The sequence below is a fragment of the Sarcophilus harrisii genome, chromosome 1, assembly GCF_902635505.1.
Source record: "Sarcophilus harrisii chromosome 1, mSarHar1.11, whole genome shotgun sequence".
NCBI lineage: Eukaryota > Metazoa > Chordata > Mammalia > Dasyuromorphia > Dasyuridae > Sarcophilus > Sarcophilus harrisii.
Genome location: NC_045426.1, coordinates 581,940,870 through 582,012,958, shown reverse-complemented (window position 1 = coordinate 582,012,958; position 72,089 = coordinate 581,940,870). Strand labels below are relative to the sequence as shown.

The 72,089-nt window shown below is 35.9% G+C and overlaps 1 protein-coding gene and 1 pseudogene across 1 annotated transcript; both read left to right on the top strand.

The window, feature by feature from the left end:
* The first annotated feature begins 12,054 nt into the window (after positions 1 to 12,054).
* Positions 12,055 to 40,877, top strand: ANKRD46 (ankyrin repeat domain 46). The gene is made up of 6 exons (XM_031947059.1): positions 12,055 to 12,191; positions 26,434 to 26,522; positions 29,093 to 29,190; positions 32,661 to 33,001; positions 36,541 to 36,699; positions 38,442 to 40,877. Exons 4-6 carry the CDS (start codon positions 32,691 to 32,693, stop codon positions 38,656 to 38,658), a joined length of 687 nt encoding a protein of 228 aa, XP_031802919.1. The 5' UTR covers positions 12,055 to 12,191; positions 26,434 to 26,522; positions 29,093 to 29,190; positions 32,661 to 32,690; the 3' UTR covers positions 38,659 to 40,877.
* Positions 40,878 to 57,981: 17,104 nt separating this feature from the next.
* LOC100917139 lies at positions 57,982 to 62,898 on the top strand (annotated as a pseudogene).
* The last annotated feature ends 9,191 nt before the right edge of the window (positions 62,899 to 72,089 follow it).

The following is a 72,089-nucleotide window of genomic DNA, read 5'->3' as shown; positions in this document are numbered from 1 at the left end:
TTCTTAATTTAAGCATAAAAGTTCATAGTTATACCTCTCTTATTGGGTGAAGCTCTTCAGTAGCCATAGAAATAAAGAAAAATACTGTCCTATGAAATGCATTCTCTCAAAGATATTGGGAATTCAGATTTTCAGTTTTACATTGTTTTTAACAGTATTGATTGATGACAGTCTGTTGAGAACACCATGGAAGTGTTCAGTCTATCTCTCCAGGATTATGTCCTACTCACTAATTAAGATGGTTCCATCAACACTGAAAAGTGAAGATGCATTGTACATCTTTGGCCCATCAATAGCCTTCAGGACATCTTAAATGTTCTTTGGAGTATTACTATCAGGGTAAAACTGAATTTCATCTGCCTTCTTACTGAGCCAAGAATCCTGCATCTCTCTATGCTTGCACATTACTTTTGATGGAGTTAAATGCTGCTGCCTTCTTAGAGACAGATGAGCTATCTTGCTGTTAAACCCTCTGGAGTTCTCATTTTTCATTTTGCAGCTTCTAAATTTCCCCATCATTTTTGTCAGTCTTGGTATTTGCAAGTGTTCTGACCCAGATGAGTAAACACAGTGCTGCACATTAAGTTTTTGAAAGCTGCCTACTCCTTTTCTGCTTCATTGTTGCCAATTGTGTGTTGGTTCAACTTTTCTCCAAATTAGCAACAAACTGTTCTCATTCGGAGAACCACTTTAATCTGCTGACATTAAATTTTCTAGTAATCACCTTGCTGTGGAGTAGCTGCTTTTGGTGAATGTGAATATTTAGCTTGGAGAAGATAAATAAATCTACGATCAGTCCAGTACTTTGTATCACACAATGCCTTTGCCCTTCTCACATTCTGTCTGCCTCTTCTCCTTACAATGACAGTCTATTAAATGTCAATGTTTGCTACAAGGATGCATCCATGAAGTTTTGTTGCATTTAAGTAAACAGAAGATACCATTGGTGACAAGAAGGTAATGAGATGCACAAATCTTTCGTAGTAAGTAACCACTGCTATTGCTGTTTCCAACTCCATTCCTCCTAAGGACTCCCTGTTAATGTCTGGCTATCTGAGCCTATTCTAGGATTAGTCATCCAGAATTATAAGTTTGTCCTCTTTTGGCATATTGATGATGTGGTCTCCAGGTCTTCATAAAGTTTTTACCTCATCAGGATGTGTTATGGTGGGAGTATTACTGATGGTAATGCTATAGAGCTTTCCACAAGTGAAATCACATTATCATGAGCCTGTCATTCACACCTTTTGGAAGGCATACAAGCTCGTTGACTAGATTATATTGATTGTAAAACCTATGCCAGCTTTATGGCACTCCCCTTCACTGTGGCCATTCCAAAACCACCTGTAGCAAGCTCCAACTTCAGTAAGCTGGCCTTCATTTGCTAGCCTTGTTTTACTCAGAACTGCTATTTGGATGTGCCATCTGCTGAGTTCTCTCCTAACAAGAATTGTTTGTCTTTCAGGTCTACTGGATTTTGTATCATCCATAAGCATGTACATTTCAATGTACCAATAAAGAGTGGAATCATTTTTGCAGAACATATATTTGTGATATATGTATGTGTATATGTACACATATACACATAAACACATATACAGATATCACATACATATGCATACATATACATAATAAAATCTAAATATGTTGTTCATATGTATATATATTCAGTTATTTTTCAGTCACGTCTGGCTCTTCATGATCCCATTTGGAGTTTTCTTGGCAAAGAAACTGGACTGGTTTGCCATTTTAGTCTGCAGCTCATTTTACAAGTAAGGAAACTGGGGTAAACAGTTTTAAGTAGCTTGCCTAGGGTCACACAGCTAGCAAATGCCTAAGTCCAGATTTGAATTTCTAAAGATGAGTTTTCCTGACTCCAGGCTGAGTACTATATTGACTGCACCACTTTGCTGTCTCATTTGTATATAAGTATATATCTTTATAAATATGTGTATTTTATAAGTGTATTAAATGGATATGTGCTGCATTGGATAAAATGTTGACTCAGAAGATTTATAATCTGCCATCTAGTGCTATGATTCTCAGAGTAGGTAGAGTCACCAGTACTACTATAATTTTTGACATGTTGGCACTTTTTCAGACTAGTCAGGAAAGGGTCTGAGAAACAGGATTGCCTCTTTGACACATCCACATTGTTCTGGGTCAGCAGCCAAAGAAAAGCCAATGAAATCAGTCATCGTGACTGATAGGAAGAAATCAGAGGATATCTCCACTTTTCTCTGAAGTAGAAAGAAAGCCCCTTCATTGTGTTACTCTACTGATACTATTCTGACACTACTCTACTGCCTCATCTAGATGTGAAGGTAACTCTAGTTCTCAAAAGCCTTTACAAGATCTTTTTCTCTTAATACTAATCACGGTCCCTCAGTAATTTAAAGGATGGTCTTCATCCCTCCTCTGTGGTCATCTCTTACATATTCTTTTCCCTTACTCTTTAGCATTCCACACCAAAGACCATGTCTTAGAATTGTCTGAGATAGTACCATTAAAGTACCATTACCACTTTACCATTAAAGAAATTGAAACTCACAAAGACATAGAAATGGAAGACATTCTCAGTGTGGAAAGTCCCAACTGCAGCAATTCAATAATTTGTAGCTTATAGTTTTAGAGAGTTGTATGGGGATACAAGGGAGTAAGGAATTTACCCATGTTCACATAGCTAGTATGTGTGAAAGGCAGGGCTTTTACCTAGGTTTTCTTGACTCCAAGGTCCACCATATTGTTTATCCAGAAATAATGACAGAAAATTGACTTGAAGTTGAGTCTTCTTTTTACTATGCTATCTTAAGATCTGAGAAACTGACTCTGTGATTTCCTTGGTGTTCATATTCCCTTCAGTACTTGAGATATCAACTAATCATAATACCTTATACCTTTGAAGGCAGCATTTATGATGGATAAATTGTGAGACTTTGAGTCCTTTGTTTGAATCCTTCCCTCTGACAGGTCCTAGTTATGTGACTTTAGGCATATTATACTTTTCTCAGCTGTAAAATGTCCATGATCACAATGCTTGCAGTATTACCTCATAGAGTTGTAAATCTCTAATGAAAAGTAGCAGAAACTTTTGAGCATATCCATATCACCTAACATTGAAGCCTTTGCTTTTAGAAAAAGATATTTTGCATTCCCTTGCCAAGTAAGTTCAGAGAGGACTAGCACCTATGATATGAGGGCTTGCTAAGCCCTGAAAAGCTGCTCACCCACTTCTGTTGTTTACCTTCCACCTAACTCTCACATGTGGTTCTAAAAAGCTGTTGCATGTGCAGCAGCCCCACCTCAGTAAAGCTATCTCAGCAGAGAAGTTGAGAGTAACCAAGAGACCTCAAACCTATCAGTGAGTTAGGGGGATGTCTACCTGAAACACATGAAGACTTTTCCCAATAGAATAAGTAGATACGAACAGTTTGTACCAACAGCCATGAAAAGCAGCTGAAGCAATCACTGGGAGTGGTTGAAGTTTTTGGTCAGGAATTGAAGATGCAGGGTCATCCACTGCATCCTAGGCTATCTCCAATCATCTTCACTTTTGTCTTGCCACTGAATTTTGATATTTCTGAAAGAAAGAAAGCTGATGACTTTGGACAACTTTGCCTCCCATATTTCCAATTCATATGAGAGTCAAGATATTACTTCATGATGTCATCGGTTCTCTTCAAAAAATAAAGGATGAACAACAAAAAACCTGATAAGATGCATCTTTAAAAACATCAGACTAGGACAGTTTCACTTTCTTTCCTTTTTGGTATCCAGAAAGGTTAAAAATCACCCATGATCTGAACCAGTGAGGGTAAACAAACTGACTCTTTTCTCTCTCCCCTTTTAAACCCTGTAGTCCTGAGAAACAGACATGAGGGATCTGTTTGTTCTGATTCATTTGTTCCCAGTTTCAGGTGCAGGAGGCAGAATCTTGGTCCTGGAATCATCAAGCTGGTCTTGGAATCATCAAGCCATGGTGACTGGGAGTCAGATTTCAGGCTGATGTTATAGTCCACCAATTTAGCAAGGGAACCCTGGAAGGTCAAGTTGCCTGAGATTCCAAAGAGGTTTTGGACTTGGAATTTGGGACTATGCTATAATAGGAACTGAGCTAAGCAATTAAAAGAATTCTCTTCCCTTCCTAGAATATGAAGCAGTTTGGGGATGGGAAGGGAGGTCTATGCTCCAAATGTTGGGGGATATGTTTGTATATTTATTATTATACCCTGGTAGTAAATATTCTTTTTTTTTTTCCCTGAGGCAATTGGGATTAAGTGACTTGCCCAGGGTCACACAGCTGGCAAGTGTTAAGTGTCTGAGGACAGATTTGAACTCAGGTCCTCCTGACTTCAGGGCTGCCACCTAGCTGCCCCCATAAATATTCTTTTGTAAAAGCTAACCCTTCTTTTAGTGGTTAAATGGAACTAAAATTGAGGGAACACCATCAGTGGGGGCTGGACCAATAGCAGAGAGCCTAGACACCTCCAAACCTCCATATGAGTATTGTAGAACCCCATGTGAGAAATGAAATGTAACATACTTGACCTTCAGGCAATGATGGAGTGGGTGGGGAGTTAGTCACTCTTACAGAGATAATGTTTATAAAGTGCTTTGCAAGCCTTGAATGCTATGATAATGCCCACTATTATTCTCATCTCTTTGTGATTCTTATCCAGAGTTTTCTGTAGTATCTTGATAGAAGGTTTACCAATGTTCTGGATAGTTTCCTTTGGTTCTTTAAAACCCTACAGATGCCATTGTGGCATCTAGACTCCATTCTTGTCTTGGCTATATAACTTCATTATTCCTTTTTCCATTCACAGATTTTTTAAGACTTCCTCTTGCATGTGAGGCTTCATTGCTAATTTGTTACAGCCTATTTACACATACTGCTTTTTATATCACCTGAAGTTTTTATTTTTCCTAGATCCCAGTATTCCATAATTCAGAGTCCAGTAGCATTATTAGGAGAATACTAAAAAGATGAGCTTATGTAGCCTATGGGAGACTGTTAAGAAACCGAACCGATACTTACCTATAAAGTACATTTTCAGGTGCAGGGCCTGTGCACTTCTGATCCCCAGTCTAACTGATTAATCGGGGATGGTTGTGATGTGAGAGGGAGCAGCTGTCTACTGAAAACATCTGCCCAGCACCAGCCTGAAATGAGAGAGGATGGGCATGTGAAACCCTTGCCAGGAATATATCCCCCTCTAGTGGCCATGCATTCAATATTAGAAATTAGAATGTGATCATACTTCTAATGCAACAGATTCCTTTTAAGTTCAAGACATGGAGTGTTTGGAAAGGCGCTGAATTCTTACTCTCCTACCTTATCTGATTTCTGCTGAGAGAGAGAGAGCCATTTCCTTTGAATAGGTACTGTAAAGCTAGTGCTGCTGATGCTTTTTGGAATCTTGACTCTCCCCCATGGTACCTGGGCAGGTAAAAAAAAAAAGCCTTTGCTCAGTTTTTTTCAGGGACAGAGTAGAAATAGTGCCAGACTAATTCCAATAGACTTGGGATGGAGAGAGCCATTTGCATCCATCAAGAGGACTATGGGGACTGAATGTGCATCACAACATAGTATTTTCACCTTTTTTGTTGTTGTTTGCTTATATTTTGTTTTCTTTCTCATTTTTCCCTTGTTGATCTGATTATTCTTGTGCAGCATAATAATTATGGAAATATGTATAGAAGAATTGACATTTAACATATATTGGATTATTTGCTATCTAGGGAAGGGGATGAGAGGAAATGAGGGAGAAAATTTTTGGAACATAAGGTTTTACAAAGGTGATTATTAAAAACCATCTTTGCATGTATTTTGAAAATAAAAAGCTAATTTTTTTTAAAGGGAGAGTTCCAGAACCCAATAAATGGTGATTCAGACTATAGCAAATTTATCCAAAAGAAAAAGGCTGCTTTGGGCAATGTTTTCTTTTCCTAATAGACTATTGTATATGTCAACACTTTATTTTATGTCCATGCAGAGCTTTGCTTTTTTTTTTTTTTAAGACTATATTCACCCAAAGCTTCCTTATACTCCTTCATCTTCTTAGAATTATAAATTACATATTTATCATTTCCCAGTTTGGTCTGAATTTGTATTTAAAGATTGGAATTAGGGCTTAACAGGATTAAAATTTTTTTTTTTAAGCATCATTTAAATTTTTTTTTTAAATTAGGCCTGCGCTTTCATTGAAATAGCAATGCCTGATGAAGAAATTTCTACCGATATAAATCAGCAGCTAACTAATTTAGTCTTAGAGAGACAGCCAGATCACTGAGTAATTAAGTGAATTGGCCACAGTCAAAGAGTCGGTTCATGTCAGGTACGTGTACCCAGATTTTCTTTAACTTCATTCAAGGCCAACTCTATTGAAAAGCTCCTTAAACTGTAGAACCCCATATGGGGTTGCACAACTGAATGTGGGGTTGTAAAATTATGAATTTATTAGCAGTAAATATTTGATTTGTTTATCTTTTTTATGTACTTCGGGTCACTTAAAAATTTCTTGGACAAAAAGGTATCACAAAAGTTTAAGAAGCCGTGGTCTCCTGCATCATGGGGCCTTTTGGTTTAGTGTGGTTTTTTTTTTGGGGGGGTGCATTTTCTTTTCATTAACTATAGCACTAAAACAGTTGTGCAACTGTGGGCAAGTCATATGATTTCTGTGAGTCTCACTCTCTCATTTGTAATATGGGGGAAATGATATTTATGCTAACTACCTTATAGAGTTGTTGTGAAGGAAGTGTTTTTAAACCCTGAACATACTATATAAATATGAATTATTATTACTTTTTAAATTGCCATTTAAAATTTTTAAAATGGTATTTTTGAATAGTGAATTAGTCTTCACTGCTGTCTTAAAAGATTCTTATGTAAAAGGACATCTCAGGTGTGTAAAAGAATAAACCACAAACATTTATAAAGTGTCTACTCTGTCTCAAGCACTGTGCTAGATTCTTTCCTTCTCAATTCTTATAGCATTTATCTTTCCTATAGTTGTAAAATTGCAAATGAATTGCCAGTTTTTATCAGTGGAGTAAATTTATGCACTGGGAATTCCCTAAACCAAAGAAATCACAAGTCTGGATTCTCCCTACGCCATCTCACCACTACTACTACATAAAACACCCTAAAAATTGGCACTCAGTTGTACATTATTTTTTAAAATATTGTTTTACACGTATTTGTCCTTTTTTTTCACGTAGACTATCATTTCCTTCATGACAATTCTTTATTTTTGCTTATCCCCAAAACTCAGCACAGTGCTTGTCACTGACAGTACTCAAGTGATATTTCTTGGTTGATTAAAACTTTTTTTTGGTATTTTGTCTTTTTGGTTTGGGGTAGCCCATCTGTCTATATGTCCTGCCAGAACACTAGTTAGCTCATGTTCAGAATTAAACTAGACACAGAATTGTTATCAGTACAAAAAGCAATCAGCCATCTGTAACAAACAACTGATTACACTGACAAAATTTATTGAGCAACTGTTATGTTAAACTCTGTGTGTAAGCACAATACAAGCTACAGTCCCAGTTTTTAAGCTTCTTACAAACCAGTAAAACAAAATGAGTAGGGAGCATATAACTTTTTCTTAAAAAAAACAAAACCCTCCAAAATTTATTGAAAGTTGCTAATTCTCAGGCTTGTTTTGTTATTGTCATTTTTTCCAGTCATATATGACTCTGTTTTTGGTGTTTTCTTGGCAGAGATATTAGTTTGCTGTTTTCCTTTTCAACTCATTTTAATAAGGAAATAAGGAAATAAATAAGGAAACTGAGGCAAACAGACTTGTGATTAATCTAGAGTCACATAGCTAGTGTTAGACTCATGAAGATGAATCTTCCTGATTTCAAGCCCAGTATTCTATTCTATTCTATTCTATTCAAGCCCAGTGCTTTGTACCACCAAGCTGCCTTTCCTCTAATGTAAATTGAACTCTTGGTATCTGAATTACACAGCAGGAGGCATCATTATGGTCATATTCTACATTTTCAACAATCCAATTCAACATTTATTAAGTGCTTATTAAGTTCAAGGATGCTAGAGGCTGGGAATGATAATTGCTAGCATTTATACACACACACACACACACACATTTATTTATTTATTTTGCAAGACATTTTTTAAGGAATTGAAGATACAAAGACACAGTCCCTGTCCTCAAGGAGTTTATAAGCAGGTTAGGGAGAGAAAACATATATATGAAGACTTTTATAGACATTATCTTATTTAATCCTGACAACAATTTTGGGAAGCTGGTGCTAATATCACCCCCATTTTACAGATGAGAAAATGGAGGCAAGCAGAGGTTAAGTGACTTACCCAACATTACCTAGATAGCAAGTGTCCGACTTGGAATTTGATCTTCCTGACTCCAGATCTAGCACTCTATAAACTTTACCATCTAGCTACAAGAGAAAAGGGAGAGGGAGAAAAAGGGAGACAATGAGAAAAAAGTTCCTACCCACAAGGAATTTACATTCTAAAGGAGAGAAAGCAATATGATCCCTATTAAATAAATACAAAGTAGATGAAAAATAACTTTAAGGGCTAATAACTGGCCTCAGCGGGAGGCGAGATCTAAGCTATAACTTTATAGGATGTAGTAGTTCATAAATGTTAATTTAATTGAATTATATCTGAGGGTCTTAAATGTTTAAAATATGTCATAACCTCTTAGAACAAGTTAAGAACTCTGGAAATGAACATGATGGATGACAAGATCCTTGTATTTGTAAACTGAAAGGAGTATGGAGCTCATCTTGTTCAACCCTTCTCATTTTATAGACAAGTACTAGAAAATATATTCTATAGATATGACCAAGAAGTATTATAGGTATAATTGCTATATTCAGAAAGAAACATGAAAATTGTTTGTAACAACTTTTAATCATAATCATAAAAGACATAATATAAATATGCAAATACAGGGCATTTACAAGGTTTTAATGTAGTTCTAAATTTTGATAACTTATAATTTAATAATAGCTTATAGTTTAATAATAATAGTTTTAAGTTTTAGTAGCTAAAAACAGCACTAAAACTTGGGGGGCATCATGCATTATATATATGTATGGATGTTTTATATATAGGCATAAATTTTTATTTAAAACATATACATATATCTACAAATATATTCACATGTCATTTTATAGGAGTTCTTAATCTGGGCTCTTTGAAATTTGGTTTTTAATATTGTTGATAACTTTATTTCAATATAATTGGTTTCTCTTATCATCCTTTTATTCATTTTCTTTTCTGCATTTAAAAAGCACTATTCTGAGAAGTCCGTAAGTTACCAGAAGAGTCCATGACACAAAAAAGATTACAAAGCTTTTTCTGTACATTCTCATTTGAGTTTACTATTCCATTGTGAGGCAGGTAGCATGTGATTGTCACAAATAGTCCATATGAAGATTATGGTTATGGATTTTATTTTTTGCCTAATATAGCTAAACTCTGTACCAGGAGTCCTCAAACTTTTTAAAAAGGGGGCCAGTTCACTGTCCCTCAAACTGTTGGAGGGCCGGACTATAGTAAAAACAAAAACTTTGTTTTGTGGGCCTTTAAATAAAGAAACTTCATAGCTCTGGGTGAGGGGGACAAACGTCTCCAGCTGCCAAATCTGGCCCGTGGGCCATAGTTTGAGGGCCCTTGCCGGGTTGACTGAGGCAATAGAGCTTCAAACTACAATGTGAAAAGAAAGGTAGGTATGTGGCCAACACAACTGAAGCATGAGCAATATCACAACTTTCTGTCTATCCGTTTTTAAAATCTTCTTTACCAAATCTTCTTCAACTAGGATTTATGGAAAATTTTAGGGTCTCTATTTTTCCCTTCTACTAACTTTGTACTTTACCTTCAATAGTTGCTTCATAAAAGTTTGCCGAATTTGTTTGAATTGAATTGTATAATCACCATTATACATTTATTTTGCAAGACACTTTTTAAGGGGCTGAAGATACAAAAACACAGTCCCTGGCCTCAGGGAGTTTATATGCAGGTTAGGGAGAGAGAGCATATATATGAAAAACATATAATAACACAAAGCCACAAATAATTCCTTTGGGCTGGAAATTACTTTAGGAATTCAAAGGCAGGAGAGCTCCCTGGGGGCTGGGAGAAGAATAAGATTTGACCCAGAAATCTATCCTCATCAAAACCATTGCATATGAGTTATTGTATATCATGAGTAATATTTTATCTTACTGAATAATTTTTTCTCTGAGATCATTTTTAGGTTGATATTACAGGATTTAGAGATGGAAAGGACCTTACAAGTCATCTAGACACACACACACTCCATTTTACAGATGAGGAAACTGAGGCCAGATGTTTAAATGACTTGTTGTGGGTTACATGGGTAATCAGTAGCAGAGCCTATAACTTCTACATCCACACAGGGATGAATGGCTTCCACTTGAATTGTCTTGGGAAGTTACTGAAGATCACCTGGCAAGTTAAGGTACTGGGCATTGAGGTCCCTTCTCTGGTTAAACTGCCAAGCATTCAAACTGTACTGCAGAAAGTACAGCTCCAATGGGCTGAGCACATTGTTCCAATGCCAGACATTCGTGTAATGACGATTTTACTGAGAACGCACACAAGACAAACCCTGGTATGGTATGGAGGTCAGAATCAATACAAAGATTGTATCTCTCTCTGGAGCAGTCTGGAATCGCTTGTGAGGCGTGGAAGACACTGGCACAGCATGGCATGCCCCTATCAAAGAAGGGGCTGTGCTCTACGACCAAAGCAGAATCGCAGCATCTCAAAAGAAACATGAGACGTTAATTTAGAGACATCTCCACTGCAAATCTCCATATGGACTATTTGTGCCAACCTGTGGTAGAGCCTCCCAAAATGTTATCAGTCTGAACAGTCACAGTTGGACACATTGTATCTAGACTCTAACATAGTAACGCATTTTGGTCTTCTTGCAGAAGGAAGGACAACAATCAACCATTTGTCGAGCTAGAAAGCTCATCCCAGAGTCTGCATGTCCGGGGCTAAAACAAATAGAATGGGCACACATACAACACAGACAGTGCCTCCAAGCTACTCTCTAAAATACTAATTATTGATCAGTTTCTCTTCTACTTTAATAGAGCCGCCTCCATCCCTTCACACACCTGGACCCCTCCCTGGTGCTGCTGAAGTTTAATTATTTACAACTAAAATAAATTTAATTAAAATTAATTAAAAATCTTGTGTGTGTGTGTGTGTGTGTGTGTTTCTGGCGAGAGAAGTCTTCTGTGAGCCATTTGCACGCACAGAGGGGATTGTGGAGACTGAGTGGGAGTAGTATTTTCACTTTTTTTGTTGTTTGCTTGCATTTCTCATCTCCTTGTAGATCTTATTTTTCTTGTGCAGCATCTTACTTGTGGGAATATGTATAGAAGAACTGCACATGTTTAACATATATTGATTATTTGCAGCCTTGGGGAGGGGGTAGGGAGAAAGGGAGGGAGAAAAAACTGGAACACAAGATTTTGCAATTGTTGAAAATCATCTTTGCATGTTTTGAAAATAAAAAGCTTTAGTTAAAAAAAAAGGGGGGGGGGGAGAGAAGTCTCTTCTTAGAGTGTCACGCTCTCTTAGTGTAGGCTGAGCAGTTTTCCCACTGCCCTACTACTCAGGCGTCAGTTAAATAGCATTTAAGTGAGGCTGGTGACTTTCCACAACAATTAAGCTCCAACGTAAGTCAAGCAGTGCAAAGCACCAGGAATGAAAAAGGAAAAACAAAGTTCCTGCTCTCAAAGAGCTCAATCTAACGAGGGGTTTCAGCAGGGAAAAAAAAAGTGGTCAGGTAGTCGTGGCGTGAAGGCTGAAGCTTTTGGCTCGTAGTCAGCGCTAGTACTTGAGATGCAAGTTGATTGTCTTCCTTTCCCATTTGGGGGCGGGGCCTAGGAGAGGGGCCCCAGCGGCGCAATGAGAGCCGCCGGCCTCTAGGGGGAGGTCGGCTCCGAGGCCGCCGAGGGAGCAGCTTCCCCTCCCCTTCTCCCAGAGCGCCGCGGCGCCTGCGCCTGCGCACTCTGCCTCCTTCCGTGCCCGCCCACCTCCCAGTCTGGCTCCCTCCCTCCGCCTGTCAGCCGCTGTGCAGCCGCCGCAGAGAGATGGGCCTGGCTCGGGGAAGCGGGGACGCTGCTGCCGCTGCTCGGCGGAGTTAAAGGTACCAGCCAGCTCCGGGCCCGGGACCGCGGTCTCTGCCCGTTCCTCTCCCGTGGGAGAGCGCGGGGGGGGGGGGGCTCCGAGGCCGGCGCCGGCCCAGCCCTTCGCTCCCCGGGCGCTCTGTCAGTCAGCTTGCCCCCCGCCCCCGGCGTGACCCCCGCCCCCGGCGTGACCCCTCGCCCTGCCCAGCCTCGGCCCCGGCGGGTCCCCGCTCGGGCATCCCGCCCCGGTCCCCAGCGAGTGTGTGTGTGCCGGAGCCTGTTGTGGGCCTGGGGGAGGGGCTCGGCCTCCGCAGCGCGGCCACTCCGAGCACCGTCTCCCCCTCCCCCTCACTCCCCCAGCACCTCTAACTGCAGACGGGGGCGAGGGACGGAGCGCAGACCCCGAGCGATCTTTGGAATAGCCGCGTGGCTAGGGTGAATCAATAACTCCTGAGATCGCTGCAAGTCTGCAAATAAATGACAGCTAAAGGGATGTTCGCGAAATCACTGGGAAGGAAAAGGAAACTTGTGGATTTCTCTATTATTTATTTTTAAGTAATTTCCGTAGGCTTCCCAGTTACAGAACAGAGGTCCAATAACTAACTTCCCAGGAAGGGAGGCTTGTGTGTGGTTTTGCTTTTGCTAAAAAACAGGTAAATTCCTCTTCCTTGTGTCTGATATGTAATTACAGTCAGTGCCTCCTTGATCACCCCCCTCCCCAATAGATGAGCTGTTTTCTTCCTCCACTCTTCGGCAGCTGTCCCCTCAAAGACCACCAACAGTCTTAATTCCTACCTCTAATAGTCTTGTCTCGGTATTCATTCTTCCTGACCTTTCTGCAACTTATAACTCTTTTTACCATTCTCTCCTCCTGGATACTTTTTTCCTATCTTGTCTCCCAGAATATCATTCCTTATTCTCTCACTTTATAATAGCTCATTTTCTTAACTTTTTTCTTTTCTTTTTTTTTTTTTTCTGAATTGTTTCCAATCAGTTATCTCGGGCTGCATATCCATAAGGCTCTGTGCTGAGTCCTCTTCTCTTTCTACATTTTCTCTCTTAGTGATATCATCCATTCCTATGTGTTCAAGTATGTTCTATGTCCATTTAACTATAAAAATAAATCTCTCATCACAATTCTAGCCTTGCATTATCTGTGTGCCTTGGATGTCCTGTCAGCATTCCAAACTGTTGTTGTTTGTTGTTGGTCAATTGTCCCAAGGAAGTTTTCTTGGCAAAGATATTTCCTTCTTCAGATCATTTTACAGTTGAGGAAACTGAGGTAAGCAGGATCATGCAGCTAGTAAGTTTCTAAGGTTGGCACTCTGCATTGTACCACCTTACTGTCCTTTTCCAAATTTATTATGGCCTAAACCAGATTTATCTTCTGCCTTAAACATTATCCTGCTTCAAACTTCGCTTGTTTATATTCAGGGTACCATTGTCCTTTTAATTAGCGAGGTTTAGAGCCCAGAGTCATTGATTTTTCCCTCTCTCTTTCATCCCACATCTAACTTGTCGATAAGTTCTGTTGCTTTTGCTTTCACAATATCTTCATTCCCTTTCCTGACCTTTCATGTGGCCATTAACCTTAGTTCAGGCCCTCAACTTATCTTCCTCGTATTGTTGTGATAACCCTCTAAACCTCCAATCTTAGCCTTCTCCAATTGATTGTCAACAAAACTGCTTAAATCTTCCTCAGGCACAGCTCTGACCAAAAAAATGAAATATCTGGGCAGGAAAAGGACACTTGTGGATTACTCTTACTCCCTTTTGCTTCAAAAATAAAATGTGAAGTACTAAGTCTAGCATTTCATGCTCTCTATATTATGGTTCTAACCTACTTTTTCAACTTCATATTATTCCCCATTACTCTGTGTTCTAGCCAAATGTTCTGTTTTCTGTACTTAGAACTTAGTATTCCACCATGCATGTCTATAAGTTCATAAATGTTTCTCATGCCTTGAATACGTGTCTTCTTCATTTATGTTTTGGCCTTTAAGAATCCAAGTATTTCTTCAAGGCTCAGCTCAGGTATTATCTCCTTGAGACTTTCCTTGATCCCCCTTAGTTGGTATTGTTATTCCATTGTTCAGTCATTCCCCTAAAACAGTTTCCTCTAAAAACAACCCGCTTCCATAGTTCTCTGTGGCTGTTAAGTTCATCAGCATTCTTCTAAGAGTCCTCAGTGTTTTCTCAGTCTCCTTCACCCCACATATACACTAAGTTGGCATATCTTTCCATTTCTGCTTACAAAATGTTTCTCACATTAGGAATCTTATCTCTACTCAGTTTTGAATGACCACCTTAATCCAAACCCTGCCTAGACAACTGTCTTGCTGCTTCATATTTTACTCCCCTACATTCCATCTTGGCTGCCAAAGACATTTTTCTTTAGAGCAGATCCAGATGACTACTAGTTCTAAACCTTTTTTGTTTTTATGGACACCTTTGGCAGTGTAGTGAAATCTAGATATCTTTTGAGATTAGTGTTTTTAAACATATAAAATTCATAGGATTACAAAGGAAGTCAATTATATTAAAATATAGTTATCAAAATATATTTTAAAAGTTCACAGATCTCAGGTTAAAAATTCCCATGAGGATAAAAATATAACCTCCTCTCTTTAGCTGTCTTTTCAATTTCATTTCATGTCATCAATCAGAGTATACTGACCGTGTACTCTGCAATCCAGCCAAATTGGACTTTTCTCTGTTCCTCAGGTAAGATACTCCATCTCCCTTCTCCATGCCATTGCACTGGCAGTCCCCCATTCCTTGTATTCACTTTCTTTTCACCATTAGCTCAGAGAATTCCTCTCCTTTTGAGATTCAACTAAAGCTGCTTTCTACATGAAGCCTTTCCTGATTCCTTTTAATTGTTAATGCTGTCTTTCCCAAACTATATGGTGTTTAACTTCTCTGTCTTTTGTGTGTGGTTACTTAATTATTCTCTCTCCCCTGATAGAAGGTAAGTTCCTTTTAGAGTTAGGTTTCTATTATTCTTTGATTCCCTTTGTATCCCTAATACTTGGCATAGTACCTGGCATATAATACCTGCTTGTTTAATGATTGAATGTGAAGGTTTTGAACACCTCTGAGATAAAAGAAGTTGGAATCAGGGAAACCTTAAAGCAAAACAGGGAAAATGAAGTCTATTTTCATTCTGAAATCACTTCATATATCAGACATTTTAATACATTATTTTAAATTCAGTACTTATATTGCTAGTATCAATTTTATGAAGGAAACCACATTCATTTCAAATGGAACTCAGTTTGAGAAATGCTGATCTGCATATCTCTAATTCTTTCCAGTTCTAAACTTCATTTTAAACTACTCAGGTATACAGATAACTAATTAAGTTAAGTTTGGGTCAATGGAAGCTCTGACTATCTGAATGCTGTGGTTAATTTCAATCTAATTCCCACACCTGTAATGATCTCTCCCTCAGAAGTGATTTTGGACATTGTTTTTAGCAACTCCACTTCAGCCTAGGAAAAAAACTATCAAGTACTCTCTGTCATTCAAAAAAACTAAACTGATTGTATCAGTTTATTATATCTCTAGCAAATTATTGACATTTGAGTCTTATCCTAAGTAATCTTATAATCAAGTTTTTGATACCACCTCTTTGTCAAGATCCACCTTTATCTCTAACCCCATACATCTCACAACAGTTAGATTCTTCCAAGTTCCTCTACTCTGAAACTTCTGAGCTACCCATGGTTTGGAAATGGCAGACAGCATAAAAGTATATATAAGAAACAATTGGTATTACCTTAGTTTTAAGATTTTTTTGTGTCTAACAAAGCTTCAAATCTATTTTCTGAAATCACCTTCTCTGCTTCCGGTATTTCTTGACTACCTGCCTGGTTTTTGATGACAGACCAGTCTTGACTTCTTTGAAGGAAAGTAGGAGTTTGACTGAAGAGAACTTGCCTAATTGACCCATCCCTTTACAATTTCTGTGAATTCAGACTCATAATTTCATTTAATAATAAAAAGTCATAAAAGAAATAATATTATGTTTAATAGTGCTTTACAATTTATGAAGAACTTTTTGCCCAATTATTCTTTAAGATGTCTGTAATATAAGAATTAATTTCTGTCTTACACATGAAGAAATAGGCTTTGAAAGATTAAGTAATTGACCCAGAATATTACAACTAGAATATCAAAGCTGAGAGTCAAACAAAAGACTTTTGACATCCCTGCATTTCCTGGTTTCTTATATAGTGCCATATAGAATCACTATCTTTTTTTAAAGCTCAGTCTGAGTACCACATCCTACAGGAAATCTGTTCTTTCTAGCTGCTGATGCCTCACTCTGGAAAATTAATTTTTATATATTTTGTATTTAGTTTTCTATCTGCAAGAAGTTTACCTTCATTTGATGTAAACTCCTTGAGGACAGGTCTTGTTTTATACTGTTATATTCCCAGATATTTATCACAGTGCCTGAACCGTAGTTGGTACTTAATAAATGTTTGTGACATTGTATTTGTCCTCCTCCAGTCCTTCCTCTTTCATTCTCTAAGATCTTTCAGAGAACCAGCAACCAGTGTATGTGGGTTAAGTTTCACATAAACCTGTCATTGCTACCACACTCTTCTGTGCTGCTTGCAAGAATCATTATGTTCTGTGCTCCTCTCTTCCACTGAGTGTCAATGAATAATCACCACCTCATTCTATCCCCTGCCATTGTGCCAGAAGTATAAGAATTGCCAATTCGGTACCACTTTTCAGAGGTTGGAAATATGCTCTTTGGCATATGCTCTTTTAATTATGAAATGTTTTTATATTTTACAGATTTATGCCTTTCAAAAAAATTGGTTGTTTTTGAAATCCTTTGGGATATTAGAATATTTGAAACCATATAGTTTGTTGTGCTTTTATTTTTCCAATTGCAGAACAGTTGTTATGAAATGTATTAAAATTATTTTTATAGGTACCACATAGTGTGTTCACATGTCTTAAGTTACTTTTGTTCATATTAAGCATGTATATTGGAAAACTGGTAAGGAGACTCTTTAATCTTAAATCCTTTAAAAATAACAACAAAACTTTTCCTAAATACAGAAAATAGTCCCTTAAGATATATATCTTGAGGTAAGAGGTTATAGAAAATGTTCATTCTTGCTTTTGTTTTCTCTGAAGGGGAATCAAATTTGCATAAATATGCATTGAGATTTCTAGGGAATACATATTTATTCAGCAGAGAGGCTCTCTTTTTTCATATGTGCCATTTTATAAATCCAAAGGAGGCAAAATTAAGGAGAAGTTGAGTAGAATAGCACTCCTCTACTCATTTTTCTTATTGTACTCAGTGGCTTCTCAATATTCTTAGGTAAACATTAGTTATGTTTTTCTGAGTCATCCCTATTGCTAATCCAATAGATGGAAACAGAATTTAACACCTGAGTCTATTAAAAAACAGATTGAAATACTTTTGGAAGAATGAAATATATAAGGTTTTCTGCTGCCATTTCTACTTTTCCACTGTTGAGGATTACAAATCCAGTTTCCCTGTTGAAGTATTAAAAATTTTTTTTAAACCTAAAGCAACTACAAAAGGACAATTAATTTTTTCCAGGTAACTTGTACTTTTTCTTTTTAAAAGAATGTTATTTTTTCTCAATTACATGTAAAAAAGAATTTTAACATTCATTTTTAGCATTTCGCTATAGATTATACATGTATAATCATATAAAACACATTTCCAAATAACCATGTTACAAAAGGGAACACAAACCAAAACAAACAAGAAAAATATAGTTTTTAAAAAGCATGCTTCTCTCTGTATTCAGATTTCCTCAGTTCTTTTTCTGAAGGTGAAATTTGTATTTTCCAGTAGATTTATTTCACTAGATTGCTTCATCCTTCTAATCTTAGGAGGTCAGGAAAATCTGGGTTTCATGTCTGGTACTGATTATGTGACCCCAAGCAAGCCTTGAATTCTATTCTGATGAGCTCTCTGGCAGCTTCATTCAGTCAATCCCCAGTGGGTGAAACACTGCACTAAGCATGGTATTTGGGATATAAAGAAAAAAAAAATGAAACAGTGCCTATTTTTAAGGAATATGTATACATACATATACAGAATAAATATAAAGAGAATACAGAGCAGTTAAATACAACTAGGAAACACTAGGGCACTTGTGATTTGGGGGAGGAGTGACTAATCAGGAAAAGTTTTGTTTTAAGGTGGTGTTAAGCTGGATCTTGAAGGTAGAGTTGGATTCTTTGAGGTGGAGATGAGAAAGGAGTATATTCAGGTCCTGTGGGACAAATATAGAATACATTCAAATAAGCAACTTGAAACCTCAGCTTCCTGTACTCTGAAGTAGACTGCAAGATTTTTGCATAAAAATGCAAAAAAGTGTGACATATGTAAAATAATGCCCTTTATTTGACTTAACTTGCTTCATTTTGTTGTCTCTTTCTTGTTGCCCTTCTTTTCCTTCTCCCTCATCCCTCCTACTACTGTAAGAGGTGTCTCTCAAGGGGCAGCTAGTTGGTGTAGTGGATAAAGTACCAGCCTGAAGTTAGGAGGATATGACTTCAACAAAAAAAAAGGTCTTGTCTTATCAGCTGCTCCTGATTGTTGCAGTGGTGATTGATGTTAGCTTTCAAAGAACTCCTATTCCTGAGATATGCAATTCATGCTAATTTCATATTAGGCCCATGACAGGCACATAAAATCCCTAGGTCATTGAGGAGGGATAGGCTTCCTCTCTCCTTTGTTCTGTATAGCTTGATGGACATAGAAATCAAAACATTTTCCATTAATAATTAATAGATTCAACTCTATATAAGAAAGAGAAGCATTATATATTGCACCAATATATCAATAAAGATTCAATGACCTTTTGATAGCTGGGCAAGAGTACTAGTAAGTTTATTTGCAGCCTAAGTATATTTATCCCTTTTGAGAACTGGTTTAAAGATATTCCTGAGAGAGAGTGAAATGACAGAAGCTGTGGAGAAGAGATAACATTCTTAAAAACTTTTCTCAGAAAGAGTTTTGGATAACAGCTAGAGAAAGTGGGTTCACATAATTTCAGAGTTGGAAGGAACCTTTATATTGATCTAGTCCAACTGCTACCCAAAAAAAAGAAAACCAACATATTTGACAATTATTCCGCCTTTGCATTGTCAGTTCCTCCTGAGACTTACAATTTAAGGAGGGGCCCAGGCAGGCTATCTTTCATTCCCCTCTTGGCTCTGTTTCTGGCTTGAATGGGCAGCTAGGTGGTGCAGTAATGACTAGAACACTGGAGTTAGAAAGACTAATAAAATGCAGCTTCAGATATTTACTTGCTGTGTAACCTCTCAAGTCACTTAACCATTGTTTGCCTCAGTTTCCTTAACTGTCTATAACTGTTTAATAGCAACCTGCCTCCCAAGATGGTTATGAAAATCAGCTGAGATAATTAGCACAGTGCCTTGCACATACCAAGTTCTGTATAAATGCATATTCTTTTCCACTTCTCTTACCTCTCTTTGCTTCCAAGTTTCACCATTTCTCTACCCAATGTTCCTTCTCTTCTCCTTTTCAATCTCCTTTTTGTGTCTTTTCTCAATTAGAATGTAAGCTTCTTGAGAGCAAGGAGTATCTTTTTATTTGAATTCTATTAGTAAGCACTTTATAAATACTTGTTGCCTACCTTTTAAAAATCTTTTGAAGGTGTCTCATTTCACTTTGGGATATATCTGATAGGATGTTTTCTCTTTCATGAAAGCTAAATTTGCAACTTTTATACATCACTTTTAGTTCTGCTCTTTGATGCCAAACAGAACATATGATAGTCTTTCATATACTTGAAGACAGTTATCACGTATCTCCTTGAGCTTTTTCTTCTCCAGGCCAAACATCAAGTTTTTTCAGCCAGTCCTTTATCTTTCTAGTTGCCTTCTCCTGGATTTTTTGATCATATCAATGTCCTTCCTAAAATATGATGCCTTGAAGTAAACAGTATATCTTAAATAGTATTGTGTTCAGTTCTGGGAAACACATTTTAGGAAGTATATTGATAGAGCAAACAGAAAGTGTCTAGAGCTCATCAGAAGTAGGAACTTAAGCAGAAAAGCTTTGTAGAGCTAGAAAAGAGTTTAGAGGTCGTAAAATTCAAACCTTTAATTTTACAGATGAAGAAAGTAAGATCAAGAAATTATGTGACTTCTCCAAAGTCATGTGAGTAATAAGTAGCAAAGTTGGAGATTTGAAGTCTTCTGACTTCACATTCAGGGCTTTTTTCATAATGGGATTCTCATGTACATAGTCAGTGGAGTTAGTAATAATCACCTTTTATCCCAGGTTCTAATTATTTTTGATACTGATTACTATATAATTTTTGAAGAATGCTTAGTAAATTGGATTGAGAATCATAGATATATATATCCAAGAATAAATGGGGACCAGGACCCAAACTCAAATAGTTTACCTTTTCTGTTATATAGTAAAAATATGGTATGAAAGGAGAGTACAATTATTAAGGAAAATAAAGTTCTTAACTATAGTGAACAGTGTGGTATCATAATCATAACTGTCAATCTAAATAAGTTGTCTTAATTATTCCAACAAAGGAATAATATGAGATTGCTATAATACAGAGTATGAGCAAAGGAGCAAATAATAATTTACAGCTTTGTAGCGTTTCAAAATTTAAGTACTTCAACATCATTTATTTTATTTTGCCTTAAAAGATTAAAGTACATAGGACAAATATTATTTGCATTTTACAGACAAGAGAGCCTAGAAAGATTATGTAATAAACCATTCAACAAGTTAGAGGAAAGCAGGTATGATGTAGAATTCAAATCTCCTACATCTGCAAAAATAGAAGGGTGTTTGAGTACCTTTTTATAAGCAGGCTGCTTGCTACACTGTAGAAATTAAACTATTGGGTAAATATTCATCTAAGATCTTTATAATGCAGATTGAAAGAGGTAGACAGTAGAGGCACAGAGAACAGTTAAAAATCAGGAAGTTCCCTGATTTTTTATACATGTATAGAATGATATATTAAAAGCCAAAGTTAAGGTGATGCCAAAGCAAATGCAAAAGAATAAATACATAGCTCAAAAACAAATAGATAAAACTTAGTCACTGAAACAATGTTGGGGGAGGGCGTAGTCAAATAATGACCCAAAATTTGGGTAATCGGGAAAATAAAAGTACAATTGCTAGCTTGGAAATTTGGAGAGAGAGCTAATTTTGAGGGAAACAGGAAATATGATTTATTGTAATCAGAATTCTTGTTCAGTTACAAGTTGGACTTTACATTTATAAGATCTTGTGATTTTAAGATTTAAAGAAATAGGAGATTGAAGAATTGCCCATGCATATGCTTTCTCTCTCTTCTCTCTCTTCTCTCTCTCTCTCTCTCTCTCTCTCTCTCTCTCTCTCTCTCTCTCTCTCTCTCTCTCTTTTTCTTTTTTAATAATTATAACATTTTATTGACAGAACCCATGCCTGGGTAATTTTTTTTACATTATCCCTTGTACTCACTTCTGTTCCGACTTTTCCCCTTCCTTCCTCGACCCCCTCCCCCAGATGGCAAGCAGTCTTATACGTGTTAAATATGTCACAGTATTTCCTAGATACAATACGTGTCCATGCATATGTTTTGAAAAATAAGAAGCTTTAATAAAAAAAAGAAGCAGTACAAGTAAAAGAAGAGGTGATTGGAGTTATTATAGGGAGATTTCTCAATTCAAAAGCTTGAAGGGGACAAGCATTACCTAGGGATGACAAATTTCAAAGAAGTGAAGTTCAAATGGTCAAAGTAGCCAGGCATGAAGGTCAAGTTGAGGGAGTGCCTTTCACATGGAGCACACTTAATGCATTTTTGCTGAGTAGCAGTGAAGTGGGTTGAAGGACTAGAACAATACCAGATTGTTATGATTTTCATAGGGAAAGAAATGTTACCCATTTCTGTGGTAAATTAACAGGTATCTTGAGAACCAAAATAAATTGCATTTAATCTACTTAATACTTTCTCATTTCCTTTGATGCATTTCTGTAATTTGAAAGGACTAAAGATTATAAATCACTTGGTAGTTTTCTTGAAAGTAGAAGTTTGCTTAGCCCCAATTTTGGAGCTGTAAAATAATAATTATAATATTTTTATTATTTACCTCAAAGTATTTTAAGGAAAGCACTTTGTAAGCTTTAAAGCACTATGTAAAACGTAAGCTATTGTTCTGAGAAGACAATCCATCTTTCATTTATTTGGTTAGAGACATTTTTGCCATGTTTTGTTTGAAGACTATCAGGCAATGATCTTGTGATGATAACTAAAGAATAATTTTATTATTAGAATTATATTTGCTTAAAATAAGCTTAATAGACTTCTTTTAAAACTATGCTAGCAATTTATTAGTTTTTGGTTCTGTGGGGTTTTTTAATGATCTTATATTTCAGTAGTATTGTATATCTAATAAAAATCATCTGGAACTATAGGCTACTTTTCTAATTTAAGTCTGAAACAAACTCAGTTTTGTACAGCTCTTAGTATCAGAAATTAACTATAGCAGCCATTGAAACTAGTAGGGCTTAGACATTTTGTAAATTAAATACTAAATGAAATTTATTTCTGCAGATTCTTCCAAACAATTATAGATAACAATTAAAATTGCACCTATTCACTGGGAAGATTTTTGGGAAAATAATAAATGAGGGTTAAACAGACAGAGTTATTAAAAGTTGGGTACAGATCCTTTCCATCTCTTGCTCCCACTAGCCATTTTTTTTTTCTTGTGGTAATCTAGACTAGCCAGCAGAAGGTCACTGGTCAACTCCTACAACATAACACCAATAATACAGGGGCTCACTGGTTCATTGCTCAAAACAGATCGATGTGATTTAATGGAAAGGATACTGGCTTTGAAGTAAAGATGGATTTGAGTTCAATGTTTTTTTCTCTTCTGCTTGTGACCTCTATCATAAAACAAGTCCCTTGGGCTCTCTGGGCCTCTCAAAGAAAAACAGTCCTTGTTCTTAAGGAATTCATGTCTTACTGGGAGAAACATCTAGTATACAGATATACAAAATAGAGATGGAATGCACTCCCTTTTTATAAAATCTCTCATTTCTTCCAAGGTACAGCAAAACACCAGCTTTTACATGAAGCCTTTCATGATCTCCCTTACAAATACTCTTCCTCCTCAACTACCCTGTATTTAATTTGGATTCATTTTTATATTTATTAAAGAAACTATATTCATACTGCTTTCTACATTGTAGGCACAAGGCTGACAGAAGCCATTTTAAAATATTTATCAATATCAAAGCATTCATGTGCTGGAGGAAGAAAAAATATCCAGACTGGCAGAAATCCCCTCTTGCCCTAAAACATCTTTCCAATACAAATTTTTTTTTCTTCTCTTTTTCTATAGATTAGGTATCTTTATCTCACTTGGACTAGATGGGCATTGGTCACTCAAGACCAGTTCCTATGACTGATCAGAATAGGAGCTTTAACTTGCTTCATTTCTGAGTTGATCAGTTCATTCCCATTTAGGCAGTCCCCCAGTCTTACCATATTGGTGCTAAGCTTACTTAGTGCTATTGCATGATTACTTTATCCCACTACAATTCAGTACTCCAGAAATCAAACTATCCACAAGCTAGAGCCTCCCTACTATCAGGAAATGTAACTATTCAAACCTGACCTACAAGACATTTTTGAAATAGCTTTTATAAGAATCTTCAACAATTAAAATTTCACAGTAAGCTAAAATTACATAACTCAAGTTAAGGTAATTTTATCTTACTGTGAAATTTTAATTGTTAACATTTTGCCTAATCAGTCAAGGAAGACAGCAAGTTTCTTTTGAAATAATATTAGGGATTTATAAATTATTATTTCTAAAACAGATTAAGTTGAGATTATTTAAATGAAAATGTAATTGGGCTGCATCATTATTTTTTCAAATTCACTTTTGCATTCAGATTTTGTACTTAAAATCTGCTATCGATTATGTAAAAAAATCAAGTGAATCAGGATTAGAATTTTTAAAAATGTTTTATAATTTATAAGTATAAAGAAAGAGGTTTTGTGAACAGTGAATGCTAAATAAAGAAAAATGTATTTTTGCAAGTTTCCTGCAATAGTTAACTTTGATATTAGATTATAAAAAAAAACCCCACAGTTTTACCTTTGTCAGATATTTTAAACTTCTGGTTAAATTGATTATATGTGAAGTGATACAATCAGGATAGTAAAAGGACATTCCTAAGGTTTAAAACAATTTCCTGGGGTTTTTTTGGAAGATTTAGAGAAAGGCCTTTTAGCCCTTTGGGTGGGTACGTTATAAAGGATTTATAGAATTATATGGATAAAAGTCACTGAAAAGAGAAAATATGTTGTGATCTGTTTTGGATGGAGTAAATATACTGATGAGATCTCAGAACTACAATTTAGTAAAGTATTGTTTGCTGCAGTTGAGCATGAAGACTGGGAGGCCACATGGTGGCATCATTAAACCATACAAAACTACTCTTAGTGTGACTGGAAAATAGTTCATTAGAGAACCTAGATAAACCAGTAGCTTACAGGCAGATATTCTATAAATAAATAAAGTTTCCCAAGAAGAAAGAAATCTGTAATAAGTTCATCCCAATTATTTTAACAAATTCAGTGACGTTCATGATTTTTTAAGTAGCATATACTGCTAAAAAAAAACCTTTGTTTAGTATTTATGGTTCTCCTAGTAGAAGAGGATGACTAAAAGTATTCTATATAGTGAGATATACTCAGAAATAGTAAAAGAAAAAAACAACCCTAAAACAAAAAAATTCCAAAAATTTAGTCACTTTCTATAAAATAAAAGATGCCAAATATTTGTGAGTAGTTTTGTTTTTAAATCCCTACATTTATAAAGCAATTATAAAATTATAAAGCAATTGCAATGAGTAAAAACTGAAAAATACTGAAGGGATTTTTCTCAGTACCAAAAAATCTCAATTCTTGAGACTTGTTCTGGCAAAATGAGCTCTTATTGCATCTAATTATTCATTCTTGAAAATTCATTGGAATGATCAGATTAAATAAAAGCACTGTTATGAGCTACATTTGGGAATGTTAATTATACATAGTATTTAGTGGTATTTTGCTGGTAGTATTGTTATCTCATCAATTGAAATCATATGAAAGTATAAATATATATTTTTTATTCTATACATACATACAGATATACAAATCACCCTAAAGATATACAAATCACCATAGGTTGAAACATCAGCTATAAGAAGGCATTGTATTCTTTTGATGATCTTGTGACATCAATTATCTCATTATATTATATATTTCTCTGTCTATGGGTATATGCTGTATAATGAGCCAAAACCCCTGATTTTCCTATGCTAAAAATAAGATGGCTGCTTTCTGGCATGTGTATTCACTCTCCTTTCTATACCAGTATCTATTTTTTAAAGCTCATTCTTCTTTTGTTTTGTGACCCTGTTCTATTCTGGTTCTATTCCCACTTCCTTTTCACTGACTTCTCAGTCTCTTAGTCTTTTTTCTACTTCCCATCTTAAGGGAAACAGTAAGGTACAGGAGAAAGAAAGCATTAGCTTTACAATTAGATGACCTACTTCAAAGCAGGGTCTTCTGCTAGATACTTACATGACTTGAGGGAAGCATTTTACCTTTCTGAATCTCAGCTTTCCCATCTGTAAAATGAAGGGATTGGGCCAGAAGTTCTATAACATCCTTTCCAGTTTTAAATATAATTCTGTTATTATTGTCAGTGGTCATTTCTTTTTTCTTTAAATTATCAAGCATGCATTTTTACTTTCTTCCTCCGAAAAGAAAAATAAAACTCTTCCAACAAATAAGAATAGTTATGTGAAAAATACTCCCTTTTGACTCTATCAAAAAGTGATAGTTCTATTCACTTGACTTTGCATCAGTATATACAAGTCTTCCTAGGTTTCTCTGAAACCAAGTCTTATTTTTCATTTCTTAGGACAGTTAAGTGGCGCATATCTGTTTTTTTTTCATTTCTTTCAACATGATAATATTCCATTACATTCATTTACTATAATGTTCATTCATTGATAAGGATCCTCTTTGTTTCCAATTCTTTGCCACCATAAAAAGAGCTATTATAAATATTTTTTGTAGATATGGGTCTTTTTTTTTTTTTTTGGATGTCCTTTGTTATAGGACTAGTAATAGTAGTTATGCTAATTTACTGCTTGTTGTTTCTTGAGACTTTACTCTTCTCTGTTTTCCCCCATATATCAAGGTTCATTGATACAGTAGCATGATCACAGACTTGGAGGCAGGAGAACCTGGATTCAGAATTCACCTCTAACACTAGTTATGTGATGTTGGGTAAGTTATTTTATTACTTTGAGCCTTAGTTTCCTAACATTGACAATAATAACAGCTATAATAATAGTAGCATTTCCCTCATAAGATTCTTGTTAGTAAAAAATGTTAGTAAAAAAAAAAAAAGTAAAAGATAATATATGTAAAATGCTTTGCAAATTTTAGATCCAGTGTTTGATGATGATGATAACTAATTATGTTATCACAAAATTTAAGAGTTGGAAGGGACCTCAGCAGCCAATTAGTCTAACCCATATCCAAAAAAATCCCTGCTGTAATATATCAGGCAATAGATAATCCAGCCTCTGCTTGAAGATCTCTGGAGTGGGACAATCGGTTAGTTCTAGAGCCAACCTTAGGAAGTTTTTCTTGAAATCAGCTCTGTTTGCCTCTTTGCAAATCCCATTCATTGCTCCTCATTTTGCCCTTTAAAGTCAGACCGAACACTTTTTTCACATGACAGTCTTTGAAGATAATTATAATTCCCTTTATCCCTCCCCAAGTCTTCTTTTTTCCAGGTTAACCAGTGCCATTTTAAAAAAGTTGCTTTTCCTATGACTCAAGGCTTTTCACTATTCTGATTGTAGCCCAAGAAAAGCTCCATCTCCTTTTTTTTTTTTTTCAGGATGCCTACTGTCCACTCTTGTCTTCCCATCTTATAATTGTAAGATTAATTTTTATTTACTCAAAAATAAGACTTTACTTTTATAACCCTTTTGAATTTCACATCCATTAGATTTAGCCCAATGCCATAGCAGGTCAAGCTGTTTTTTATTCTTGACTTATCTAGTATGTTAGCTATACTTCCCAGCTTTGTGTGAGTAAATTTGATGAGCATATCTTCAGTCTTTATCTAGGTCATTGGCAAAAATGATAAATGACCCAGGGCCAGACACCTCTTGCTCCATAGAAATTGAGCCATTAACAACTCTTAAAAGTTTGACTATTCAAACAGTTCTAAATCCACCTAATTATACTATTGTCTATAGTCTCTTTATTTTCATCATAATAGTATGAATTACTTCATCAAAAGTCTTGCTTTCTTATTCAAACAAAAAAGAAACAATGTGTCTATGTGTATGTGTGTGTGTGTATGTATGTGGTGTCATTATACATTAAGAGGATATATCATATGAGGAAGCAGAGTAACCAATAAGGATAAATGACAAAGAATATCTAATTTAAGATTAAATAATGAATATAAATGATTTTGTTACCGTAGCTTATGGTCAACCATTCAGAAAGAAGAAGGAAATAAGTTTGTCATAGAGACATGATAGAGTTGTAATGAAAAACGTTGATTATCCAGACATATTATAGAGTTATCTGTCAAAAGCAGAGTACCTAATAACTTTTTGACCTGCTAATGATAATACATATGGGTGAAGGAACTCAACTCCAGTCACATATTTTCAACTTCCTTTAGGACATCTCTGCTTAGACAAATCAGTTCTATCCCAGCATGTCTAAAAATGAGATTGTAGTTAAATAAACCATTTAGGAAAAGGAGGCTGCTTGATTCAGTCTTTGATTAGTAATTAATATGTAGAAAGACATCTATGTTAATTTACTCAGAAGATCATGTAGCTACACATGCTTAATTTCTATCTCTATGGGGGGAAAAGACACAAGACCAAAGAACAAACAAAATTCAGGGAACAGAACATATATATTTTTTAATTTCAGGGGAATTGTTGGGGCCAAAACATGCCCAACCATGTATCCCATGTAATTTACTCCTATGTATATAGATATATAGAAGTATATAGTCTTCCATTATTCAGATCCACCTTCTCCCCTTTCCTGACCCCCAGAGAGGGAAAAAAATTGAGTTAACTGAGATACCTCCCTTTCCACAGTTTCCCCCACTCAATCAATGGTGTGATCACTGGAGTGAAACAGTTCAAACCTAGATTCAGACAATCATAGGGTTACAGAGTGATTTGGAATAGAGGTTTCAAGCAAGAAACTTTGGTTGAAGAAACAAGCAAAGATCTGATGTTAGAAGGCAAAAAAGTGAAACCTGGCTTTCCTGTATTTTTAAGTACTAGCTTGATTTGAAGCACTTGACTAGATTTTTAAAACTATTTAAATCAATTTTCTTGCTTTCTGGCATTTGATTATTAGTATTGCAAGTATTTTGGTTATATTATGGGTTAAATAGGCTTTTGTGGAACAATCTGGGAACTTAACTACCATTTATGACATTGTTTCTATGGGAAAATGCATTTGGAGAGCCAAACAACTGACTTAACAGATGATCTTTTGGAACATGTACATTGGGGACTGCTTGTACTTTCCTAATGGCCCATATTTTTGATTCATCTTTTAGTCAACATTTTTCCATTTGTGAATAATATAATAACATTTTATTGAATCCTCTTTCCAATTCCTGTCCCCTTTTTTTCAGTGGTTTTCCTGCATGTCAGTTATCTAGGTACTAACTATATCATGTTTCATTCTCAGACTTTTTAGAAATCGCCTGTAGGCCTTACCAAATTGCCTGGACTTAATAGAATATCATATTCATTGTCAGACTGTGGTCTTCTAAAAGAATTGTCTTTTTATTGTAGATCTGGATTGGCATATTACGGGACGTTTTATTAATAACATTAACAGTTCATACAGGCTACACAGTGACCACTAAAAGAGCTAATTTTCTTAAGTACAAGTGAGTATTTTATATTGTTGACTTATTCTAATGCTTGAAACTTTGAATAAATTGTGACTTTAGGAATTATTCAGTTTCATAGCTGAGATGAAAAATTGTTACCTATCTTTGGGTCTATTAGACTTGGGAGTCTCAAGTGCAAAAAGAAACACAGATGATATGTTTTAAATACACTTATTCTGGATACAATACAGACCAAAAAAAAGCTTTTTCTTTCAAGTGAGCCAACAGCCAGCAGGCTCCTAGTCTGTAAACCACAAGAATTCTTATTGAATTTCAAATAGAAATGCCAATTGTTTTTCTTTCTCTACTCTTGGTATGCTTTTACCCAAGCACATATTACCTCCCTATGACATACACCTGACAATGCTCTATGTTTTATTCCTTTTTTTTTTTTTTTTTAAGAATAGTTTGGGGTCTGTTTTATGCTCCAGCTTAGTTTATGTTGGAGTAGAGAGGGAAGCTGAGAAAATAAGGACAGCTTAGCCTTTAAAGCCCTTGAGTCTGACACCAACCCTTCGGCTTACTTCACAGAATTCCCCTTCACCATATACTACATTCTAGCCACATTATTCTACTTGTTGTACCCAAACTTTGCATTCCATATCCAGCCACTTTGCCTTTGTTTGAATTCTCCTTTATGCCCCAAATGTCTTCTCTACTGGCTACTTCATTTCAGAATTCCTACTCTCCTTCAGGCTTAATTCACTAACTACTTCCTATGGTTAGATCCCCCTAGATGTTAGTTCTTTCTTGCTCCTCATATTATCATGTACACACTTAACTGTTTGCATATGTAACCCAGCTATAGAAGGTAAAGCCTTCTGGGCAGGGGCAGCTTTTTGACTGTTTTGTCTGTGTATTATCTTCTAAATAGGTATTCAGTAAATACCTGTCAAATTGCATTAGATTGGGATAAAGAGTGGAGAGTTCTCTCAACTGCTCACAAAAAAAGAATATAGAACAGTAAAGTCTTGAATATTTTACTTTCAATAGATAGGGGATAAGATTTTCCTAATACTAAAGATTCTTTTCCCCATCTCTTCTCATTTCCTCCCATTCTCCCTGCCCCTCTCCCCTCCCCCCATTCTTATTCCCTTACCCTCCTCTTCCCTTCCTCTCCCCCCCTTAGTTAAAAAAGTAAAGTGGAAAGAGTACTAGTCTAGGAATCAAGAAGACTTTTAGGCTCTGGTGCCAGCACTTCCACTGTGCCTTGGGAAGATAACTTTCTTGGACCTTTGTTTCCTCATCTGCACAAATGAAAAGATTGGATCCAATTGATAACCATAGTCCCTTCCAGTGTTTTTTTATTCTAATTTTTAGGAGCAACCTGTTTCTTTTGGTTATAACTCTGGTCTTTGTCTTTTTTGTCCTTTCTCAAAAAAGACCATGATGTTAGGGAAAGGATGCCATGACAAGCAAGTGAATTGGATTTAAGTTTGGACTGTGCAAAATTACCAGCCTCTTTCTGCTCCTGAACCATTTGGGTCCAGTGGCAAGATATAGATCAGAATGTCTGGAGATTGTCCTGGATGCAGTGGGAAACCTTGACCCTTTCTTTTATTTAAGCTTAAGGTTCTCAATTCTCAGAATTGAGGCAATGCCCATTCACTGATTAAGGCTAGATAAGAATTGAGGCAAAGAATGATCTTTTTTATCTAGTATATGGACAAAACAGAAGCAATTGCTAATTACAGTCATTCTGAGACAATTAAGACCCAAATAATAATCTAGTGGAACTTGGCCTGGAACTTATTGTTAGTCATTCAGTGGGGATCAGGGTGATATACAGTTCTAAGGTATGGTCCTAGCCTATAAATTCCAAAATATTTTGGAAGATTTCAGCAATCAAACTTTGTATTCCTTTGGGTAGAACATTCACAGGCAAGAGTATGATTCCCTATGTGGACAGAGGGAAGACAAAGAACAAAGAAAAGAGGTATGTTGTCCAGCTGACCAGTTCCAGTTGGGTCCATAGTGGGTCATTTTCACCTCATATCTTACCTATTCTTAATCACTGATTGGGCATTGTCTCAGTCAAATTGAGACTTGTTAAAGATAGCTTTAAAAGGCCAAGGTCTCCCACTGCATCCAGGATCATTTCCAATAGTTCTGATCAATAGCTTGCCACTGGACTCAGATGGCTCCAGAGAAAAAAGTAAGACCGGTAATTTTGCACAGTTCTCCCTCACTTAATTTCAACTTACTTGCACGTCATGGCATCACCTTCCTGATGTCACGATCCTTTTCCAGAAAGCACTTAATGTTCATCAAAGGTGGTTAGGAAGAAGACATTCCCCACAAGTTATTGATGTATTTTGTTTTAAAAAATTACAGTTAAAAATTGTAGGGTTGGAAACAATGTCAAGAACCATACACCACTTGTGGACAAAAATGTATACCACCAATTCTAGATGGATAGATCTTTTTTTTTTCTCTTTTAAAATAGCTAATGACTGAGATTTTACACTTTTATTAACTTGTTAAATTATTCATTGACATATACCAACGGAAAACATGCATTTTTAAAAATCTTACCTAATTTCTTTCATTGTATTTTAAAATGATTCCCAGAAAATTCTCATTGGAGAGCTGATTTTTCTAAGTTTTGCAGTGCTATGATGGAAGGTGTTTGAATTCTAGCTGTGTTATTCATGATCCTTATGGCTTAGAAAGACCATTTCATCAGCTGTAAAACAAGACTGTTAAAGTAGGTTCCAGGAAACTCAAAATCCTATGCTCCTTTTTTATATTTGAAGATAGTTACAAAAGCATTTCTCCAGTTATTTTCTGCAGTTTTCTTTTCTGAGATTTCATATTTTTCCATTTTAAGTCATTAGAACATGTTCTAATAGAGCCTTGTTTGGATATCATCCTTGTGATATCATTGGTACTCTCAAGAATGAAGGGTGAGCAGCTTTAACAGGAAATCCAAAAATTCCTTCAGTCTGAGTACTACACTTTAACTTTGAGATAATCACTCTTCTTATTATATAAAGTAGTTCAAATGTAAATAAGGAGCAGATAAAATGAGAGGAAATCCCATTAGATTCTTATTCCATTAAATAAGATCTGTTGTTCAGTGTTAGTATTTTTATTACATGAATGAAGGAGTCTCACAAGATAGATCTTTGAATTTTAAAGGTGTCCTTTCCCATTCTTGCAAATTTCTCGTGTAATTTCACATCATAAACATTTGACATCTTGAGCCTTATTTTAAAATTGCCATCTTTTAGTCAGGCTTCATGGTGATGGCTGAAATCAAACCTTCAGAGTAGTTCTAATTTAGTATACAAAGATATTGAAAAGAAAATATTATTTTATTAAAGTTCTAAAAATTTATCCTAGTTTTATATCCTTTTGCTTCGAAACAATGAGTGAAGGAGAGAAGGAATGGAACTTCAAAAGCATTTGACTGCTTTGATTTAGTTCTGCTCTGTAAGTCTCACATACTTCATTTTTAATTGCAGGTGACCTATCACCTCCACACAGTCAGAGCAATGTCCTATGTTTTTGTAAATGATTCTTCTCAAACGAATGTGCCTCTGCTGCAGGCTTGTATTGATGGAGATTTTAACTATTCCAAGAGGTTATTAGAAAGTGGCTTTGACCCAAATATTCGTGATAGCAGAGGCCGAACAGGCCTTCACCTTGCTGCCGCACGAGGAAATGTAGACATCTGCCAATTGTTGCACAAATTTGGTGCTGATCTCCTGGCCACAGATTATCAAGGAAACACAGCCCTTCACCTCTGTGGTCATGTGGATACTATACAATTCCTTGTTTCCAATGGACTCAAAATTGACATTTGGTAAGTATATTAGTGCTTTTAAAGATCCTCTTTTTTTTTTTTTAACCTTACTCCTCTAGGAATTGGGTCAGAGACCCAATGCCTACTTCGTTGGCTATACAAATTTGCTTACCATACATAAAATTAGGAGGCAAATGACATAAGAGAATGGGGTGAAGAGTTGATAGAACGGGGTGCTGATAGAAGGGAGGGTAGATTGGGGGAGGTAAAAGCCAGAACCAAAACACTTTTGAGAATGGACAGGGTGAAAAGATAGAAAGAGTAAGATAAACAAGGACAATAGGGTGGCAGGAAATATATATATATATATATCATAAGTAAAAAAAAAAAAAAAAAAGTATTGTTTCTCTGAACCTTATTTCTTAAATATATAGAGAATGGAGTCAAATTTACAGAAATAAGGACCATTACTCAAAAGATAAATGATTGATAGATATATACAGGCAGTTTTCAGATGAAGAAATCAAAATAGATATCAATCACTATTGATTAGAAAAATACACATAAAAATAAGTCTGAGCTACTACCCCCACATATATCAGATTGACTAATATGACAGAAAAGGAAATTGACAAATTGGAGACACTAGTGCATTGTTGGTGAAGTGCTATACTGATTCATCCATTATATAGAGTAATTTGGAACTATGCCCAAAAGGCTATACTCTTGGGTCAAGTAATACTGTTACTAGATCTGTATCTCAAAAAGATAAAAAAGTAAAATGTAAAAAAACCTATATGTACAAAAATTTATTTTAGTGGTAACAAATTAAGGTGATGCTCATCAGTTGGGGAATGGGTGAAGAAGTTGTGGTGTATGATTGTGATTGAATACTACTGTGATATAAGAAATGTCAAGCAAGATGTTTTCAGAAAAACCTGGAAAGACTTAAATGAACTGATGCACAGTGAAGTGAGCATAGTAAGGAGACCATTGTGCATAGTAATAGCAATATTGCACAATGAAGAACTGTAAATGATTTTAGCAATTTTCAGTAATACAGTGATGCAAGACAATTCTCTTATCCATCTCCAAAGAAAGGACTGATGGAGTCTGAATGTAAATTAAAGCATACTTTTTCTTTTCTTTTCTTTTTTTTTTATATTTTCTTCAATAACATGACTAATATGGGAATATGTTTTTCATGACTTCACATGTATAATCTATATCAAATTGCCTTATCAATGAAGGGATAGTGGAAGGATAGAAAGAGAATTTGGAACTCAAAAAAATTTAAAACAAATGTTAAAAGTTGTTTTTATTTGTAACTATAACCTCAGTTTCCTCATCTGATTGTGAGGTAATTGGATTAAGTGATCTCTAATGTTTCTTTTAGCACTAAAGTTTTTATGATTTTGTGATGCGATTTCTTAATGTTAGGCTGATCTCAGGGTGTGATAGGTGTCAGACTACATTTGGATTAAGCTTGAATTGTAAATTTCATCTCTGTGAGATTCTATTTTTGTAACTGTTGTTGCATTGTGATCTGTTTTAATATTCTAAATCAGAGAAAAGCTGTAAGTAGTTCTTTTTCCACTAGAGCTTTGGAACAAGAAGTGAAAGGAATTAATTGCAGTTGTTTCTCTGGTTCAGTTCCTGTTCTGTTGATATTGTTTTTGTTGGTTTGGCTAGCCATCTAGAGGGGGCATATACTAAGTAAATTAGTAACTGCTTCCATGCCCAGTCGTCTAGCCCAGAATAATGCCTTGCTCACCACTGTTATAAGAAGAATGCTATAAATACTATGTTTCTCCCAGGGTGACCTTTTAGTGGTCCTTTTCAGCTATCTAAAGAGGCATTTTATTTTTTTCTTTTCAGGTAAAAGTGGGAAATATTTAATACTAGTGAGTTTTGTTTGTTTAGTGATGTTTTCAAGTATCTTGCTTTTCATTTACAACTAATAAGAGATTGGTCTTCAAACAGGCCCATTGGATACCAAATCAATAATTAATTGAAACAGTTTTATTTACCTGAGTTGTTTTTTTCTTTGTTATAAAGTTTTTTATTTTCAAAGCACATGCACAGATATTTTTTCAACATTCACCCTTATAAAACCTTGTGTTCCAAATTTTTTTTTCTCCCTCCCTTCCTTCCATCCCCTCCCCTAGACAGCAAGTAATGCAATATATGTTAAACATGTGCAGTTCTTCTATACATATTTCTACAGTTATCATGCTGCACAAGAAAATCAGATCAAAAAGGGAAAAAAATGAGAAAGAAAACAAAATGCAAGCAAACAACAACAACAAAAGTGAAAATACTGTGTTGTGATCGACACTCAGTCCCCACCATCTTCTCTCTGGGTACAGATGGCTCTTTCCATCACAAGACCCTTGGAACTGGCCTGAACCACTTTGCTGTTGAGAAGAGCCATGTTCATCAGGATTGATCACCATATAAACTTGTTGCTGTGTGTACAGTGTTCTCTTGGTTCTACTTATTTCACTTAGCATCTGTTCATTTGGTCTGTTCATTAGATTTATTAAAATCATTCCTTATGAAAATGGGAACTATTTTCATTTTCTGTAATTTATTCATATTTAATCATATTATAAATATGATATTTATTCACTGACATACCAGACTTTATATGTTTATCATGTTGTTCAGTCATTCAGTTATATCTGACTCTTCATGACCCCACAAGGAATTTTCTTGACAAAGCTACTGGAGTGATTTACAATTTCCTTCTCCAGGAGATTAAGCCAAACAGAGGTTAAATAACTTATCCAGGGATACACAGCTAATGAGTTTTATTTGAATTCAAGTCTTCCTGATTCCAGGCCCAATGTTCTATCCACTAAACCACCCTAGTTACTTCCTTGTTTATCACATTGTTTTCCATATATTGACAGGCTTTAGTTTAGGAACAGTAGTGAATAATTCATTACCCAGATTGAAACTTGAAAATGGAATGTACCAGTTTTTAAGTGGCAACTTAAAATATACAGAATAATGTCCTTATTTCTAAATTTAGTATAAAACCATTTCTCTAAACTTCCTTTCAAATCTTATCTCTTCCCTTCATCCACCTTTTATTACAGCTGAATTGAACAATAAATTATTTTTACAAATTCCCTGCCTTTTCTTATGCTATATTCTCTACTATTAATGCTTTTTACTTTGGCTTTCTCAGTCAAAATCTTACCCATAATTCAAAAATTAAATTAAATACCCACACCTCTCTGATTTCTTAGTCTGAAATCTTCTTTTGTACTCCCAGAACACTTTGTAATCTCTTTTGCCACTTATTTCGTTCTACATAATATTTTGATTATTTGTGTACCTGCTTTTTCAACCTTACTGGATTATAATTGAGGACAAGAATCATTTATCTTCTTTAGCCTTAATCTATAGCAAGCACTCAGTAAATATATATTGAATGAATGTTTGTTAATTAAATTATTAAAGTAGGAATTTTCCATTAGATGTATTTTCCATGAACCATCAAATGTGTGCTAGCAACAGAATCAAATTTCTGTCCATGTATTATTCTTGTACTGAGGCTTTTTTCTGGACTTTTCTCCCCCCAATTAAAGTAATCATCAAGGTGCAACACCCCTGGTACTGGCAAAGCGAAGAGGAGTGAATAAAGATGTTATCCGATTGCTGGAGTCATTGGAAGAGCAAGAAGTGAAAGGTTTTAACAGAGGAGCCCATTCTAAGCTGGAAACCATGCAGACTGCTGAGAGTGAAAGGTATTTGGAAGAATGCTGGAATAACTTTTTTAAAAAGAAAAAAAGTTGGTATCATCAGCCTGTAGATCACTGAGAGCTTAAAATTTTCTTAGCTCTTGTATTTAATTTCTCAAGTATATATCTCTAATTGCTTTGTCTCCCATGTCCATCTCTTAAACTCCAAGTTACAATTTTCCTGTTTAAGAAAAGGAAATGAGATTAATCTGGCATGAGCTATTCTGATGAAGCTGTGTCTTAGCCCTTTGTAATCACTCTTTCTAGGTGCTTCCCAACTATCTTTTAAATTATTTACACTAGAATTTTTCCCAGGAATGGAAGTCAAGATAACTGACCTGTAATTTGCAAACTATTCTTTTCCTTTTTTGAAAATAGGACAACTTTTGCCCTTCTCCAGTCTATGGTATCTCTCCTGTTTTCCATTATCTTAAACATATTGGCAGTAGCGTAGCAATAAAATTTGCCAGTTCTTTTAGAACCTAAGGATGTAGTTGCAGCCCAAGTGAATTGAATTTATCAAGGACAACTTTACTTACCCTCTTCTCACTTAGCTTAGGTATTGACTCCCCATTTTGATTTGTCAGCGGAGGTTAGATTAGATGATAATTCTTTGACGATTCCAAGAGAAGGAAAAAACATGTACTTTTAAAAAATAAATCAGGTTACTTTAAGTAAACTTTCAGTATCCTGAGACATTAGAAGTATTGTAGTTATGAGTTATAAGACTTAGGATTACTTTATATATTATGGTAATTGACAAAAACAGATCAGGAGATAGGGCAAGGGCATAAGGAAATCTTGTCCTTTCTTCCAACTTCACTAACTCCACTGATTCCATGAGAAAAATTTAGCAGAAACCAATAGTCTTTAAATCCTTTAAAGTAAACAACAAAGCAAAAAGGAATATTCTCCACATTTTCTTCCCAAATTTTCAGTTGAATTATATCCAGAATTTGGACTTATTGCCATTTGGCCTATTCATTAGACTTATTAAAATCCTTCTTTGTGAAAATAAAAATTATTTTCATTTCTCTCCAGTTTTTTTCCAAATAATACTATTTGTCAATCATCCACCATTTTTACTTTTACTCTACTTCATCTATATTTTTCTTCCTATTCTCCATCTCCAGGTTGGTCAGTGTGTTTCTTCCATTAACACTATCCCAAGCATTAATTTGTTTCATTTAGATACTTTCAGAGAACTCAGAACCTTACTAAGTGCTCTTATAAATGGTAAAGATTAGTTTTTTAGAAGAAAACCCCCAATGAGTAATCAATGAAAACTCATACCTTACGTATAATACAAAACAAGTCCAAAGTCAACTAGAAATATTAAATGTTCTTTTACCCTGCACTTTCTGAAGTGAAATCCTTCATCTGAAATGTATTTTTGATTATTGTGCTGGGCCAGGCACTGAATCAGGAATCCCTATTCTGTAATAATTTACCATCCAGTGTAGACTCTGCTGGTACCAACACATGTGCCACAGATGGCAGATTAAAAATAGCAAATCCATACATGAGTGGAAAGCAATTATAGACGTGTGTGTGTGTGTGTGGTGTTAGCAAATTGGATTTGCTGTCCTTTTCGCAAGAGTTATGGTGTGGGATTAAAAGTTTATCTGGTTATTTGAAATATTTGGAATAATAAAGAATATATTGTCTCATCTTTTATTACTTTAATATATATATATATATATATATATATATATTTTTTTTTTTTTAATTTTTATTTTTTTTTGCAGTGCCATGGAAAGCCATTCTCTTCTTAATCCCAATTTGCAACAAGGTGAAGGAGTACTCTCAAGCTTCCGAACTACATGGCAGGAATTTGTGGAGGATTTGGGCTTCTGGCGAGTGTTGCTTCTGATTGTTGTCATTGCACTACTTTCTCTTGGAATTGCATACTATGTCAGTGGTGTTCTTCCCTTTGTGGAAAATCAGCCTGAACTGGTACATTAGTCATGGAAGGAAGGCAAGTGCCTCTTGCCTATTTGTCATCTGTGTTCTAAATTTCCCAAAATGTTTCTCCTAGCGTAACGCTAGTAGCATATTATTTGGCTTTTATACTATTAGTGCATTGTTATTCTTTAGGAAAGGAGATTTATTCATTTGAATTAACTGTTCTAAATTCTAAAGTATTTTAAAGCTACCTCTGATACGTCATTTTAATACAGGCTAGGACTAGCAACATCCAATTCTGGTAAAAGCTAAGGATAAATAAAGAATGAAAATAAGATTGCTAATAATTGTTAATCCAGAAACCTTATATTATTACAAGGACCAATTAAATGCAATTTTTTAAAGAGTTGTTTATGATAAAGATATTCTCATTGAGGCATTTTTTTTCCCTTTGTAATAGTTTACTTTCTCTAATGGAAGGAAGGAAAGAAGGATGAAAAACTCCTACTTTAAACTGGATAACATCTATACTATCCCTTAAAACATACTGAGAGCTAACATGAGCAGCAAGGCAGTGAGGTGGTACCATGAATGGAGTGCTAGACCTGGAGTTGGGAAAACCTGAATTAGAATCCTGCCTCAGAAATTAGCTGTGTGATCCTGGAAAGATCACCTAATGTCCTTGGGCCTCAGTGTCCCTTCAATAAAATGGAGGGGTAAGTTTTGATGATCTTTAAAATCCCTATGATACTAGTAAATAGAAGACCAATATTTCAAGTCAAGAAGACTTTGGTTCAAGTCCTTAAATTTATTGACTAGGTGACTATGAATAAGCCACTTAATCCCTCATTACTCCAGGTAACTGAGACTGTGCATTATAGATAAATTACTGATCTCTATTCTTGGACTACCAAGAGTTCCCCACAGCTATGAAGCCACACATCTGGACCCATTCAATTATTTTCTTGTTCAGTCACAACCCAAACAAAGCTTTGGGAATAAGCTACATTTCAATCCTTACTTTTTTTTTTCCTTTAAAAGTGATTGAGTCAATGTTTATTTATTTGCTTTTCATGTAATATTGTGTTAATGGTGTTACAGTGTCTTTAGGGGGATGGTTATACTATTTAGTTTTTTCTTTTTTAATTTTCCGACTACTTGGGTATCTATGCAAAATAAGCTTGAGAAGTTCAGTTTTCCCTGTTTGATTTCCCATTTCTTCTTTAGTGTTTCATTTCAAAAGCCTCCTATTCATCAAAAATATCTCTGAAAACCCATTTTCTTCTTAATGGTTGGAGGAAAAAAGATCGTGATGCAAAATATTTGGCTGTCAGTTTAATTCTGTAGTGCTATTATTTTAGTGATAAACTTCATCTTATAAGACAGTTACATTTTCACAATTGTACCATATGATGTTTTAATCTTCTTGTTTATGATGTTATTTAGAGGCCTTGCTATTATTTCCATAAAAATCCCTTCAATGTCAGTAGTTCTCTGATGGCACATACTGATGGGATATTTCTGAGTTAGCACTGATGAGCAGTATTGTCCTGGGTATTATAAACTCTTTGTGGATGGGCATGATATGTAAATTCATATTTGGCCCCCAAACATAATATTGCAACTGCAGCAGCAAGACTGAAAGCCCATTTGTTAATAATTCTGGAATGCTATAAATCATATTATTAGGTTAATAAGTTTGAAAATTATTCTTTGGAAGAAATGAGAAAATTGTTTTGAGCAGACTAATGACTTTATGTCTTAGAACAAAAGTACCTAAGTTACTAATAATTGAAGTGTTTCTAGAATTAGAAATTGTAGAATAAAATTATGCATTTTGCTTCTCTTATTCTTTTCATGTCTTCATATGGTTTGAGGGTTTGTATTTCTGTATCCAGGTTAAGGTTGCTTTATATGGTTTTATCTTTACTAAAAGATCTGTTATGAATTTCTTGATAAAATTACTGCTTTACAATAGGCTTGTACATAGGCTTATTTTTAAGTTAGGTGCAAACAAAAGCAACACTAGTTAGCATAAATACAACAAAATTAGAAGTAACCTTAAAATGGAATCTTCTAAAACCTAATTAGAAAGCTGTTCAGAATGAATGCTTTGCAAATCAGCAAAGACGTTCACAATTGGTATGCAGATATATCACATTTTTAAAAGTTACAGATTGAGTAATGTTTCCTTCTAAGTGCTATGCTCTTATGCTCTTTGTAGACCTTATTCTGTATATATACTAATATCACCAATAAATGTGTTTGTGTTTTCCAAGTTTTGGTAGTGGTGGTTTTTTATTTTCACTTTTGTTTTTTAGTGTACTTCTATATCATTGAAATTACTTTCCTTGCTATATTGATGCTTTTCTTTTAAATTGAATTTTACAATGGGTTGATACTACAGAATTAGAGTGGGCTAAAGACCTTAAGATATCTTTTCAAATCTACTTAGATGGAACATATACAATCCGGGAACATCATTATCTGACCTATAGTCTCTATGAATTTTCTCTGTACAGGAGTACCAAGACTGGGATAAATTGTTTGCCAGTTCAGCATTTAAGGCCTTTTCTAACTATCCCTTATCTCTGCTCTCATTCCATCAACATCATATCACCTTATTTCCTTTATCAACCTTCCACATAAGCTATTATCTGCTTTTCATTCATACTCCTTCCTCTGCCTCCTCCACCAAACTCCCAAACTCCTAAGCTTTCCTTATCTTTTCCTCCAAAAATTCACCCCTACCATCCTGTGTACTTGAACTCCAAACTCTAGTTTAAAATCATCTTCAAGGAAACATATAAGTAATAAAAAAAATGACTCCTTTCTTTTACATATCCTCATTTCAGTAAATACATGAAATTGCATTCAATTCAACAAACAGATACCAAATCCTTACAATGTATTAAGTTGTTGTGTTCTATCTAATTTGCTTTCATTGCTCTGTAAAAAATACTTTTCATTTATTTTATGGGAATATGTGTTACCTTTTACTAGGTTATAAACTTTTTGAGAACAAGGATTTGTACCCAACTGTACTAAAAAGGGTTTTCCATGCTCTAGTTAATTAAAAAATTAATGTTGATTGAATAATTTTTAATGGTTTATATCCTTTAGGTATGATGCATTGTACGCTAAAGTTTTAAAACTATTTTTTGGACATGTGCTTTTTTCTTTATGTGTAACCTCTCCCAGTCACCTTCCTCAAAGAATGGCCAGAATGTTTTATCTTTTTTTTTTTATCATATTTTTAACTTTATTTCCTTCATTTATAAGTTTTTTTCCTTTTTTGGTTTTTTTTAACAAATGAATTTGTGTTCCTTGGGTCCAAGGATTTCCTGAAATAATTAGTTATCATCCAACTAATACAAATAATTTCCTAGATTATCAGAATCTAAAACTCTGGTAAAAATCATTTGAATAGAAGTTTTAGAATGTACTCCAAGGATTTTGCACCTTGTCTTTTCTGTCTGCCATACCAATAGTTTAAATTAAACAAAATTATATTTAAAGATATAATAAAATCACTCCTTCCTTTCCTTCTATTCCCTGTTCTTTCAACATTAACAAAATACTGACATTCTAACCAAGCTGATATTTTGTTCTGTGGCATAAATTTAGACTTAGTGCTCAAATTTCTATAACCTGTTTCTTGCTTCTTTTACTAGTAAGGGAGGTGGGAAAGGAGGTGTTATAAATCTACATTTTTTTCTCTTGAGTTATATTTTAAGTAAATCTTTTTACTACTTGAAAAACTTCTTTCTTTCTAAAATAAAATTCTATTTGTTTTTAAGCCTGAATGTACAGAGTATTGTTATTAAAGACTGCTCTCTTCCCAAATACTTTGTGCAAATTATTAAAAGGTAATTAAGTACTCCAGTGTTGCAACAATGTCAACACATTTTCCATTTGTCAGTGAAAGTGCCTTTTTGTTAGTGACCATTTCTCCTAGCTCTTTTGTCTTTCTACACATTTTTTTGAGTACAAGTTAAGAGACAGATGATTACAGGAATAGTGTAAACTTGAACCTGGTGTTATAAAAACTCATTCATTTCCAGTGTTTACAAGTATGCCAAGAGATATCAGTGGTCAATTCTTAAGTCTTGAAAATTTTTTTTTCTTCTGTGCAATGGAACCCTGGCTATTAAAAAAAAAAAGGCTATTTATAAAAATATACAGTAATTATACTGTGTTCCCTGTCCATGATGAAACTATCATTGTCCCAATGTGTGGGGATTTTTTCTGTGGCATTCTTGAAGTATATTTCTTAGAAAAACCATAGAGATCAATTAGAAACAGTATAATGGAATGAAAAGAGCAGTGTCCTTAGAGATAGTGGACTTCAGTTTGAAAATTGACTTGGACACTTTCTACTTGTGTTGCTTAAATTTTTTGACCCTCAACTTCCTCATATGTAAAAATGGGAATTAAAATGTTTGTTTTGCCTATCTCATAAGGCAATTAGGAGTAAAGTGATTTGTAACTTTTCAAATGTTTTGTAAGTATGATTGATTAGATCTAATCACAGCCTTATAATTTCATAGATGAAAAAGCTAAAGTCCAGAGATATAGTTTTTTGTGTGTTTTTAGTTTTTGATTAAAGCTTTTTATTTTCAAAACATAAGCATGGATATTTTTCAACATTCACTTTTGCAAAACTTTGTGTTCCAAATTTTTCCCTTACCTTCCCCCTACTCCTTCCCCTAGACAGCTAATGATTCAGTATATATTAAACATGTGCAATTCGTCATTTTAAATCCCTCATAATCTAGCTCTAAATCTACCTTTCCAATTTTATTACTCAATTCTCCTCTTATAATTCTATTGAGCCAAATTGGATTTCTTTCTGTTATTCAGACATAACAATCCATCTTCAGATTTCATACTGGCCTTTGTACTGGCTGTTCCCCATACTTGAAAAGCACTCCTTCTTCATCTCCACTTAGAAACCCTCATTTCCGGCAAGAGTAAAGTCAAATGTCACCTTCTACATGAAAATGTCAATGCCTTCCCCTTCTAGTACTTGTTTATATCTATTTTGTACATTTCTGTCTATACACATTGCTTTCCCTAATAGAATGTAAGCTTGAAGGCAGGAAATGTTTTACTTTTGTCTTTGTAGTCCTAGTGCCTGATACATAATAGATAAGAAATGTTTTTTGATTGATTGATATGAATTTTTTTTTTTTGGTTAAAAACTATCCTAGGAAATCTAAGGGGATTGCTTCATGTTTGTTAGTGGATTAACAATCTTGGATGATGGGAAATCTTGTTTTGGTGAGAGTAGATTTGCTGGTGAGAGTAGATTTGCTGCTGAGATGAAAAGAACTGAATTCCTTTATCTGCTGTAGTTGTCTAAAATTAATGTGCACCTGATTTAAATCTTGCATACACATTCGTACATAAATTCAGATTATTATATACAGATATGTTATATTGCCAGTTGCCTTGACTTTTGTCCTGAAGAGAGATGAGGCTGATTCCTGTGTAGCTCTGTCTTATTTAATCCAGTTCAAAAGGAGTCATAACATCACCCAGAGATGTTGCTGGTCTTCTTTGAAAAAGGATGAATGTACGTGTGTGTGTGTGTATGTGTATGTGTGTGTGTGTGTGTGTGTGTGTGTGTGTGTGTGAGAAATATATGTATATTACAGAAATACATGTATATGTATATATTTAAAGTCATAAATGCTTGTCTATATATGAACATGTTGCCACTAATTATAAAAATGGATTTTTGGCTATGAACCTGAATTATTAGATATTATTTTCATTTTTTTCAAGTTGCTCCTCAATTTCCCATCACCCTCCTCTAAAAAGCAGTTTGTATATATGTCTTTACTAAATGAATCTCAAAATAAGTGCCTCCATTCCAGATTGTTATTTGGGCAGAGTTACCTCAAAGAGCTCTTTGTTAGAATTATCTTACATCTAGCAGGTGCATACTAAAAGCTTGTTAATGTTGGAATATGGTATGGCAAAACTCTGTATTTTTTCCTGGTAGTTAAAATGAAAAGGTTAATCTCATCCCATATAAAGGTTTGTATTCCTTTGCCACAGAGTTTTTAATTTCTAAATTTGAAGGTTCTGGATCAGAATAGGCTGGAGTGTGTTATCCTGAAATACCAGACTCTAAAGGTTTTGAAATAGATTCCAGGTCACTGGCAGACAGTTTGCAGAAAATTAGAGCCTGCTTTGTATGATTCCATCTGCACAAACTCTATTTACTTAGACTGTGATTTAATTTTAAGAGAAAACTGAAAAATACAGACATCTTCACGTCAGCCTGGCCCACAGATGTGTTTTGACACTGATCTTTACCCTACAAGCGTCAATGGGGATAGTTCCCTTTATCTCTTAATGATGACTTACTGATCATTTGGCAAGCTTAATCATATATCATTTCTGTTATTTCTCTTCAGTGATCAAACCACATTTATTTGCTATCCTAGGTTAAAGGACTATTTGGGATAGATTATGTATTTAGCAAAGTAAGTGATGTGTTTCATTGGCTGAGCTTCACCTTTCTTACACACAATTAACCCCATACACCATTGCACCATTAACCAAATATGAGTAAGCCATGATGGGAACTTTCTAGGAATTAAATGCAAGCTTGTAGTATCTTGCTTTTTAGAACTACAGTGTTATAATAGCTTAAAGCAGTTCTCCTACTACTCTAGCAGCACACTGTTGTTGCTATTCAATCGTTCAGTGGTGTCCAGCTCTGTGTAACCACATGGACTACAATGCAGGCCCTTCTGTCCTCCTCTGTCTCCTGTTTCCTATCTCCACTCCTATATGCAGTGGACCATTCCTTTTATACCAACAGGAAAATTAATATAAGCAAGCAGGGGTCTGATGACATTTATCCCTAATATACTAAGAAAGAAATAATGCCCAAGGGCATTATCTACTCTAGCGCCTGCAGCTCATCTTTGGAGTTACTGAGTAGAAAACAAAATGCAAGATTTGGAAGCCATTTATAAAACAGTGGATATCAAATGTCTTTTCTCTGAAAATCAAAAGGATAATACCCATAGATCCATTGGAAGATAATCAGATATATACTTTTTTGATCTGTTTAGTGGATTCCAAAATTGCTCCAACTGAGCCTTTCTTGAAGATTCAAAAAGTATTAAGTCAGTAATATAGGAACTTAAATTTACTGAAGGGGTGCTCATTTTCTCAATAGCAGCTCTCTTTACTGTGAACAAATCCAGAAACTCATAAGGCTAGTAGCACATTTTAAAAAAATTTGCTGTTGGGATGTCCTCTTCTTTCCTAATTGGACAGATGTTAGATAATCACCAAAATTCTACTTTATTGGCTGAGCATAGAAAACCAGTCTATTGACATTTGTTGTTTCATTTGTGTCCAACCCTTCATGAATCCATTTGGGGTTTTCTGGAGTGATTTGTTACATCCTTCTGTTCATTTTATAGGTAGGGAAACTGAGGCAAACAGGGTTAGGTGTCTAGCTCAGGGTCACACAATTAGAAAATATCTGAATTCAGATTTTAACTCAGGAACATGAGTCTTCCTAACTTCAGACCCATGAGACTTATGACTTTGTCCACTGAGCTACATAACTGTCAGTGATGTTTACAATCCTTTAAAAACCTATCCCATCTTCTAAGAATCACCAAAACTTCTGCAACCCCGAAACTAATAGCCTTCAGCTCTTGATATGCTAGTAGTGGTAAGAACTTGCATCTACCCAGTTAGTATACTGAGTCTGCTGTTCCACATCCTACTGTGGAAGAATAAGAAACTTCAAAAGGGTGTAAGAGGCAGAGAGGGACAGTGGGGTAGTCAGAGGACCTGGATTTAAGTCTCACTTTGAAACTTACTAACAGGATAACCTTGTGCAACTAAGTTAGTCTGCAATTTCCTCATCTGTAAAATGAGAATATTCTTTTAGCTTGAGATTTGTCATCTTTCCCCTCTCATAAGCACACATACAGCTCAACAGATTAAACTCTGCCATTCCCATGGGACTATAGAACAGAGAGAGGCAAGATAAGTAGTTAGCTTATTATCTGCCCACATTTTTCTCTTGGCTTCAAATTTCCCATTCCATTAGTCCTCAGAAATATGCAGTAGAGACTGAGTGCCTAACTTTAGTTAGAAAATATTCTAATAATAATAACTTACCTTTATCTTATACTTTGAGGTTCACAAAGACCTTTTCTTGCCACAATTAGTATCCCCATTTTATAGAGCAGGGGTTCTCAACTTTTTTGTGTGGCAGTGTAATGAAGCCTGTGGCTGTTTCTAAAGTTAATATTTGTTGCCTACATTCATAATTGAAGGAAATATCAAATTACAGTTTGAGATTACTGAAAATGAAGATGTATTTTCTCCCATCCACATTCATGGACCCTATTAGATGAGGAATATAATCAGACACTGAAGTATTATTTTAGAAGAGAAATAAGTCATGTCAATGCCAGCTGGGACTTGGGAGAGTTCACCTGCATATGTGATTTCTTTATGAATAGTAACCAATTTGAGTGAAATGGGTTTTCACTTGTTTCTGAACTGGTCTGTAGAAAGGCTTCCTATCAAAAAAAGAATTGTGACAATAATTAAATTTCCCAGATACTTATTGAGGGCTTTGTAGCTAGAACTATGCTAGGTACTGGGAGGAAAGAGTAAGGTATTGGGGAAAAAAAAAAAAAAGATCAAAAAAGAGCTTTTGCATTCAAGGAGCTTATGTTTTCTACCTCTCCACTATATCAGTTAAATCACAAGATACTTGTAAACTTTAAGTATACAAAAGATTTTATATCCATTTGCTTTACCATGTAATAAATTGGGTAGTTTAAGTATTTGGGGAAGCTAAGTGGCACAGCAGATAGAGCACTGGGCCTGGAGTGAGGAAGATATGAATTCAAATTAGACTCAGACATTTACTAGCTCTGTGACCCTGGGTAAATCACTTACCCCTGTTTGTCTCAGTTTCTTCACATATATATATATAAAATGAGCTGAAGAAGAAAAGGTCCAGCCACTCCATTGTCTTTGCCAAGAAAATCCCAAATGGGGTCACACAGAGGCAGACACTTCTGAAATGTCTAAACAATAACGTATTAAGGACACTTAAGCAGAGAACAATTAAGTGAGTTGCCTATGTCCATACAGCCAATTAGTGGAGTAATGACTTAAAGCTATACCTCATGAACTGGATCACTTTTCACCGTATCACAATGGTTACCTTTCATGGGCAACATCTACAACTGACTGGCTGTGTTTGCTGTTTCCCTTCTAAAGAGTTCTGTTTACCTACCTCTCCAGTTGCCAGAATTATCTGGCATAGCTGGCATTCATATAACATTTTGAGGTTTGCAAAATGCTTTACAAATATTACCTCATTTTATCCTTACAGCCTTGTGAGGCAAGTGGTCTGTGTAGTATTATCCTCATTTTATAACTATAGCTTAGTGAATTTAATTTGCCCATGATTTGTCTACGGTCACATAGCTAGTAGATGTCAGAGAGGATTTGAATCCAGGTCCTTTTGATTTCTGACTTAACATTCATTGTATTCACTAGAGTATATTGCTTTTCCATAATGTCAGCCCCTTGACTCATTCTAATACTGCAGCCAGTACTAGTTAGCTGCAGGAAAACAACATGTGTTTCCAGGTGGCATGTCTATCACTTATGACTTAAACCAGTTCCATTTTTATGTGGTATATAGCCCTGACACAAGAACTTATAAAAAAGCAGTTTATTAAACATTAGTTCATGAAGGTGTTGAATTTAAAATGACATCTGCCAGTCTTGCCTATTTTTTTTTCCTCATAAAAGCCTTGGATATTTGAATTAACCTAGACTACTTCTCTGTATAGGGGATGGGAGGTGGAGGATAAAAACAGAATGGCCCACAATAACATCTGGTGTTTTATTATTCTTTATAAATGTCAGATCTATTGCTTTCTTTGATTCTAACACCCTTCCTGAGGGGTCACTGGAACAGAGCTCTGTTATTATTCTCTTGTTACAAAGGAGAAAAACTGAAGCAGGGCCAAAACATGACCAGAGTTTAGGTCTTAATCACTATTTCAGGTTCCTTTCCCTTCTCTAATACAATTAATTCTTGTGATTTTTGATGGAAGAAAGGGAAAGAGAATAGCACCCTGTTTTCCTGTAAATAAATCTGTCTGTGATTCTGACAGTCATATTGACTTTTGCCTATCACAGTTTGCCCTATAGGAGTCTTCCATGACAGAACCAGAAACAATGAGTGGAAGTTTCAGTGAAGTGGTAAAGGCTGCTTTGGGATGCAGTGGGTTTCCCTGCACCTCCACCCCCAACCACTTAATATCAGGTAGGTCTAGAAAATCCCTTTCAACTCAGAGATTCTGATTTTGGGATTCCAGACTTGAGAGGGCCATCACATTTTGTAGATGAAAATGAGGTTCCGAGAGTCAGTTTGTCAATAAACATTTATTGAACACCTAATAAGTTCCAGACACTGTGCCAAACTCTCTGCAAATATATTATCTCTATTGATTCTCACAACAAACCTGTGAGGTAGATGGTGTTATTAACTTCATTGTAGAGTTGAGGAAATAGATGAACAGAACTTAACTGACTAATCCAGGATCATGAAGCTATTAAACGACTGGAACAAGATTTGAACCTAGAAGTCCCTGAGTCCCCATCTAGCACTTAATTCAACACAACATACTCTCTCATGTCACTCATTAAATCCTCTCTGTTGACCTGCATAGAACTCCTGCTCTCCCTTACACCATGGTTATAAAGATGGAGGGGGGAAGGTAGCCTCTATAATCCCTTCTTTCACTCATCCCCAAGCATTATCCCCCACCAGCCATCCTGTCCTTATCTCTGTTAGATCACAAGAAGCATTGGTCTGTAAGAGCCGGATGTAAGCCTGGCAAGGCAGATCCAACATATCTCATCTGTAACAAAAGGCTGACGCTGTTGTCTCAAAAGTACAAATCCCTGGGTGGGTGATGTCATGTTGTTTTGTTTGTCTCTGTGTGCCAAGGGGTTCAGATTTCAGTTGTGAAGGGAGTGGTGTGGTTGGGAGGGGAAGAGGAAAGTTATTTGGTTCAGGGGAAATTCCAGGAAGTCATAAATAGTTGTTTGCAGCTGATGAAAGCAAATTTTCAGGGAAGACAGAAAAGCTCAAAGGTGCTTCCTTGCCCCTGCTGCTTTCCTTCATGAATAATAGTTAGTACTTACAAGGATATGAACAGGAGGTTTTTAGAAGATGAAATTCAATCTATCAATTGCCATGAAAAAATATTCCAAATTTCTCTGTAGTTAGAAAAATGCATATTATAAAGCAGTTATGAAGTTTCTATTGGCAAAGTTGACCAAAAAAGTCCCTCCAAAAACAGAAAAAAAACCAAAAACTGACAAATGCTCAAAGGGCTATGAGAAAATAGTTATGTTAATGCGCTGTCAGTGAAGCTGTAACTTGGTCCATCCATTCTGCAAAGCAATTTGGAACTGTGCACCAAAAGATACTGCTATAGATCTATACCCTAAAGAAATCATAGAGGAAAAGAAGGCATATATCCAAAAATATTTAAAGCAGCTCTTTTTTTGTGGTGGGTAATGAAGTGGAAATTAAGGAAGTGCTCAGCAGTTGGGTGGAAGCCTGAATCAATTATGGAATGTGGATATAATGGAATATTCCTATGCTGTAAGAAATGGTGAAAGGAACTATTTCACAAAAACCTAGGAAGGCTTGGATGAAATGATGCAGATTGAAGTGAGCAGAACCAGGAAAATAATTTATATTAGAACATTTCAAACAACTTTGAAACACAAAAGAACTGTGATCACCATAAAAATTACAGCAATTCTAAGGAGCTCCTGATGAAAGATGCTACCCTTCTCTTGATAAAGAGATAATGGATTCAGAGTGTAGATTGAGGCATAGAATAACATTTTTTAGACATGACCAATTTGAAAATTTGTTTTGCTTAACTCTGAACATTTGTTATAAGAGTTTCGTTTTTCTTTCTTTTACAATAGGAGAAGTAAACATGGGTGAGAAGGAAAATAAGATTTTTTTTTCTTGATTGAAACAATTAAATAGTACCATAAGCCTTGTGAAATGTTTTATGTTTTCCCACTTGATCTTCACCACAATCCATGAGGTAGGTGTTATCATTCTTGTTTTACTAATGAAGAAACTGAGCCATAGACATTGTTACTTGCTCAGTGTCACACAGCTGATCTTATACACTGGTTTTGGACCCTGAGTCTTCCAGGTCCCATGCTCTGAATTCTACCAGCTATACCACACTGCTTCTTCACATTTCAGCCCTATGGTCCCCATTTTAGCATTATAAAAGCGTCAGTTACAGGAATGAATGAAGGTCCTGTCATACAGCATCATATTTGGGAAGAAACCATCTGTTTTCTGGCTCTGATCCTACTTCTGCCTTCCCTAGAGCAACATATGACTGCTTCCTGGGGCAGGTTTGTTTGTAAATGGTTTTATCCATGATTTGAACAATTCCCTTCTCTTATGGGACTAATCTGCAGCCCAAAATACTTGGCTGCCTACATATTTTTTTCCTGGTATTCACCCAAAATCACACCCTGTCCAATCCATCCTATTCTCTACAATGATGATTCTGTACAATACCTCTCCATTTCCTTTTCCTTTCTTGCTCATAACTTCATCAGATTAAAGTTATTGGCTAAATTTATGATTTTTCTTTTTAAAAAAGCTTTCTCATCTTTGACTTGTGCTGCTTCATGATAAATTCTAAACCAACATCTTCTTTGCTTCTGGTCCTGAGGACCAACTCATACCCTGAGCTTTAGGAAAAGAAAATCCATGTGAATGAAAAGCAAAGTGAACTGAGAATTAGTTGCCTCTTGGCAACGGGAAGAAGATTTCTTTCTTTTCCTTAATTTCTACAGTCTACACAATGAGCTTTTTAAATCTGCCCTTCCCAAAGAGGGATTCTGTTCTGCTTTCATGAATTTCTCAGAATCTTCAGCCTTGAATGAGCAATATCCTCAAACTCCTAGTTCCCTGCGATCAGGCAAGAGTGTTTTGAGCAGGGTATTGTCTACTTGGTCTGGGCAGCACCTCCCCTTCTCTGAACAGCTCTGTCCTACAGTCCTTCCCCTGTCTTTCTCCACCTCTTTCTTCCCTCCCTTATATCCATGATTGCTTTTGGCTGCTTCTCTTTCCTTAGCCTTGGAATCCAGAAAGTCACATTACCTCTTAGAAGACTTAGTGGAATCTTTCCAAAGCTGAAGCAAGCAAACTATTCCCCATAGCTTTGCTAATAGTCTCCTACAGTCTCTTCTCTATCCCACACAGTCCCAGAGGAAAAGCCTGCCTCTTGCTTTGTGCCCTAAGGATTGGGTCATCTCTATATGGTGTACATTGAAAGCTTTTATTCTCCTCAGGGGAAATTTTCATGACACTTTAATCCAGAAATAAAAACAATATCAAATCTTTACTAAACCAGACCCTCATTATACAGGTCAAATCCTGGTCCAGTAAACTCCAAGGGATTTTTTTTTTTTTAATTGCACTGGAAATGGGTTATATTAATTCTTTCTTGAGATAAGTGCATCATCCATATATTAGGCCTGGGAAAGCTTTCTGTTGTTCAGAAATCTTTGTGGTAATAAGATTGATTTCATGAATCAGGGGTACCTTAGGAATCAATCATTCAATCAACAAGTATTATTATGATCCTAATTACAACTTAGTATACCAAGAATTCAAGCAAAACACAGCTATTCCTCACCTTCAAAGAGCCTACTTTCTCATGGGAGAGACAACACATCTGTACATGTGTACACACAAGATATAGATAGGATAGATGGAAAATCATCATAGAGGGAAAATCTCTAGAAATTGAGGGTCCTTGGAAAGGCCTCTGGAAGAAAGAAGCATTTGAACTGAGTCTTGAAGGAAGGCAGTAAAACAAAGAGGCAGAGAGGAGGGGGCAGGATATTCCAGGCATGAAGGACAGCTCATGAAATGGTAAAGTCTTGAAGAAGGGTTGCCATGGATGAGAAACAACTATATAGTCAGACTATGTTCAGAGAAATAATGGGTAAGATTGGAAAGATAAGGAAAGTCCAGGTTGTGAAGGAATTTAAAGACCTAACAGATGATTTTATATTTAATTCTGGAAGTAATAGGAAACTCTTGAAGTTTACTGAGAAGAGGGATGACATAGTTGAGAGCAGTCCCTGGGAGAAAAATTGAGATTTCATTTGGTCTTTTCAGCAAGTGTTAGACATTGTCTTCTTGATCTGAAAAGACTTTCAAATAATTTCCATTCTCTTTTTTATCATAATTTGCTTTACTCACAATGAGTAGAACTTAAAAGTCAGATCTGATTTGCCAAGGCCACTAAAGTGGTTTGTTATCATCCTAATTGGGAACTCAAGAGAGTTTTGCTCTGGGTTTAGTCAGTAAGTCTAATCCCTGTGGAAGAGCTCAAGGGTGGTCAGGGAATTACAAAGCTGGTGAGAAGCCTCCACCTTCATTATGGGGAATCTGCAGCCAGGAACCTGTGAAACTGTCCCAAGTAGAACAGCCTGCAGGAGTCAGTAATTCCTGAGAAAGGTGGCAGTAATTATAACTGAATTACATCACTTAGAATATTGAGTTCACTATTCCTCTGATTTCTGTAGACAGAAATCGCAGGAGCAGAAGCTGAGAGCCCTTACTGTTCTTCTCCAAGGAGAAGGAAACCTCAGCACATGGGCAGGAATGGGAACAGGAACTTAACGACTAAATTTGCCCAATTTAGGGATGAGAGAACAGAAATATGAGAAAAAGGAAGAGAGCAAATGAAAGCAGAGGACAGGTGAGGAACAACCCCGCTCCTGATCCATACCTGATTGGCCCTTCCCATCTTTTTGGTAGGATGAATGCCCTTCCCCTGTTTTAGGGAGACCCCACCCACCCCCATTTGGCCTTGGAACCTCAGGAAATTCAGCCCACACTTGGACTCTGTAAGTGCGGCTCAGGGGGTGGCAGAGAAAGCACTGTGGTGGCAAAGGTGACACATCCTGGACAAGGGAAACAATTACCAGGCGTGCACTTTACAGTCAGACAGATAAATGTGCGTCAGCAAATGTACAGCTGCATATAGAAATGCAAACGCCCCCTCCCGTCCAGGGAAAAAAATGGTGTCACCATGAAAAGAAAGAGGGTGAATTCTCTCATTCAGTGAACACATTTCTCTTCTCATGAAGCTGCCCACGGGTTTCCCATCAAGATAGTAATTCATTGTATATGGAAGGGAACTTCCCATATGGAAATTCCCACTTCCTTCTGAGAACAGTACACACAGTGTTAACCTTGATGAGTAAGACTTTCCCTCCTTCCTTCAGTTTTAGCTGTGAATTGGCCTTTCTCTTTGGAGATTGGCTGTGCTTCTAGTTTAGTTTAACTTTTGGCCTGAGTTTCTACAAAGGGACAGTGCCAGCACTAGGATGAGAACCTTTGTCTCAATCCTCCCTCCAAAATCCTTTTCCCCATCTCCCACAGCTAACTCACACAGTCATTGACTGGAGCAAGACAAAAAGAGAATGACATCCCATTTCATATAAATTGGTCTGTGGTGGGAATGTGGATTTGGCTCTGGCTATCTTATGGTAGTTTGTCTCACAGGAGGGAGAGACATTTGGGGGCGTTTGGCCCCTCAAAAGCAAACAAAACTAGGAGCAATGGATGTAATTAAATTACATTTAATGTAAATGAACTTTCTAATGATTGCAGCAGTTTAAATGTTGAATGACTGTCCGGAGTAGAGTGGTCCTTCTCACTGGAGATGTTCAAACAAAGATAAGGTGATTACTCACTGGGAATATTGTGGGAGGAATTATTATTTGGGTGGGTATGGGTGAGATTAGAAGACCTCTGAGGTATCTTCTGATCCAGATTCTGGGATTCTGATTATTCTTCTAGAGGGCAGTGGCTAAAACTGGAGCCTTCTCTTTTCACAATGCTCAGCCAAAGCTCTTTATTGATAATTGATAATATTGAGCCTCATTCCATGCATTTGGCCATTTATAAGAAGTCATACTCTCTCATTTCTGATCCACCTTCATAGTTGTGGTTATGAAGGTATGGATAATAGCTTTTAAGCTGGAAGAGACTTTAGGATCTACTTAGTCCAACTTTTCATTTTACTGATCCAAAAACTTAGTGAAATGGTTGTTTAAGATCATATAGGTAGCAAGAGGCAGTGCTGGGATTTGAATCCAGATCCTCCAACTTTAAATCCAACATGGAATCTTAACTATCTTCTTAGCTCTTTACATAATAATGAAAATTCTATACTCTTCCCAAATGCCAACAGAAGAACCAGCTTTTATTTTTCACATAATGGAAAAAAAAAGAGTTCATTTCTGACATTTATTAACTTGGTGACTCTAAACAAGTCTCATACACTTCATTTCCCAGTTAAATAGGAGCAAGAATGCTTTTTCTGCCAGCTGTCATAGTTATTGTGAAGATGAAGTGAGATTACAGATTTACATTTAAGAGTGAATGACTCCCAATAAATTTATTTGCCTGTGGACTTCCATGAGCAACTAAAGTGGGAATTTCAGGATTAAGAGAAAGTTGCTAGAAAGAGTTTTTAAAAGGAAAGTATTTCACTATCCTTCAAATTATATTGGCATTACTAAAAACTACCATGAATTGATTTTATTTAAATTTCAAGAGCTCATTAATTTGGATTAACTGGAGAAAGGAAGAGCCTGAATTGGGGGCAGGGAATGTCATATAGTGAAAAGGACTTATAGTCGGGAGGCTTTTTTTTTCCTGATTCTAAATTTTCCTGATTCTAAAACTCGGTACTCTATCCACTGCTGCACCTAGATGCCCTTTTATGAACCTAGCTTCTTTATCTCTAAGGGAATAGTAATACTCATATTCCATACCACATAAAATTGTTGTAAGGAAAGCAATTTGTAAACCAAACATCACTGCATAAATGTAAGTTATCATCATCATCATCACTATCATTATTATTATTATTTCTAGTTCTGTTATCAGCTAGCTGTCACTGAGTAAATCACTTCATTTCTATTTGGTCCTCAGTTTCCTCATTTTTAAAATAGGGAAGTTGGCTACATTGCTTTCTAAAATCCTTTTAAGCTCTAATATGATTCCATGGGAGGACCAGCTATATGGTGCAGTGGACCAGCCCTGAAGTCAGGAGGAACCGAGTTCAAATCTGGTCTCAGACACTTAACACTTCCTAGCTGTGTGACCCTGGGCAAGTCACTTAACCCCAATTGCCTCAACAACAACAAAAACTATGATTCTGTGAAAAAGATCTTTGAAAAATTAAAAAGTATCCTCCAACTGTATAGTACTGTCACAGCAGAATTAATTCAAATAAAACAGATACATTCAGGTCTTTTCCTTTACCATTAAAAATAGATACAGAAACTCAAACTCTTAAATCAGGTTAGTTTCCCTTGACATCATAACTTCACTATCTGAAGAATTTAAGCCTCTTCTCCCCGCTCTCTCTGGAGTCTATAAGTGAAGATACCTCTACTGACAGATGTGACTAGTTCCAGATTTTCAGCTGACTCAGATGTCTAGCCCCTGGCTTGACAGGTGTTTGGTGAGGCTTATGGGTTACTCAAAAATGCTATTGGATGGGTGGACTATGAACGATAACTTTGATCATGTAGATATATATGTATACATGTTTAGACAATTGATATTACCCATTGATTCTTAGAAGCAGTCTGGTAGAGCAGATAAAATGCTGATCATAAAGTCAGCAAGACCTGAGTTTAAATCCTGCCTCTGAAATTTACTAGTTGTATGACCAAAAACAAATCCCTTAACCTATTTGTGCCCCAGATACGCCTGTAAGATGATGGTGATGGTTCATTCTCAAAAAGGACCAAAATGAAAATGACATCACTACATTAGAGTCAAATTAGTATGTCCAACTGTGGCTGCTGAGACCAATATGAGCTTGGAATGTTCTGCTACAGTTCTGACATAGTACCTATAATTTAGTGTATATATATAGATATATATATATATATATATATATATATAATATAATATCTATAAATTGGGATTATTTCTCTAACTCTGACCACCTCATATTTCTTCTGAGCTAATTCAGTTCTGGTTTATTTATAGAGTAGAACACTTTCTCTGATGAGGGCACACCATGCTGGGCGGTCCTGTCCCAGTGTCCCCCCTGTCATACAATCTATTTGAAAGTTAAGAGACTTTGACAATGTCCTTCTATTACCTGTTGAGTGATTGCCCTGTGTGAGTTCTCTATAAATAATCTTTTTGTCAAGTGTACATTTGCCATTCAAACACTGTGGCCAGCCCAATGGAGTTGTGCTGTCTGCAGTAGAATTGGAATACTTGGCAGTTTTGTTCAAGAAAGGATCTCAGTGTCTGGACCTTATCCTGCCAGGTGATCTTCAGAATCTTTTTCAGACAAATCAAATAGAAGTGATTCAGTTTCCTGGCATGATGCTGGTATACTGTCCAGGTTTCAGAGGCATACAATGATAAGGTTCCTACAATGGCTCTTAGACCTTCAATTTGGTAATTGCTTTAATACTTTTCCTCTCCCACACTTTTCTTCAGAACTTTCCAAACACTGAGTTCTGGCACTCCATGTTCCAACTTCATTATCTATGTGTACATTCCTGAAAAGTATACTATCAAGGTAAGTGAATTTATCCACAGCATTTTTGTAACTATTTGCTGTAACTAATGGTTTCACATATGAATAGTGTGGTGCTGGCTGATGGAGTTTCTGTTTTCTTGGTGTTAATCACTAGGCCAAAATTAGCACAAGTAGCAGAAAATTCTTTGTTGCATCTCAGCTTTGAAGGCCGTATTGAATACACAATCATCTGCTGATTCTATTTCAGCTGAGATTTATAAGATGGTGGTGGTTGTGGGGTCTATTACATGTAAAAAAACTGAATGAAATTTTCCAGATTGTATGGCAAGAGGAGATTATGTCCCAGGAATTCAAAGATTCCTCCACTGTCCATCTCTACAAAGGTAAATGGAATAATTTGTCCTATGAGAATCACAGCACAGTTTCTCAGTCATTGCTGACAAGATTCTTGTCAGAGTCCTCCTTAATAAGCTGATCCTACACCTAAAATAAGATCATCCACATGAGAGAGTTGTTTGCTGCCTGACAACTCCAGGAGAAATGCCAGGAGCAGAACAGAGGGCTGTGTACAACATTTGTAGATCTGACCAAGGCCTTTGATTCTGTTAGTCAAGAGGGTTTCTGGAAAATTATGTCAAAATTTGGTTGCCCAGAGAAGTTCACAGTATAGTATATGAATTTCATGACGGCACATTTGCCTGGGTTTTGGACCATGGACAGTGCTCTCAAGCTTTCCCAGTCACTGATGGATGGAGTGAAACAAGTCAGTGTGCTTGCTCCCATGCTTTTTAGCATCATGTTTTCAGCCATGGGGTCAAATGCCTTCAATGAATTTAAACATAGTACCAAAGTCAGTTATTGCGCTGATGGTAAATTCTTCAACTTGAAAAGGCTACAAGCCAACATTAAAGGGGAAGGAGTGTGGAGCTGTTAGTTGAAGTGAGTGGAAAGAGTTCCCCCAAAGATGAAATGAAACTAATCCTAATCTGATTTTACTGGTTTTTCCCAACTTTACACACCCTCAAATGGTCAAAGTGAGAATGAGTTTTCTGTGCCAACCTGAAATAAAGAAAACTACTGAAGTAACAAAAATCTTTCACCAAGGTAAGAGAATTACAATTCAGGGCACCACCACAGCACCAAAGTACCGGAGAGCCCAAGAGAACAGATGTGCAGGCTTTAAATACATTTCAACAGGGAAGAGTCTCATGGAAGGCATAGACTAGCAAGCTGTTACATAAGTTGTTTTGTATAACAACTGAAGGTCCACTAGTGAGGCTGGGGAGTGGTGAGATATGGTCAGAACAGCTGCCTTTAGGTACAGCAACTAGGAGTTTCACAAAACTGGTCCCAACCAGTTTGGACCTGCTCCAGCCATAGAATCAGGATCCGCTAGCCCCTCTGATGGTTGCATTCAGCACCTTCATTGATATTCATGCAATGCATCTCCTTGACTGTTTAGTGGGTGCTTACCTTGGATGACTTTGGAAGTGTGACGCTTTCTTTAGATGGGGTAAGAATGGTCTGGTGGATTGGGATGCCAAACTTCCTCAACCCCATTATTAAAAATTTGAAGCATAACAATAAGCCATTCATATGTTTCATGATTAATTTCCAAGAGCAGAATTACTATTATAACCCGAGTCCCAAAATTCATTCATATGAGACTCTCAAGTGAGGAGTGGGATGGAGATGGTGAGAAAAAGAGAGAAGAGAGATCTAGTCTCTTCAGGTTTTTCTGGCTTGAAGAAGAAAATGGGTGACGCCAACTCTTTAGATTGCCAAAAGGAGAAAACTATTCTGGGAAGAAGCCGGCTGCAGAATTTCAATCATGTATTTATTTCTAGCTTATACACTAGAAACTTAAGGGAATTTCCCTTTGGGTGAGATCTGGTACTCTCTTGATTGAGCTGAGTTGCATTTTTTCCAGTGAGAGAGCTCATTCCACATGAATACTTTCTCTTATTTCCATTTTACTATTGACTTGGATAAATGGATTTCTTTGCTCTTTGCTACATGTGTTCATTGGGGAACTGGCATTTGGTGGGAAGGGAATCAAACCTTGGTTATAAAGCTTGGAGGCCTCATTCTGCATTACAAAATAGTGATCAGGAATTTAGCTTTAACCTGAAAATTATATTCCCTAGACTAACTATTTCAAGGATCAGATAATATAACTCAACCTAGGTATACCCTCTCTGAGTGGAACAGAGTGACAGACAAACTCTGACCATAACATCTGGGAGGAATTGAGGTGTAGAATATGTTCAAGGAAGATTAGCATCTCTGAGGTGAGGGCTGCTTTCCACCTTTGGTGTCCAATTGATCTACCTAACTCTCACCTGAGGCTCCAAGAAGCTGTAGCATGAACAGCAGCCATATCCCGGTTTTGGTAGACAGGCTAAAACAGGTTTATGGTAATCAAGGAGTCTCAAACCCCATGGTGAGTTAGAGGGGTGTATACCCCAAGAATATAAAGACTTCATCTGCTAGAATAAATGAATGAGAACAGTTTGCTCCAACAGCCATAAAGAAAGGTGTTGTGAGATGTTTAATCTCTATTAGATATCAAAGATAACAAGGTTACCTACTGCATCTCTTTTCTGTCACTAGACAGTGGTAGAGGTTGATGATTTTGTGCAATCCTGCATCACTTAAATCCAATTTTCCTTCAAATCAAAAGTCAAAAAAGGCAGGAATTCAAATCTCCCTTACAAAAGGTGAGGGGGAGAAAATACTGGAGATTCTGGCCTTCAATTTTGGCCTTCCTGTGAGCCACAGGTGATGCCCCATTCTCCATATGGGAATTTTTCCATAGAAATATAATTTCTGTCCATTACTGCCTCTGCTTCATTACAGTGGGAGAGAGAGAAGAGAGAGGAGGATCTCAAAGTACCCAAGCATCTCCAAGGACATGCTACATTACTGTGGAGATCCCTCTCTTTGCCACAACTCCTTCGACCAGAATGCGGAAAGCAATCGCTACATGATTAATCCTGAAGGCTGTGGTCTTACTTTGGATATTTGTGATAAAATAGCCCACTCTTGCACTTAAGTCTAAAGACTATCTAGTATGAAGAGAAAGAATCCTAAAAATCCTCACTGACTCTTCTAGGAGTAATACTAGAAGTATTGATGTGGTAACATTTTTCATTTAGAAGTATATTCAAGAGATTTTGCTAGTAAAATAAACATATTAAATAAGTCTAATATTTGCCATGATTAAAAAAAAAAACACCTTAAAGAACAAGAAGTTACATTTCCAGCTACTGGCTCGTAGCCAGTATACGTATAGAATACTATAGAATATGTATAGAACAAGTGAAAGCAAGCCCAGCTCTTGTCACTACCAAAAAGGAAGAGGAAGAACTAGCAAAAGCCATTAAGTTGTCATTGAAAGACATGGTTGTTGTTTGTCCTTCATTCTAGAGGAGGGCTATGACATCAGGAAGGGGATGCTATGATATGCAAGTGAACTAGCTTTAAGGAAGGTCTGTGCAAGGTCACCTGCTTCACTTTTCCTTCCAGAGGCATCTGGGTCTAGGGGCCAGATATAGATCAGGACGACTGGTGATGGCCCATCTCATTGAAAGAACAAAGGTAACAGCCAATCATACTTTCCAATTTGTATGCAAGTCTATCAAGCCTCTCAACTAACCACCAACATGAGGGTAGGAAAAGTTCATGCTAGCTATGATTTTGAAGTTGCTGAAGATAATGAACTAACATTTAAAACTGGAGAAATCATTATAGTTCTTGGTGACAGTGATCCCCAACAAAAGTGAACTCATCAAGGAATATAGGGTTGTTTCCCTCTACTTTTGTTTCATCTGCCTTCAGTATTGAATCAGAAATGGTTAAAATAGAGAAAACAGTAAAATTCACTGATGATGTTCAGATGGAAACAATAAGCCTGAATTTGAACTAGTATATACATATATATGTATATAATTTTTTATTTTCCCCAGTTACATGTAAAAACAACATTCTTTTTTTTGGTTTTACATGTAAATCCAAATTTTTTTTTTTACATATTTCCTTATGAATCATGTTGGGAAATAAAAATCAGAACAAAAGAGAAAAACCATGAGAGAAAAAAAAAAAGTGAATACAGCATGGGTTGCTTTACATTCAGTCTCCATAGTTCTCTTTTTGGATGTGGATGGCATTTTCTATCCAAAGTTTATTGGGATTGCCTTGGATTACTGAACTGCTGAGAAGAAACAAGTCTATCATAGTTGATCATTGTACAATCTTGCTGTTGCTGTGTACAATGTTTTCCTAGTTCTGCTTGTTTCGCTCAGCATCAGTTAATGTAAATCTTTCCAGGCTTTTCTAAAATGAGTTTGTTCATCATTTTTTAAAGAACAATGATATATCATTACTTTCATATACCATAATTTATTCAGCCATTCCCCATTGATGGGCATCTACTAATTTTCCAATTCTTTGCTACCACAAAAAGAGCTACTGCAAACATTTTTGCACATGTGGGTCCTTTTCCCTCTTTTATGATTTCTTTGGGATTCAAACCCATGAACTAGTGTATATTGATGAAAACAAAATGAGCCTGCTTTTGCAAGTGTTATAAAGTGCAGATCCAAATAATGACCAGCCAGATCTACCAGAATCAATTGCTTCATTTGGAAATAATCAATCACCAAATTGGACCACTTATTAATGTAAAATTAGAAAATGTTGACAGAAAACATTCAAAGCTTTCAAAACTCAATGTTAAAGTGAGGGAAGTGCTTTCATTATATAGAAAACTGATGAATGAAGACCTAATGAATTCCATGTATACAAAATTACAGAACCAACAGTATTATACATTATACAGAGCCAACATATATACTTGGTGTTTCTGTTTCTCAGTTATATCCAAAGCAGCCTTAAAATGATGCTTTTTTGGTGGCAAGGAATTCCCAAATGGATTATGAACAGAACCACAGATTGTCCTCTGAGCAAATCTTTTCTCTCAACCAAGGAGCAATTCTACTGTCAGCAAATCAAATATTTCCTAATCAACAAGCTCAGGCTTATTACTCTGACACAGTGTTCCATTCTATACAAGGAAATGCGTACTCCAACCAGGCTTTGGTATATAGTTCTCCTGCTGTTGCTACTGCTGATGTCAGTGTACCAGAATGGTGGAACTAGTCTGTCTCAAGTGCCAAACTATAATTTAGTATATTCTACACTGCTCAGCCATCCAGTAATCATCAGCTACCTCAAGCCAACAAATATATATCTAGGCAGCTTTTGAGATTTCTAATTGTGGCTAACCTCTGCTAAGTGCAGCTGACAATGTTATGAGTTCCTTCCTTTAAAATCTTAAGATTTGTTTATTATCCACTTACAGGAAGCTATCTTGATAAACAAGAGCAAGATTGAAGAAGGTAGAACTATGTTCAATTTACATTGGCTTTTGAGGGAGTTGTTGATTTTTTTGCAGATGAATGAAACTACTTAGGACATTTAATTTCTATCAAAATGTCTGAAAATTGGTAAAAGATTATTTATGTTTGGTAAAATTGACTGGTCTGTGAAAAATCCAAACTTAACAGAAATTGTGACATATATGTTATATACATATCTTATATGTGAATTTGTTAGTGGCCATTTTAAATTGCAATGATGATCATGTGAATATATTTAACATTTTAATTTTATGTTATTTTTTTTAATCATAAGCAAACTACCATGTTTCATAGAATTTTATGTGGACTTAGGAGACTGCAATACCTTTTATGATTCCTTCTTTTTTGCTGAGGCAATTGAGATTAAGTGACTTGCCCAAAGTCACACAGCTAGGAAGTGTTAAGTGTCTGAGATCAAATTTGAACTCACGTCCTCCTGACTTCAAGGCTGGTGCTCTATCCACTGCACCACCTAGCTGCCCCAATTGCATTATCTTTTTAAAATTCAAGGCAACAAAGTGTTATAACATTAATATTTGAGAGCTTTATGTTTTCCATCTTTTGTTTCATGCTGATTGTACCTATGCTTCACTAATTAAAAATAAAACATAAATGTATTATTGCTTTTTGTAATCTGGGATTACTGTTAACAGTTAAATCAAAATGAATTAGTCAAATTTTTAATGAGGTTATAGAAAACGGTAACCCCATCTATCAAATCTTGCCTTCAACATACCATAGGACCATGAGATAAATTAAGTAGAATCTCATCCCTTACATCTTATTGTTTAAAACATATGCTGTGAGGTTTTTTTCTTAGTGAAAATGATGGGATGAATAAGATCCCAGCGAAAGACCTCAAGTTCTTACTAGCTAAGTGAGCTGTAGGGAAGGACATTGACAGGAGAAGCCTTTTGTTGAATTTGAGTGGAATTAAAGTGGACCTTTGTTGCAGTGGGCCCTATTTGATTTCCCACAGCTACTCTCTGAGGCAAGCAGGGAGGGGCATTGATTTATTTATTTTTTCTCAATAGTATTTTATTTTTCCCAAGTATACTTTAAGATAGTTTTTAACACTGTGTTTTGTAAGATTTTGAGTTCCAGATTTTTTCTTATTTCCTTCTCTTATCTCTTCCCTCCCTGAGACAACAAGTTATCTGATATAGGTTATACATGTACAATCATTTTAAACATATTTCCATATCTATCATGTTGTGAAAGAAAAATCAGAACAAAAGGGAAAAAAAACACAAAAAAGAAAAAGCAAAGAACAACAACCACAACAACAAAAGATGAAAATGGTATACTTTGGTGCATATTCAGTCTTCATAGTTCTCCCTATGGATGTAGATGGCATTTTCCATTCTAAGTCTATTGGAAGTACCTTGGATCACTGCTGAGAAGAGCTAAATGTATCATGATTGATCATCACATTTTGTTGTTACTGTGTACAATGTTCTCCTGGTTTTACTCAATTTACCTGATCAGCATCAGTTCATGTAAATCTTTCCAGGCTTCTCTGAAATCATCCTGCTCATATTTCTTATAGAAAAATAATATTCCATTATATTCATATACTCTAACTTATTCAGTCATTTCTCAACTGATGGACATCCACCCAATTTCTAATCCCTGAGCATTGATTATCTTATCCTTAAGTGGTTCTTTTGTTGTCCTTAAGTGGGCCTTTAGTTGCAGTGGACCCTTCTTGAATTCCTTGTATAATTCCTTGACTTGACAAAATTATCATGACCCCACAATTTCCATATCCAATCAAAAGGCCAAGCTATTGATGTAAACCCCTGTGGTTATTTTTCTCCATAAGAGAACATACTGGTTCTGTACTTGTTCACTAACTGCTTTTAGAAATTTAACCCATTTACTAAGTATCACAATGATAGTTCATTAGGAACTCAGCCCACCTTATGGCGTCTTCCCCTTTGTTAATGGCAAGTTCTCTTAGAGAACTTAACCTGCTCCTTTCCTTTTTATAATCACTAAAACTCCCCTTTGGATGTTAGCCTATTACCAACAGCATAATAAAATCTTTGCCTCTTGATTTGGAAATGGTCTGAGCTACAAATTCTTTTAAGATACTTTATGACACTGACCCTACACCCCAATATATTTTGGGGTTCAACTCTGATACCCCATCATTAATATGTAATTAGACTGATGAACTGTTTTCTGGGGGTTTGGGTGACAATAATACTAAAGACAAAAAGGAATGAATGGAAAAATTTAAACTGGAAATAAAATGTAAAATACACTATATTTTCCATATGTTTTATATGTATCTAGAGGTTAAGACTGACATTGAGAAATTATTAACAGCTTTGGAAATTAAGAAGCTGATTCATTGCTTTTATCCTCTTTACTATTTTAAATCTATTTCTTTGCCTTAATAGTATGTTCTTTAATTCATTAGAGAGGAAAACAGTTTTTAAAATAAAATTTCTAGTCTCACATTTTTACAGGATATTGTGGGTTTTGCTAATATTTCTAAAAAACATTAGACTTTTTTTTTTCTATCCTTTTTATGATTTTGCCCAAGAACATTATTTTCTAATGGGGATTACCTTTTAATTCAAATTGCTTCAGGCTTTTATTGAATGACCTCTAAAAACTCCAGAGTTTTAAATAGTAATTGTTTTCCACAAACAGTCTGATTTATAGTTCATAAATTAACAATTTTCTTTTTTTTATGAGAAACTTTGGAGAAAGAGTTGTTTCCCAGACTGAATTTTTTTTTTTTTGTGGTGATGAAACTTGAGGTTATCTTCTTTATATCTTATCTAAGCCTTTGTCATTAAATGGGTATTGTCCCAAATGAGAATATGGGAAATTTCTTTGATTTAGAAAGTTTGTCTTTTTTTTTTTTTTTTTTTTTTTACTGCTCATTTATTCAGGAGATTTTTGTCTTTCCATTCTGAAAAAAAGATACTTTTTATTTATATTTTGTTTTTCTTTATAGGAAGTAGAGTTTTTAAAAGTCACTAATACTTTTATTTCTTCCTGATTGTATCCTGGAAATTATTATTATTAATTATTATTATTGTAGATGTGATAAGGTCCTGTGTCACTAGGTGGGGTTGACTGAGTGAGCCTGAAGTATTGATAAAATTACTTGCTGAGTCAAGCAGGGAAGAACACTAATGGGAAACAGTTTAACCTTATAGTCCCACCCTCTGTGGAGATTGTAGGTAGCCCCACCTTGCTATGTTCAATCAGAAATCCAAGTTATATCAAACCCTTGAGGTTAAATATAAATTTATAAATATAAATCTGTCTATGGCCATCTTTGCTGAATCCCTTTTGAGGTTATAGCCCACCTCTACACTCTATCTCATAATATCTTTACTCTCCTTGCCCCTGGCCACATGGTGTCTTTCCTCTTTCCCTCATCATGCCTCATGGTGTCTTTCTCCTTTTTACAACTAAGTAACTCTTTTAGTATGTTAAACCCCTCTCTGGACTTAGCCTGCCAATTAAAGGCATACACCCATCCTTTCTGTGTATCCTTTCTCCTGGTTAATTGTGAGTTCCACTAGGGAACTTGTTCTTTCTATTGTTAATTGTTAAAATGTCTTTCCTTGCTAACTATATGCTCTCCCAACTCTTATTTCATATGTACAACTCCCAGTAACTGTTGTGTTTCTTCATTTCTCCTAAATAAACCTACTTTTTGCCAAAGAGAATAACAATTGTGAGTTCTTCACATTTGGTACCTACATCAATTTGCCCCTGGCCACATGGTGTCTTTCCTCTTTCCCTCATCATGCCTCATGGTGTCTTTCTCCTTTTTACAACTAAGTAACTCTTTTAGTATGTTAAACCCCTCTCTGGACTTAGCCTGCCAATTAAAGGCATACACCCATCCTTTCTGTGTATCCTTTCTCCTGGTTAATTGTGAGTTCCACTAGGGAACTTGTTCTTTCTATTGTTAATTGTTAAAATGTCTTTCCTTGCTAACTATATGCTCTCCCAACTCTTATTTCATATGTACAACTCCCAGTGACTGTTGTGTTTCTTCATTTCTCCTAAATAAACCTACTTTTTGCCAAAGAGAATAACAATTGTGAGTTCTTCACATTTGGTACCTACATCAATTTCATATTTGCTATTGAAGCCAATACATTATTTGTGTAATGCCAGAGCAACTGAGGCAAGACAGATTAGTTTTTAATCTTTTTAATGTGGAGAGTTTAGATTAGCCAAGTTCTGGACTAGCCAGCTGTAGAGGTATTCTTGCCCCAAACATTTAGCAGCGGGGAACTGAGGCAGGGACCTTTTATAGGGTTTTAACCAGAGGGGAAACAGAGGCAGATAAGGGGGGTGAGGACACTGGATGAATGGACAAGCCATAATTCCAGGAAAGGATCATAATCCTGACAGGACAAGAGTCAAGATTAGAAAATCAAGGACAGGAAACAGTGAGGCAAGGGGCAATACTCAAACACAGGGGGAAGTTATCCTAGCAAGGATTGAGATAATGTACCTGGATTTTATGATTCAATGGTATGGCAAGGATTTTCCTGACTCAATTCTCCCAGTCCTAATGGTAAGGGAAAAAGGAAGGGGAGCATAATATAATTATTATTCAAGGCATAACATTTGGAACTAGGAATTGCTACTCCGAACACATCATTTGATACCCCAAATGTGCCCAGATCAGATGGAAAGGCTTATCCTGTCTTGGCTTTATCCTGCTGTTATGCAATTGCTATATTTGTTGATAGGATATATATCTTAAACATCTGAATACAACTCTATGTATAATTGATGGCTATATGTCTTCCTGATCTGAATTCTTTTACTATACTATTATATTCTTTAAGGATGTTAATTCAGTAGATTATTGTACATTTGTTAATTACATTAATATATGGGCACACAGAGCAATATCTAGAAAAGATGGGATCTTTAAAAGCATAAGAGTCTCCTAATATTAAGAATAAATTCAGACTTTTAAAGTGAGAACATTTTAAAGATATTGGACAGAAAAAATGGAAAAATAGTGCAATTTGTACTTGATGTTGAAGCAGAGACTTTTTCTAATATTGTCTAAGAATTTTGGCTATGGAGAAATATCTGAATAATTGACAATAGGGAATTGTTTTTGGTAGATTCAGATTTGTCCATCCTCTGAGGGGGAGGAAATACTTAAAAAGGTAGGAGCCATTCTAATCAGAGGAGGCATTCCTACAGAGACACAAGGTATTAATTAAACCAAGGAATTCCACTCTATGAGTAAGAGTGAGGCCATATTCCTTGTAGTAGACAAATTCCTATAAACCCTAAATTGACATGAACCATGTCCCCTAGAACAATCCTTGGAGGCTTTGATTGGACAGAATATGCCTGAGACAGTGGAAGACCCCTGAACCAAAATAATGAAACTGACAGTTTAAGGGGGTAGCAGCTGTGGCAGTAGATAATTTTATAGAGGCAAGGCCAAGATGTAACTTGGCATGAATAAATCCAAACAATAGCAATATTTAAAAGGAACAGATCAGAAGATTCCAGTATTAATTATTTTCCCTAAATTTGTGCAGTACAAAGGAGAAAATTTTGTTGAGTTCTTCCTCAGAGTGGAACAACGAGTATAGAAACTAATACACAAAGGTACAGTAGATTCTAAGAAAGCAGGGGAAATTTTCCTGCAAAGATGGAGCCAGAACTTGGTACATGACCCTAATGTATCTGATGGCATCAAATCAGACATAGAAACCATTGTCAACAAAGTCTGAGTTGAGACAGGTATTCTTAAACTCCAAGGAGCAATGTAATCCAAGGGTTCAGTCATAGCAGGCTCTACATCTTGAGCATGAGCCACAAGAGCAAAACAGAATATCAGCCCCACCAGTACTGAGCTGCAGGCACAGGACCTGAGACAATCAATCAGGGACAAGTTTAGACTGATTTTCTCTCCCTTGAAAGAGGGGAAAGGAAGGATTAAAAAATATGAATCCTTATCAGATGAAGAGATAATGTAATTATTCAAACTCAGTTTATCTTTCAGTTCAAGGAAAAACTGAGAGATGCCTCCCAACTAGCCACAGTTTCAGCTTAGAAGATAGATTTTTAAAAAATGTTATGTGGGAGTAGGGTGTTAAAGTGGTAGCTAGGTAGTATATAAGGCACTGGCCTTGGAATTGGGAAGATCTAAAATCAAATCCATCTGTGTGACTCCAGGCAAATTCCTTAACTTCTATTTTCCTCAGTTCTTCATTTGAAAAAGTGAGGCACAGTGGAGAAGCAAAATGGCAAATTACTACATTATCTATGTTAAAAAAAAAAAAAAAAACCCATAAACAATGTCCATGGGATCACAAGTGAACAACAACAATAGCATCAAGGTCTTCTACAAAGAGACAAAATTTTGTTGAGAAACCTTGATATTCAAGGGATTCACAAGTTGTCTGATCAATGGAAAGCTAATCCTTATGAGGTAAATGAGAGACTTGACAACTTGTCTATTTACAATGAGGGTTGAGGGGAGGGTATGGAGACTATTTACTGCAACCATCTATTGCCTATAGGAGTTAGTTGTACTTTTTGAGAGAGAACTGATAGACATCTAGTCAACAGCCAAAGAAAAGAGTGTCTACAAGCTATACAAAGACTTTCTGACCTACATATAGGTGCTGAAAGTGATGCATCCAGTGAAGGAAACTTAATATATATTACATTAATGCCAGAGATAACTCCTTTCCTGTCCCACACTGCTACAGAGACACACAGGGTATAAATTCAACCCAAAGAACATGAATATATTGACAACCAAGCTGACATAGCTTCCAACTTAGGCACAGACAAAAAAGCCTATAATGATCCTGATGGTCAGTCCCTACCAACTACTAATTCTAGTTTAGAAGCTGTGAGATCAGTCAGACAAGAGAGCAACAGACCTATGTAGACCAGTCACTAGACTGAATTGTACAGGTGAGCCTAAAGATATGGTTACACATGTATCTAGGCAACAATACTAGAGAATGCCTCTGTGAAAGGTTCCTTGAAATGTAATTGCATGCATTTACTGCTGCATATGTGAATCACTGCATATTTCTGCATGCTTCTTATTTTGCTGTTAAGTTCACTTGACTATGTCCATGACATAACAATTTTGTTGACATACATGATACTGTTTATAGTTATATTGCCTATCGAGAGTGTTATTGTTTCGGTGTAAACGCTTTGCTTTGTTAATTAGCCACGTTTATTGCTTTGGATTGATTGCAGGTTGCCACAGATATGCACATACTCTTGAAATATGCATGTGTTATGTCCTATATGTGATAAGGTATGTTGTCACTATAGTATCTTCCCAGGTGATACTTTGTAGAGTGTTACATTCTATTATATGTACTGTTAATGTTAATTTGTTTTATTTCAATGTCAGTGGTAACAAAGGTCAGTTACCTAGAACACCAGGAAAATCATCCTTGTTTCAGAGTACCGAGGTCTCTATTTATACTGTATAGTTACAAGTATTGGACTTACCTACAGCTGATATTTGCAAAGGATTGTAAAGAATTTTGGTCCAGGCGAGGAATGTTATCCAAACCCCAAAGCCTATTGTAACAAAACATTCCTCATGGTGGAAATCAAGGTTTCCCTCCTGTCTGAGAAGTGGGACGGACTTGGTAAGAGCAGGAGACAAGAGAGATTTAGTCTTTTCAGTCCCTTCAGGCTTTTCTGCCTTCCAGCTTTGAGAAAGGAGATGATTGATGGCAACTTATTTACATCACTAAAAGGAAAAAAAGTTGACATGTAGAACTTCTATCATGTCCTCTACACTTGAGACATTAGGGAATTTCTTGTTGGCAAATATCTGAACTTTTCTATTGGTTGAGCTGAGTTAACTTTGCTTCCAATGGGAGAGTTCCTTCATACTTTCAATTTATTTTCATTTCTAATATAGAAAGATGGGAAGAGAAGATGCTAGAGGTGCCTTTTTTTTTTTCCTTCCTTTGAGCTGCACATGATACTTCTTCTTAGACTATGAGTCCAGGACTTTAAATCTGCGCCTTCAGAACATGAATCTAATCTGGTGATCCCTAGGATGATAGAATATAGGAAAGTATACTTAGTAAGAATATAAAGCAGGGATGTCCATCAAACTCAACTTGTCTATCACTTGACTCCACCAAAGTTAGTAATACCAATCTTGCAAGAAGGTCCACTTTAACTCCACTTTCCCCAAGACTTTACAAAAGGTCTTGAAAGAGCAGCCTTCTCAGAGTTAGTATCTTTTTCATCACATGTAAGCTGCAACAAGAAGGATAGGCAAAGACCCAGATTTTGAGGAATTTCCAAGCTTTTTAGAAGATCTTCTCTAATTATAAAGAAGGGAAAGGGACCTGTATGTGCACGAATGTTTGTGGCAGCCCTTTTTGTAGTGGCTAGAAACTGGAAACTGAGTGGATGCCCATCAGTTGGAGAATGGCTGAATAAATTGTGGTATATGAATATTATGGAATATTATTGTTCTGTAAGAAATGACCAACAGGATGATTTCAGAAAGGCCTGGAGAGACTTACACAAACTGATGCTGAGTGAAATGAGCAGGACCAGGAGATCATTATATACTTCACCAACAATAGTATATGATGACCAGTTCTGATGGACCTGGCCATCCTCAGCAACGAGATCAACCAAATCATTTCCAATGGAGCAGTAATGAACTGAACCAGCTACGCCCAGAGAAAGAACTCTGGGTGATGACTAAAAATCATTACATGGAATTCCCAATCCCTATATTTATGCCCACCTGCATTTTTGATTTCCTTCACAAGCTAATTGTACAATATTTCAGAGACTGATTCTTTTTGTACAGCAAAATAACGGTTTGGTCATGAATACTTGTGTATCTAATTTATATTTTAATATATTTAACATCTGCTGGTCATCCTGCCATCTGGGGGAGGGGGTGGGGGGGTAAGAGGAGAAAAATTGGAACAAGAGGTTTGGCAATTGTTAATGCTGTAAAGTTACCCATGCATATAACCTGTAAATAAAAGGCTATTAAATTTAAAAAAAAAAAAAGATCTTCTCTACTCTTTGCTGCATCACAGTTGGCCTGAGGCTATATGTGAAATATGGAGATTGTTCTGGTGTCTTCCTCAAGAGGCAAGATTAGCTTCTAAAATTTCTTATATCACTGACTGGGCACTGTGGTAGAGGACAGTTCACAAGCTGTCTTTGCTTTTGCTTATATATTTGTACTCCTAGGGCTTTACAGTAAATGCCTAAAGTAAATGTTTCATAAATTCTTGTTGACATTTTGTTGATTTGACTTGATGCATATCATGGAACTACATGGTCATAGTTAAAGATTCCCTGGAAAGGGAAAGAAGATGTTATTATTATATTTATATACATATATATTATAATATAT

Excerpts from the sequence above, each read along its gene's own strand:
- ANKRD46 (XM_031947059.1), top strand. The coding sequence starts at position 32,691 with ATGTCCTATGTTTTTGTAAATGATTCTTCTCAAACGAATGTGCCTCTG. Across the intron at positions 33,002-36,540 it reads GGACTCAAAATTGACATTTG|TAATCATCAAGGTGCAACAC; the intron begins GTAAGTATATTA and ends CCCCAATTAAAG. Across the intron at positions 36,700-38,441 it reads CAGACTGCTGAGAGTGAAAG|TGCCATGGAAAGCCATTCTC; the intron begins GTATTTGGAAGA and ends TTTTTTTTGCAG.